The 71,911-nt window shown below is 41.7% G+C and overlaps 4 protein-coding genes and 2 non-coding genes across 10 annotated transcripts in view; 5 read left to right on the forward strand and 1 right to left on the reverse strand.

Moving 5' to 3' along the window:
- The first annotated feature begins 1,697 nt into the window (after nt 1–1,697).
- senp3b (SUMO specific peptidase 3b) lies at nt 1,698–19,271 on the forward strand. 5 transcript variants are annotated; one of them, XR_003690907.1, is made up of 13 exons: nt 1,698–2,066; nt 3,844–3,969; nt 4,955–5,704; nt 7,945–8,058; nt 10,354–10,465; nt 11,049–11,196; nt 13,339–13,386; nt 13,810–13,887; nt 15,152–15,289; nt 16,384–16,467; nt 16,665–16,715; nt 17,635–18,258; nt 18,701–19,271. XR_003690907.1 is itself a non-coding variant. In XM_028563985.1 (12 exons), exons 2-12 carry the CDS (start codon nt 3,882–3,884, stop codon nt 17,743–17,745), a joined length of 1,722 nt encoding a protein of 573 aa, XP_028419786.1. In that variant the 5' UTR covers nt 1,698–2,066; nt 3,844–3,881; the 3' UTR covers nt 17,746–19,271. The 5 variants fall into 5 exon arrangements, 2 of the variants coding, with proteins under 2 accessions (XP_028419786.1, XP_028419788.1); XR_003690908.1 differs by having other exon boundaries at nt 17,635–17,935; nt 18,148–19,271; XR_003690909.1 differs by having other exon boundaries at nt 17,635–17,931; nt 18,148–19,271.
- A 1,930-nt stretch (nt 19,272–21,201) lies between these two features.
- eif4a1a (eukaryotic translation initiation factor 4A1A) lies at nt 21,202–31,057 on the forward strand. Its single transcript, XM_028563954.1, has 11 exons — nt 21,202–21,309; nt 22,792–22,834; nt 23,035–23,167; nt 24,027–24,166; nt 26,322–26,490; nt 26,961–27,070; nt 27,458–27,601; nt 27,998–28,135; nt 28,485–28,574; nt 29,210–29,289; nt 29,411–31,057. Exons 1-11 carry the CDS (start codon nt 21,287–21,289, stop codon nt 29,553–29,555), a joined length of 1,215 nt encoding a protein of 404 aa, XP_028419755.1. The 5' UTR covers nt 21,202–21,286; the 3' UTR covers nt 29,556–31,057.
- LOC114546265 (small nucleolar RNA SNORD10) lies at nt 25,398–25,536 on the forward strand. The gene has a single exon (XR_003691010.1). It is a non-coding gene; the product is annotated as a small nucleolar RNA SNORD10 (small nucleolar RNA).
- On the forward strand, nt 26,704–26,842 carry LOC114546266 (small nucleolar RNA SNORD10). Its single transcript, XR_003691011.1, has one exon. It is a non-coding gene; the product is annotated as a small nucleolar RNA SNORD10 (small nucleolar RNA).
- A 14,294-nt stretch (nt 31,058–45,351) lies between the features above and the next one.
- sox19b (SRY-box transcription factor 19b) lies at nt 45,352–50,565 on the forward strand. Its single transcript, XM_028564283.1, has 2 exons — nt 45,352–46,542; nt 50,296–50,565. Exons 1-2 carry the CDS (start codon nt 45,884–45,886, stop codon nt 50,555–50,557), a joined length of 921 nt encoding a protein of 306 aa, XP_028420084.1. The 5' UTR covers nt 45,352–45,883; the 3' UTR covers nt 50,558–50,565.
- An 18,761-nt stretch (nt 50,566–69,326) lies between these two features.
- The window catches only part of mpdu1b (mannose-P-dolichol utilization defect 1b), an 8,809-nt gene continuing 6,224 nt past the window's right edge, over nt 69,327–71,911 (reverse strand). The window contains exon 7 of the mRNA XM_028564150.1: nt 69,327–69,527. Coding sequence (XP_028419951.1) covers nt 69,396–69,527 — 132 coding nt within the window. The 3' untranslated portion in view covers nt 69,327–69,395. The remainder of the gene's footprint in view (nt 69,528–71,911) is intronic.

Here is a 71,911-nt window from a genome sequence, read left to right on the forward strand (position 1 = left end):
CGGGGTTGTAAAGTTGCTTCAGCAGGAGGTGGAGGCCATCAACGGCTCTGCTGATAAAGCAGCAACTGGACAGCAAGAAGTTCATTTTCATTTCATTTTATGTTTATTTGAATAGGGACAGATGCTACGACATAGACATAGATAGATAGATAGACAAATCTCCAATGTACAGCATCACAGCATTTATAGCTATTGCTAGTTTCCGGTGCCTGTCCCTAGAAGGGCTTTTAAACAGTCATATCTTCACGACCTTCGCTAAGCCGATTCCTCTAATGGAGAGAAGAAGCTCGGATGGGAGGCAGCAGTTCAGATCCCAGCGGAGCAGGAGCAGTGGTGGAATGTAACTAAGTACATTTACTCAAGCACTGTACTTATGTACAAATTTGAGGTACTTGTACTTTACTTGAGTCTTTTCTAGAGATGTTCCGATACCGATACCAATATCGGAAAAGTCTCCGATACTGCCTAAAATGCTGCTATCTGTATCTGCAAGTATATTGAGTTTATGCACGGATCCGATACCGCGTAATAGAGCCACGCAGAATATCTACTTTAAGTGATGTTCTTTTTCCCATTATGACTGACTGTTAAACTGGAAAATAAAAGAAAGTTCTACGGCGTTCATTACTTGTGTTTGTTCATGTTTCACATAAAGTTTAACCTGAGCCAGGCTTCAACAAAGATATAAATCATATCACATGCATACAGTGATAGTATCTGTTAAAACATAATAAAATATATGACACTGGATCAGATCTCGGTATCGGCCGATATAAAAGTTCAGGTATCGGAATCGGGAAGCAAAAAAATGGTTATTGGACCAGTCTTTTCTTTTCATACCACTTTCTACTTCTACTCCGCTACATTTCAGAGAGAAATATTGTACTTTTTACTCTTCTACATTAATCTGATATCTTTAGTTACTAGTTACTTTACAGATTAAGATTTTTGCACACAAAATACCCAACAATATGACTTCAAGTCCAGCTGATATGATTAGACCATTAAACACACAACTGTTTGGATCGTTTCCAGTTTCTAAAATGTGAGGATTTTTTGGCATTGAGTACTTTTACTTTTAATACTTTAAAAGACGTGTGGATGGACCACAAATGATATGAACAAATGATATGAGCACCAGTCACAGCCAGCAGAGAAAAGCAGCTAATCCTAACCCTGGAGAAGATGGGACCAGTCTGATGAATGTCTGATGACTCTAGCCCCCCTGAACTGAGAGCTCGCTTGGAATCTTGACGGAGGTGATACTCAAAAAAAGTACCTGTTAGCTGGTACCAGGTACTTTTTTTCATTATGGAAAAACAAAAAAGGCGTGTCAAGCAGGTACCATGTGATGGAAAAACGCCACTAAGCTCATCTTTGTCCCCTCTCCTCGACCTATCTGCTAGAACTTCCATGAACTCATCACCAAATCCAAATATTACAATATAACAGGGAATGCAAGACAATGGTATGTTTAATTGTAGCCTATCATATACTTTAGGCTACAGAAATCAAGCAACAATTTTGACTCAATCTGAGTAATAAAATAAATTCAAAATAAAACGGATTTTATTTCACTTACTTTATTTAATCCACCAAAAATAAATTCTTATACATTAAATGTGTTTTCCAGAAGACTGATGTTAGGGTTCAAAAAGGAAAGGCTACCCTTACAAACATACTCTTTATGACGCCATTGCTGCGCGACGGACTTGTTGTAGTTGACATGAAAGCGAAAAATCTGCAGTGATCCGCCGGCTCAGCGCATCTCTCGTTTTCTTACAGACCTTTTCAATTGAAATAGATTCTTCTGTGTAGATTTCACGTACATCGTTGGCTGTATTCTACCATTTATGTTAAGCGTGTGTGTTTTTCTCTGAACCGGAAGACCTAAAAGAAATCAAAGTTCGCAAGGAGGTGACATCTGGCTGCTCCACACCTGACTTCATTGAATGAGGTTCAACACCAATTAGCATTTGTTTTGGTTCGATACCCATACAAATTAAACACGCCCAACATTCAGTCGGAAGCAGCTGGACACATTCATATAAATCTGCAGGCTAACGGTAAGCATACAATTGCAATACCTAGCTATTAACGAATACAGCGCACCGGGTGTTTTATTTTGCTGTAGCTAACATGGTATCTGCCTACCTAACGCCTAGCTAGCTAGCTAACGACAACATGGCTAACCAGCTAACGTGTTAGCACGGATACATAGCGGGTTGTTGAAGAACTCTTGTTTATTTCAGATCGTTATTAATGATGGTGCGGGGATTTAGGCTATCCACGGTCACTGAAAAAACGAGGTTTGCAATGAATGCGACTTTTATTGAGGTTTAGGTGGTGAAACTATGACGGTGATGCTGCTAGCGCTCAACGCGCACAAGCTAGCTAGCTGCTCGGTAAGGACTATTTCCTGCAACGGAGAATATGGTTATCATCGTATAGCTAGCAGCTTCTCCTCAAATTATTCACTATTATAAACGCCAATTTGCCCCGTTGCTCAGTAAACGTTAGTTACTGTCCTCATCTGTGTAGCTATCATGCTAAATTACATATCCGCTCTCCGACCAGGTGCACATGGTTACTAGAGTTCCGGTGTTAACAGAGCAGTTCTTCTGCCTGTGAAAGAACAGGGACATGTATTCCGAATGAACACTGGAGAACGGCATCAAGCCTGTGGCTTTTTAAACGTTTGAACTATGTCAGCATTAGCTAGTGAGACCAGAAGGGTTTTATTTTCCCATTAAAGAAAGCCAATGGCTTTGTGAATTAACGAATATCAAAGTTCCGTTGGAAGGTAGGTCATCAACGTTACATTTCATGTAAAAGTGATGCCGTTTTCCGCTAGTTGGTACCAATTGCAGCACTGTCGCCATAAAGGCAGAGTGATGCTGTAATGAGGTGATTTGTATACTGGACTGTGTAAAGATCAGTGGGTAGCAAGATTAGAGCCTACCTGATACTTTTACATTTCAAAAGGGACTTTGACCATCTCACAGTTGTCACTTGAATTAATTATTTTCACACACTGAGCCTAATTTTCTCTTCTGGTGTAAACATATTGTTATTCTGGGCTGACATCAGGCTTCTTCTTTCACATTACAAAATACATACAGTATGTGGATAAAATCCACTGTTGGATAATAGGTGAAATGTCACACACACACCCATAGTGTGTCTGTGTCTTACTGTCAATCACAGGCTGGGCAATATGGGCAAACTCTTCTATCCCAACATTGGCCGTTTCACACCTCGATAATGATATGTATCACAATAAAACACTTTTCTTTTCTTTTTTTTAAGTATCAATACATAATATTAGCAGCAATCCATTAATAAATATGGATATGTATAAATAACCACATATTAAAGCCTATATTTGTGTAGTCTGTGTTAGCAAAACCGTGCCTCTATGGTTTGCTCCAGCTTCACTCCTATGTGCAAGATCAGAACATAAAGTGATGTCCAAATGACGTAAATATTGCCATAACCAAGTCCGGCTGTTGGATTTTCGACATCCCTATAAAAATGGTATGAAAAAGAAAATATACGATAGACCTTTTCATATTGTTTTGACGATACATATTGCCCAGCCTTAGATGGGAAAGAACATTACTAGTGTCTGTTAATGCTCTTGTTAGATTAGGGATGTGATGATATTGAACAACTTGAACTATATCTTTTTTGTGACTAGTGTAGAAAGAGAGTGGAGCACTGTGGAACCGCTGTGTTCAAAGTGATGTTCTCTCTCTCTCTCCAGGATAAGTAGCAAGCTACATTTTCTATAGAAAGTACAGTAGTTATAACACCCCCGCTGCATTCTCTTGTTGTTTGCAGGTGACGAGCTGGCGCAGGTCGTGGGTTGTCCGTGGATAATGCGAGACAGTGGCGGTAGCCTGGCCCAGAACCGCTGGCAGGGAGACCTGGGTCTGACCGCTGTGGGGCAAGACGACACAGGAGGAGGTGGGCCTTTTACTCCCGGTTAATATGCTTACATTCAAGTTAGGCTTGGATTATTACGAATTATACTGTAGGCAAGGGAGCTTTATTTGTATAGCACTAGAGATGTACCGATACCAGTATCGGTATCGGCTCCGATACTGTCTAAAACGCTGGTATCGGTATTGGGAGGTACTGGAGTTAATGCACCAATCCGATACCACGTAATAAAGCCTTAAAGAAAATCTATGTTAAAATAGATTATTTATGTTCTTTTTCTGTTATAACTGACTGTCTAAGTGGACAATAAAAGAAAGTTCTGTGGCGTATATGGTTTGTGTTTGTTCATGTTTCACAAAGATAGAAATATCACATCCATACAGGGATAGTAGTATACAGCTGTTAAAACATAATAAAATATATGATACACTGGTATCGGATCGGTACTCTGTATCGGGCGATACACAAGTTCAGGTATCGGAATCGGTATCGGGAAGCAAAAAATGGTATCGGGCCATCTCTATATAGCACATTGTAGGCAACAGGGCAATTCAAAGTGCTTTTACGTAGAACATCAAAGAAAAACAGTTATAAATATAAAAACAGATAAAATACGAGAATAAAAGTTAGAGTGCAGTATAAGAAATTAACAATTCTTTAAAGAAAGGCAGCATCAAAAATCTCACGTACCCTCTGCAGTACTCCCAAAGTACCCCTAGGCAATTATTTAGATGATTGATTAATCGCTTTACAAGCGGATAATGCCAAGCATTTCCTAGTTCCAGTTCTCCAGTTGTGACGAGTGGCTCTTGGCGTATCATTTATGAACTCTCTGCTCTGTGACGTCAAAACCAAACAGTCTGTTCATTCAGCAGGACGGGTATCAAGTGGAATGAACTCCAGTAGTATTTGGTTAAAATTAAAACCCTGCAGGCTTTTGGGTCACGATGATAGCGTGTGATTGAACCCAGCTGACGTTGGCTAATCCCTGTTCCCGTTTTGTGTTTAGGTGGGATCCCTGGAGACCACCTCATTGTCCCGGTGTCAGGCCACAGTGTACCCAGTCCCATGCACCTCAGACTGGGGCAGAAAGAGAAGGTGTGGACAGGCGAGTATGTGGAGGAGGATGAGGATGAAGATGAAGACGAGGACGGGATGGGTATGGGTATGATCAAGCCAGTAGCTGATGAGGATGAAGAAAACAATCTGGATGGGGAGGACGAGTTAGAGTTTGAGGGCAAGGGTTGGGATAACAATGAGGAGGAGGAACAAGATGATGAAGAGGAGGAGGAGGATGAGGTGGAAGATGAAGGAGACGAGGAAGAATTGGAGTGGGAGGTCCCAGAATTTCCCTCCCAGTTCACACAGCCCCCTCATTCACAGCAGCAACACCACCAGCATCACGGACCCCAGCAGAAGGCAGAAGAGGGCGGTGACGTCCCTGGAGAGCACCCGGTCTCCCAGGCCAAAGCCGGGGACGTGTTCAGGTCCCACCTCAGCAGGTACAGGGCCCAGCGGAGGCTCCGGCGCTGGCAGCGCTTGCGATCCCACGGCGGCCTTGGATTTCGGCTAACCAAGCACTGGAAGAGCTGGCGCCAGCGGGCGCAGTGGGTATGCTCCCAAGGCTACCGGTACAGCCAAAGACGGCGAAGGCACACTCTGTACGGCAAGCAGAGGAGGACAAAAAGGTATCGGCAATCGCCATACTCCAGCGGAGAGGACGACCCCAACGATGAGAGGTTCACCGCGTCGGATAGAGGTACTGACTTCCACTACAGTTCCTTCTAAAGAGGGCTAGTTGAAATGTATTGTAGAGAATATGTTTCAAATGGAACAGTTCTATATTTTTTCTTATTAACAACTAATGTAATGACAAAAAAAATCAACAATAATAGTCTGTCTCTTTAATACCCAAAATAAACACAAAAAACTGAGAATTGCAATAAAAATATGCCAAAATAACTACATTATGATGCCAATTTGTAAAAAGCCTGAATTCATGCTTTGTCAGGTCTGTCCGCAAGACGACTAGCAAACAACTTTTTGAAATGCTTGTTTTCTGAACCGAGTTCAGATCAGTCTGGGCTACGCCATGCAGTAGCGCTGAGCGACACATTTAAGTTGGGTTGGGGTTTGTTCTGCTTTAAAGCGGGAAAACGATAGCGGCCGGGACACAAACTTTTGTCAAATTGACAGGTGTAGTTTGACGGTTTTGATCAGAGTTTTGTGTGCCTTGAGCATTGCGCAGCTACGTATGTATGACGCTCCTGTCAGTCATGGTCTTAAACCCGCCCCATATGAGAGAAACAGTTTTGATTGGTCCGCCCAAGGCATGGCCGGCTGAAAAATTGTCTAAATAAGGGCCAGACGTATATCTGCCAGAGCAAATGAAACATAAGCTTGCAGATTTGTCTGGTTTTCAGGGTAGGAAACCACAACAGCACTGTCAAACTTGGGTCCTCTTTTACAGCTCCCAGTGCTTTTTATTTTTTTATTTATTTATTTATTTTTTATCCCAGCAATTTCTCACAGTTTAAGCTGGGCTGTCAATGATTTGAGTTCCACCTTAGCTCAGTTAAGTCAGGGCTCTAGAGTGCGACCAAAATTTGTAAGGGTGCGACTACGATTTTTCCTAGGTCGCACCGGTGCACCGTCTTCGCATCCGCTGCCTCTCCGCGAACGGAGCGATGTCGTCTATATGGATATGGTTTAATGTTGCGTTACATGACCCGTTGCTTCTGTAAAGCCGTGCCTGTGTTTGGATCTCTCCTTCGCGTGCCCCCCCATTCACTCACACAACATGGAGAGACACAGCGTTGCCGGTCCAAACTGCTGACATTTGTCTACAGTTTTGTTATTAACACAGCTGTATATTGTTAAGTATGAGAGGGAAACCTGTATTGGTACCAGTGTTTCTGCTGGACCCATTCATAATGAGTCAGCCGTGACTCGAGTCACTCTGAGTTGTATAGCTTCAGTCCATCGTACTCCCTCTCTCTTTGAGCTACTGGGCTGTCCGGGTCTGTTATTGTTGTTGAAAACAAGTGAAGGAGCTTTCTCAGAGAGATGTTATTTATAAATATATTAATATATAACTATATCCCCTATTTATATCAGATAATTTACATGTGTTGCAGCTGTATATTTTCAAATTGGGAAGGAAACCCTGTCTTTGCATTTTATTTTAATCACTTCTGTTTTAATAAAAGAGCTTGTGAGAAGTGGCTTAGACTTAAAGCTGGACATTTAGCCCACTTTGTAAAAAATATATATTAGAGATAGAGATATACATTGTGTATTGCGATTCAGCCAAAAAATACAGAGAATTTTTAGTCCTGGACTAGTGGAAGATCTGATAAGAATCAGTGTGGAGAGGCCCAGTTTGGAGAATTTTGATGCTATGGAGTGTGGCAAGCTGGTTTAGCCAAGGCCAAAGGGGAAGAAGGCCAAATGACAAGTGTTGGCCATCTGAGGGGCATTTGACAGCAAGGGGGGACCCGATATAAGACTTTGAGTACAGTATAATTGTACTTCAAATAAAAAAAAAAAGGTACCAACTCCTTATTCTTGTTTAAAATAATTGTGTGTGTGTGTGTGTATATATATATATATATATATATATATATATATATATATATATATATATATATATATATATATATATATATATATATATATATATATATATATATATATATATATATATATATATATATATATATATATATATATATATAGTATTAATGGCGTTAATGGCGACACCAGGAAAGATTTGGGTGCACCTAAATTTTGTGCTGGTGCACCTAAATAAAAAAAAGTTAGGCGCACCAGTGCGACCAAGGCAAAAAGTTAGTCTGGAGCCCTGTAAGTTATACCATTTCAAAACATTTGACTTCACCAAATTTTTGGACTAAAGTGAAAAATAATGACAAAGTCTATGAATCTGCATAGAGCGGAAAAAACCCATGGGTTTGTAATTCTTTCTTTGTTCTCTGTCAGATGAACACATGAATGGCTGCTCTCCAGTCAAACAAGAGGACCGAGGGAGGAGGGAAGTGGAGGTCAAACCAGTGGAGCTGGCCCTTACTGAGGAACACATGAGTTTTGTGACTGGTAAGGATCAGAGACTCGGCCTGTTAGCTCATGTTCGCCATCGGTCAGCTCATTTTTTTTTCGTTCTCTCCTATGCCAAGGTTGCAGTTTTTGGTCCCGTTTGTTTGCTTGTTAGTGTGTTTTTGAAATGAATAAATTGGAACGTTAGACCAACGGCCAAGCAACAAGTGATTAGTTTTTGGTGTGGATCCACATCGGGTGCAGATTTTGATCATTTCCAATGATTTCTTAAAACCGCGGATACACTGGTTTTTCTTTTTGGCTTTTTTGTGTTCGCTATATTGCGTTATGTTGTGTTCGCTAACCCGCGGCCGCTGCCACGAGGAGTAAACCTCTATATATGGGCGTGTGCTATATTGCACAATTTTCTAGGTGCCATATAGCACACGCCCATATATAGAGGTTTACTCCTCGTCGCAGTTGCCGCGGGTTCGACTCCGACCTGCAGCCCTTTGCTGCATGCCATTCCCCCCCCATTTTATTTTATTTTTTTAAATAAAATGAAGTGCAAATGAAAGAGCTGGGGTCTCATTTATAAAATTGTGCGTAGAATCCTTACTATAAGTGTACGTAGGCCCAAAAGCCCAAAATGGTGTAAGCCAAAAAAAGTCAGATTCATAAAACTGTGTGTCCGCACACCTGTAAGCAATGCTGCCTTTATAAATCAGAGATTAGCTACAAGCGTGCGTACGTGGATCAACCTCTTATCCCGCCCTGTACACGCCCATTTTTAACCTTAAATAGTCAATGCAAAGCACCTTGTGAATGCTCATCAGTATGTTAATGACCCTTGCAGTTGTTCTTTCGGTACACCGAATTATGACAACTGGCGGAGAAAAAGCAAAAAATCTCTCAGATGCTCGGGAATTGCTGCCAGTGTAGGGAAACCGGATCTATAGACTACCTTTTATTAAAATTATCTTCCAAAACGGCAGGTATTACGGCAATCGGGGACAGCTTCGATATACCAGACCTACTGTATATGATAAGATTTAACAGAACTATAAATTATATCCAAACAAGCCTTAGTGATAAAGGTGAAGATTTTATATATATATATATATATATATATATATATATATATATATATATATATATATATATATATATATATATATATATATATATATATATATATATATATATATATTAGCTGTCTGACATTTCCCTCTGGAAACAGCCGGTTGCCCCCAGAATGGCGAGTACCTGTATTTGGACCGGGATGGCGCGTTGCCCTCTCTACTGGACCCAATTCAGTACATAGATCCAAGAGCGCAGCTTTAAGGAATTTAAATCGGCATATTAGCCAGCCATCGTCATGGTCCCTGAAGTCTCCTTCCTGATTCTTCCATTGGGGGTTAGTCCTCCTACAGGGCCAGCAGTGCCATCATGCAGCATTACGCACGGGGGTCACCGCAGAATAAATATGTTTACAACAATTAAAGTGATTGTAGACACCTCGCCAAAATCACAGCATCAACTAGTGGTATACCCTACCCCGAGATACAATTTGAAGACGAAAATCTTCATGCAGGTTTTGTCACGAACAGTATTAAAAATCTGACTGATAACGAGGACTTTAAGTGTAACGATGGCGCGAGAGCTTAACGGCTGTATTTCCAGACTTTGACATTTGATGATATACGCACAGTTTTAAAGACAGATATTTAGTTATTTACACTGTGTTCTGCAGTTATCTAATGCTAGGGTATTTGGTGCTATCCTGTATTCCGTGGAGTCGGGCCATCTCCTCCTCCTGCGCTCCGTAGCGGACAATGTGACGGCGAGACGGCGCCGATCAAACATTAAGAACACATTTTTATTAAAGATTTGAGTTGGATTTTACAAGGTGTTTATGGACCAAGTATCACTAAGTACAAGCGCAAATAACACTGCTGGATTTAATCTTCATGGTAACGTGGATGATATGGAGTGAAAAAAATGTGCGTGAGGCATATCAATACTTGAAAATATTAAGAGTAATAATTTTTCCCATTCTTTCTGCAGTCTGACTTCTGTTCACCATCTGCGTCGCCAGTTCCTATTTTGTCTCCAAAATGTGCATACGCGTGGGTCAGAGTTTGCGTGGAGGACCGCACATTCTCCCGTCGAGTTTGTTTTTTATAAATCACAACCTTTTGCGTGGGAAGTGGCGTACGCACATTTTCAGCCCCGTTTTGTATGTACGCCACGTTTATAAATGAGACCCCAGGTCCTCTTGAATGGGCGTGTGTGTGTGTCTTGTTGTGAAGATGATGGTTTGACTATAATATCTTATGTTTTTCCTCTGACCAGGTATTCTTAAAGAGTCTCTGCAGCAGTATGGCAGCTTGATCCCTGTCCATGTGGATGACATTGTGGAGAAGCTTCAGGACATCTTCAGCGAGAGCTTCTCACAGCCACACAGGTCAGTCACAGTGTTTGGTCACTTCTTGTGTGTGCAGTCATATGGTGTTTAACTGCAGAGGAAATGTTGGATAAACTGATGTACCAAGGTTCTGGAACTGTACCGACTAGTGCTGCAAGGAATGTCCTTCTTCATTCATTGACTTTAAACAAAGAAAAGCAGTGTGCTGATAATTAGTTAAAGGGGCAGTAGGTAAGACTTATAAAACTCAATTTCTGTCATATTTGCTGAAACTGATCCTCTGGCAGCACCTACAGCCTGTAGTGTGATTTGTAAAAAATCCACCGCTCCCTGTTCAGATGCACCAATCAGGGTGATCAAATGACCACAGAAATCAGTTCAGTGGCCTTTCTATCCATTTTATTTCTATGGTTAGACCCTTAGGCCTGGTCCTTTGGCTCTGTCAGATTGTAGGGCAGCAGAATTCTAACATTTCACCTAATTTATGACGTTGATTGGGGCATCTGGAGGTTGATTAAACTAGTAGGGGACCTTTTATTACCTCTGAAGTAACACCATGTAGGTGAATTGGTTAAGTTAGTAACTTACTAATGCATCATGTGTGTGAATTGTTCTTCACTAGGAAAGCAGTGGTCCAGCACCTAATACAATCCTTCCAGCGGTCGTCGGGATCGTCCCTGGCTAAAACATTCAGAGTCAATTACAAACGCCACGTTCTGACCATGGATGACCTGGGCACTCTGTACGGACAGAACTGGCTCAACGACCAGGTACTGCACCACACACTCTCAACACAATAGACCCTTTTCCGTGGCATTTTGGCTTGTCCTCGCAGGTGAAAACTAAATCTGTCAATAATGGCTCAGTTCCGTCACGTGTAGGGGTGCACCGATCCGATATTTGGATCGGGTATCTGCCCCGATATTGACAAAATGAGTTTGTTTTTGGTTTTTTTTTCCCTCTCCGTCGCAGCACTGGGACCCTTGTTAACTGCGTACCCTTTTCACTCATGGTAGTAACTTCATAACACAACAATTAATAACCCACAACTAACTTTTTTTTTAAAAGGATAAAACACCAAAGCATATAACAATTTGAGACAAACAGTTTCTAACACTAATAATTTTACATTTACAAATGTAGCTACACCGTCGAATGGCATGCTGGGTAACGTTATAGCTGCTAGCCTAGCTAGCCAGGTAGCATAACAGTCTGTTAAGCTGGGAGAGGCTCCGGTCGCTACTGCACATTCAAGAACCGAGAAGAAAGTTAGCTCGAGGATGAAGAAAGAGCGGAGATACACCAGAACAACGTGTGCTCAATAGAGGAGCCGTCTGTTGTTCCCAAGTTTTTTGTTTCTAACAAATAGGACATAATTTAGCCACTGTTGTTGCCCGTCGCTCTAACGTTACTCGGCCGTGCTAACGTTAAAGACGTGTCACTTCAAGCATGCAGCGGAGCAACATTATGAACGCAATCCACCTCCGGTCCCGCTACAGACCGTTGAGAGAGACGGTTCAGAGCAATGATTAAAACTCTGGATTTAAAATGTCTTGCTTTGCTGAAATATGTCCGCCAACCTGCTAACATTATTCAGACAGCGAAGAAGGCTGACAGCAGAGCTCCATTCACTCGCCCACTACTACTACAACCTAGCTAACTTACCTGTGGCCAAGGTAGTGTTTATACAACTAGCTTACAACTATTTAGTTTTGAAAGGGAAACAATGTTAAAGTTGTTTGTATGTGTATTCATTTGATTTGAGTTTATTTTACTACTTTGCAGTTTGCAAAATACAAATAGTTTAGCTTCTGTAACTGTTTCATGGATTCCCCTTCATATAACATTATTGTATGTCGTGGAGCCACACCCTTCAGTAATAAAAGCTTTTAGTAAACATGATGACATTAACATTTTTTGAGATATTCTATGTACTCCTGACAGTAGAATAAGGCATTATAAACCTATATAAAGGTGGCCCATTATTATTTATTTAAATTTATTTTAAGAAGTTTGATTACATTATATTTTTGATTTGAATGCACAGTTTTTTAAATAAATAAGAATTCAATACATTCAATGTATGTTATTTTGTCTTAGTTAGGAAGGTCTGGTGCCTTTACTCTCTTCCATATGGTGGAAGGAAGGTATAAGGTGGAAAGTATACAGTTTATTATTAATTCAGCAACAGTATCGGATCGGTATCGGGTATCGACAGATACATAAAGCCCTGGTATCGGGACTGAAAAAGTTGGATCGGTGCATCCCTAGTTACGTGTCCAGTCATTTTAATTAGGGATCGACTAAACCAGAATCGGTCAACCCCCTAATTTTCATGTTTACAGTTACATCTGTGCTTTTCCTGCTATGACGAGTGAAAAAAGGTCCGTGCCAAGGCATACGGCTGCAGGATTTTGCATAGTTAAATAACACAGAGGAGGAGCATAGAATAAATGCACTGCCACCTGATCCTCAGGACTGTTAACAATGTGTCTCATGCTTGTCTGGAAAGCAATGACGTGCCAAAAAATATTCTGTCAGCTCTTCAAAACCTTTTTCCTGGAATTGTGAAAGATCAATTGGTGGTTCTTAAAACACTTGCTTGGAATACAATGTCTGTGTGTCTCTCTCCTTTGGCGAGATTAATTCATAAATGCCAAGGGTAGTGAAAGGGGAGTACGCAGGAAAAGATCAATAAAATTGTCAGGCTTCTTGCTGAACTCAGCCAAAACATAAAGTGTACTCCGGTCCCCACAGATACAAGAAAGAGTGTCAGATGGCGGAAATGTATTATGAGCCAATAAAAGGAGCAAATGGGTTGAATACCACCTTTTGTAGTCACTGATCAGAAAGGTTACAGTGCCCTTTTTCAAGATGTTTCTTTATAATATAATGTTTCTGTTTTTATTCAGATTATGAACATGTATGGTGACCTGGTCATGGACTCTGTGCCAGAGAAGGTAAGGAAATAAGTACCAAAGGCCTTTTTAAAGTAGCAGTAGGTAACCTTTTTTTTTTTGTCATATTTGCTGAAACTGTCACTATATCCTGACCAGAAGCACATGAGGCAGATTATCTGTCGTCACACGTCGTAGAGTCAGGCAGGAAAAACTGCGTTACACAGAGACGGGACTCGCATAGTAGGAGCTGAAACAAATAAAAAGATTTGTGCCATAATGGATAATACCTTTTTGGCTAGATACTTGGACATGTGGCCCTGCTTGTGTCAGAAAGTAGGCCATGCACAACTCAAATAGCAGATTTTCACAGTCGCGGAGGCCATGAGAATGGCTTTATTGCCCTATTTTGAAGCACTATATTGAAACCCCAAACAAGTGGCTGCATCTACCCTAACTCTGACTTTACTCTGTTCTCTCCCTCAGGTTCACTTTTTCAACAGCTTCTTTTATGATAAGCTAAGGACAAAAGGCTATGATGGAGTCAAACGGTGGACCAAAAATGTAAGTGGGCGTCAGAACCTTCCGTTTAAGTTGTTAGGTAAGATTTTCTTCAAGTTCAGCTTGTGCTAGACAATTTATTTTTACGTAAATATGTAGCCCTCTAGTCATTTAAAATCACAAAGTGGGACTACAAAAGCAGAAGTGTCCCATCCCTATTAACCGAGCCCCCCTATCAGTTGACACTGATTAGCATTTTGTCATCCAAATACGAGCAATTCCAATTTTGGAATTGCTCGTATTTTGCTCCATGTGCCTCGTTCAACAATCGCACAACCAAGACAGGAGCTTAGTCATGGGGTTGCCCTTTGACAGCTCTGTCATGCTCCCTTATGCCAATACGCCTACACAGTTTTTTTTTTACGTTGGTGTTAAAACAAATTGATAAGTTGAAAAGATAGGATTCCAATGGATCAGACAACCTGGAACTGGCTCTCGGATCCCATCCCTAACAGAAGAGCTGCGATATGAAATATTTACAGGAGGGTACTCATGACAAATGAGAGGACAACAAGTCCCCCGCTTAAATATTTGTCTGTCGTCCATCATGTTAAATTCAGAACTTTTGATAACGAGAAGGGCGAGTGCTTCTCCTCAGCCTAGCCCTGGTGTTACACTGTATTCTGGCACCCAGCAGATCTGTGACCTGTAGCAGTGCAACAAGCATTTTACCTTCATGTAGCATGTCTTTCAAGAGGTAGGAGTTGGCGGCCTGGAATTAATTCATCTGATACCTTCCATCCACTAGAAGACTGAACCGACTTTAAAAAGACTAAAGTCTGACACCATCTCATATCTAAAGACAATCCACTCACATCCAACATCTCACATGAGATAGATGGATAGAAAAGTTAAGTTAAATACTTAGTTACTTTCTTACTTTATTCATTCCGAGGGAAATTTTAGGCATCCAGTAGCTTGGACGACCATAACACAACAAACCTATATCTCACATGCATAAAAATCACTCTCAGAAATTTAAAGAGTTGATAATTTACAAAAGGTCTGGTATGGACTGGCCATGTGATGCAATGACCATGATAAGGTGTGTGTGCAATGGTGGTAGTGCAAAAGTGAACAGTGCAGGGATATTAACTATGACTATGAAAAGACAATAATGTAAACATAATAGAATAGCTTGACAAACATGAAAAGAAATAATATACTTTAAGCAGACAAAGTGACCAATGTCTTATAGTATAGCTTGACAACATTGTATTTGTATTTGCATCCATTACCTCTCCTGTCCTTACACTACTTTTGTCAGGTTGACATCTTTCAGAAGGATCTGTTGTTGATCCCCATCCACCTGGAGGTCCACTGGTCCCTGGTCAGTGTTGACATTCCTCGTCGAGCCATCACATACTTTGACTCTCAGCGGACTCTCAACAGACGCTGCCCGAAGGTAGGACTGGGACAGCAACACCGAGCCCTCACACCTGGAGATTATTTTTGGAAAAAATAAATCAAAGTAAAAGCCACGAGAGGCGCTCAGTGACTGGCTGTAGATGGCCTTCATATAACTGCTCACGATTGCCCCTTTTTGGTTCAACGTTCTGGTGAACTGTTTATTAGCTAACAGACCGAACAGTGCTTTATTAGTGGATAATACACTCGTCGCTGTGTCACTTTTTTACTAAATAGAATAGACGTTTCATGATTGGGAAGATCATCATTTACGCTGTTTCTGTGCATGTTGTACCGGATGTGACAAAGCTGTCACTATCAGGTCCCATCTTTGATTATTAAACCGTGTTTACATTGAAAATGTCAAAACAGGGAGTCGGTCAGAGTTGGAAAATGAAACGCACCTACTCAAGAGTGTTAAGACAGTACAGAGGAAACGGCCTCTGTTGAATGTCTCATGTGAAATGAGAAAATCGGTGAGATACGGAATCCATTTCTAGCCTGACGAGCCAGACCCACATTCAGATGTTGGGTCTGGGAACTTGCCATTGGCAGGGCTCAATCCGGGGGGCGGGATAAACGGTTGTCTTTCAAATTCCCTCTGCACTCATAGCCAACCAGAGCACCGCCAGTTGATGGATTAAACTTTTGCCGTATCCGGTCGGAAAAACTCCGAACACATCTTCCTTTTTTAAGAGTGACTTCAGTGCTTAACTCAAAGTCTTCCAGAGTCGCGGCCAAAGCCGATTCCAAAGACTGCTTTTCGGCAGCGGCCATCTTCTTTGTTTTCAAGTAGCGGGGAATTCACGCGAAACCGCTAAATTACATTTGCTGCCGCTAGGGGGCGTCTAGATTTCTAGGCTAATCATTTTTTGGTTGAAAGAGGATTGTTAGGCATATGGGTGGAGTCATGCAAAAATAAGCATGCTATATAATCTAGTACATTTGAGTGGTCTTAAATGTGAACCTTTTTTAATCCTAGCATTCTGGTATTTTGATTTGAATGAAATGGGAGTGTCGTTATTTGTCACTATGCGTATGCTTTACCTCTGTAGTCTTTTCATAGAACTTTTTTCTTGTTTTTTTTCCCAGCACATTTTTAAGTATCTGCAAGCGGAGGCCATCAAGAAAGACCAACAGGACTTTTTGGCGGGATGGAAAGGCTTTTTCAAAATGGTGAGATGCTTTTGTGCGTTTCTCTGCTTTGACACGCAGATTGAGATTACTCATTCCACAAAGCCCTCCCTAGGGGGTGTGGGGGGGGGGGTGGGTTGTTACTGCTGGAAGCCAGTCACACATTGCTATGGCTTTGTTATGCATTTCAGCAATTGTACTGCGTGTTGCTGATGGGTCGTGGATTTGTTTTGTTGCAGAATGTGGGTCGTCAAAACAACGACAGTGACTGCGGGGCTTTTGTGCTACAGGTGAGTTTGGTCAGGCCATGTGTTCTCATGCAGATCTACCAACGTCAGTCCATCCATCCATCCATCCATCCATTCATTCACTGGCCCATCATCATGTCTCCGCCAACCCTGATATGCCTGTTTTTGAGGAAGTAGGCTGCCACGTTTCCACCGCCCTCCGTGTTTCTGTTGTTTATATATCGGCCAGCCTGTTCCAGTGAGCGGCTGCCTTGACCTGTCAGACAGGAAGCATGTGGAGCGTCCACTGTACAAGGCTGCGTTCAGACGGGGGACACGGCGACGCCTGGTCGTCCAGGGCGCTGTGGGAGTGTCACGAACGGCCCACTTGTGTGACGTCCCGTTGTGTTCTTTAAACCCCCCAATGTAGCACAAGTAGACTTTTTTATATTTCACAATTACTTTTTCACCCCGTCAGCCATCGTCAATGGCGCTCGACGTCACCGATCGCACTTGACGGCAGCGTTATTTCACCAGAGGAGAGAGAGAGGAAAGAGACGAGCGAGACATGGCGAGCGCTTTGTTGTTGCAGGAAACCTTCGGCTCTTACGCAAACTCCGGGGCAGTACGGTGCTTGTTTCTTTCCTTTTTTTTGACCCTCGTAGGGGTTTTAAACTTTCTTGTGGCAGCGATAGAGGCAGTGATGTTTTCTGTTTCCTGTACGGGACTCTCGCACCGCCTCAAGCCACAGCTCTAAACACACCGACGAGCCTGTTCGCCGGTTACATGTCTGGCCACCGCAGTGTGACGTGGGGTTGTGTTTCTCTAAAAGTTGAGTCGGTCTCATCTTTTCGCCGTGTGTTTTCTGTGCGCGTCCTGCGAACACCTGCTGACTTGTGTTGCATGTTGTTGTGACTCTGTTTGTTCGTGCGAGTCAATAACTTGTGTTTTTCTCCTCATTTGCCCCTCCACCGTCCTGCAGTACTGCAAGTGTCTGGCACTAGGGCAGCCGTTCAGCTTTGGCCAGCTGGATATGCCCCGGCTGAGGAGGCAAATGTACAAAGAACTCTGTCACTGCAAGCTCACCCTGTGACCCTCCACCCCCACCCTCGGCCCGCCATCTCCACCTGCTCCCGCCCTTACACTTAACAAGACGGAGGGACAATGCCATGACAAGAAGAGGGCACCGGGGGAGCAAACGATGGACTGGAAAAAAGAGAAACTTTTCAGAAACTTTTATTTTTCTCTCCCAACATCCAGAGAAATCCCTTCTTCTATTGTAGGTGATGTCATTGTTTCACTTTTTGTCTCTCTTTGCTTCCCTCTCTCCACCCTTTTTTGTTTTTGTTTTGTTTTGAAAACTCCTGATTTAATTTCCATGTCATGGTAATTCCTTTGTGGTTGACAGAGGCCAAGACTAGCTTCCGTTTTGGGAAATGTGCTGACCTTCCATCCTATCGTAGTCCACCTTTTTTTTTCTTTTTCTTTTTTTCAGTCTGAATGGGAGCATGAAGAAGATTATATCTAAAGAATACAGTCCAGATGAAGGGTCGGACCACAGTTAGTCCCAACCTCCAGTACTACTTTGACTTCAGATGCCTGAACAGTGAGTGCAGAGGTGGCGTGGGTGGATGGCAAAATCATGTGAACCAGTCTGTGTAAGCTTGTGGTTAAAGTACTAGTGGATGTACCTGCCCTCCATCCATGCAGTCCATACAGTAGGTTGAAAGAAGTGAGAATCTCAAAAAAAAAAAACGTTATGACACCCGACATCAAATACACTTTCCCCCCCGTGCTGCAGCCAATGTTAGGTTGGCCAGTCCATCGATCCAGTCGGCACGTGACGTTTGCCACTGTAGCGCAACGTGACCTTCCCGATGTACATTTGATAAACTATTTCCTACGAGGGGTTTAGAAGAATTTTCAAGTGAAAATGGAGCTTGCTAGTTGACGCTGCCATATCGCCGTCAGAAAACACACTTCCAGCGTGCGAGGAGCCATTCTAGTGCTTTTTTTTTTTTTTTTTTTTTTTTTTTTTTTTTTTTTAGGGAAATCACAATTTACATCTGGAAACTTTCTCTGCCTCCATCACTATTCACCAAATAATCCATCGTCATGCGGGAGACTGGATCTGCATCAGCGGATCAGCGGCCAAACACGCCAAGATGACATATTAGCCCAATGAAGGGGTATCTTTACATTGCATTTTATCTTTTTCTGTGTTTTCTCTTTGTCGGTAAATGTGTTGATATGCTTATTGCTTTAAACAAACGGTGTTAAACGGAGGACTACTAGTGTGTGTGTTTTTTTTTTTTTTTTTTTTTTTTTTTTTTCGGAGTAACTACAAAAGAGATCCTCTGGCGGTAGTATTTCTTCGAAGGTTTTGAGAGCCATTTTTGGTGAGGACCACGACCGCTACACAGCAGATCCAGTATGTTCGTAATGGAGTTACAGCACCCTCCTCCTCTTTTTATAACGAAAGACAAATTTGTTGATAGCCGTGTGTGTTTTTTTTTTTTTTTTTTTTTTTTTTTTTTTTTTTTTCAAACAGTTGATGCAACAGAGTTGAGTTTTATATATCTTCTACAATGCATTATGGTTGCTAAAAATAAAAAAAAATGCGGCAAACAAGCGATGGTGCATTTTATTAATGCTACTGGATGGCAGTTAGTTGGGTATGCTGACGTGATCCTGACATGCTATCCGGCGTCCATGGTAATGATGGTAACCAAGTAGATACACTCAAGCACTGTACTTGGGTACGAAAGTGGAGGTACTTCTCTTACTTGACTTGAGAATTTCCTTTTCATGCCATTCATACGGAAATGGGAACCTTTATCTGACGGCTACAAAGTTACTTTGCAAATTAACATTTTACATAAACAGGGTGGACTTATAAAATATACGTCTTGTCATTGATTAAACTACCCAACGATGTATACATATATTTAAATTGTAAAATGCTACAATACATGATATAAAACTATTAGAGTGGGGGATTTTATTCCACTCCTCACCTGTGCTTCCCCCTACTTTACTTTTTAGATTGGGTTGTTTGAGGTAAGATACACTAGCCCTTTGTGTTCAGGCCCCGAAAGTCCTGAATACCTGGTGGAATAAAGGACGTGGACCTTTTTTAAAATCTCGTAACCGTACGTTTTGACTGTTGATTTCTACATTCAAATAGGAGCAGAAGAAATTTGTTCAATAGGTAACTGGCTGGAAATAATAGTGAGCGAGGTAACTGACATGACATAGAATTACACATAGAAGAAGCAATAGAACGTAAAAGTAAGGCTGTCATAAAGTGTGCATTACTGTGTAGATCTTTAATAACAAAAAATCTTGGGTCAAAGGTCATTGACCAGGATGGCAAGGGGTGTTTATGTTGGAGATGGAGGCTACCTTCACCCCCCCACCGCCCAATTCAACCACCATGCTGAGGAAGAACATGACATGTAGTTAAAAACCCTGGAATGGACCTTAAATTAAGATTTTTTTATTTAATTTTTTTACTTAATACCGTAAGGAACATGTTCTATAGTCTAGAAAAAGGATGTCTGACGCTCCCATTTTGTCTAAGGATGAACAAAATTACAGTCGTAATCCGTTCAAGTAAATGCTGTTTCTGCTGCTAAAGCAGAGCTTAAAGCAGCAGATTGCCCACCTGTGTGTGTGTGGGGGGAAGGCTTAAACAAAAGAAATGAATGCCTGATGTGTACCGTTTCTTCTAATAGAAAGCCACATAGATTGTATTTACACATTTATTTTGCCTCATGTTATCCAAAGCCACGGCAATTAATAAGACTATGAATGTTATAGACCCTAGCAGTCACTGTAAGTTTTTTTTTTTATTATTTTATTTTTTATGAGCATGGTCAGGGCTGTAGCCACTGATAATTTACAACAAAGTTTTAGCTTCAGTATGTCTTCTCGAAATTTGGGGTTGTTTACTCATAGTTTCTGGGTTTAAGTAATTATTTTTGCTATTTTATTATGGCAAGGCCCTTGTTATGGGTGCTTTGACCCCAGTATTTCTGAAAGCCTGGCTCCCGGCTGTGAGCACGATTAATAGGCTATTAATTACAAATCTATCTCGGTTCATGTTCTATAAAATATTAGACTTTAATATTCCAAGCTTTTGTCGTAAACTGTGTTAAAACATGCATCAGATTGCTACACTGTGACTCATCCTAACAGTTTCACGATGTGAAGCTGAGATGTGCTTGTGTCACTAATTGATATGGAACAATATGATTCAGAAGAAATCGCAAATCTATCTCGGGACCCTGGGTAAGGCCTTTTGTTCTCGTTGACGAATGGCTGAACTAAGAATGGGGGACCTTCAAAATTCACCCCAGCGTAGCGCAAGTGAAAGGAGCTTGGATGCATCTCATACGGTTTGCTTATAAAATGTAAACACCGCCCCTCTAGCGTGCTAACAGTGAAACAATCGTGCTCTGGTATGGACGCCACGGTCCGCCTACTTATTTATGACGTACACATTGGCCAATCACAAGTCTCTATGGGCGGGATTACTGCTAAATGACGGCGGTATGTTGCAATGAGAAGACCTTTTTGTGTGTTGTCAACGTATATAACACATCTCTGCCGCAGTTTCTTTCTTTGGAATAATGTCGGCTGAATACGATAATAGGTAGGAAAAGATTTTATGGTTTTGTGGGCATTTTGTGTTTGAGAATTTGATTAAGTTGTCAACATCGGTGTGTTAGTTTTTGGTATCGGTGACTCTTTTTGAAAGTAAACATTAAACCGAGCATCTAGTGGTTTCTATGCTCTACTAACGGTTAGGCCTGCCTCAGGCTAACGTCACAGGTCTTCACATTAACGCTAACGTTAGCTATATAAAACTAGCTATATGATGAACTCAGGTTTAGAAAGTGTATATTTAGCTCCCTAAATTATAGCCCACACGTTTGTTTGGCGGCACGAATGATGCCGGTCCTGAACGTAGGCTAACGGGAGAAAATTAAATGGCACCCGGCGCCTTGTAGCACGTGAATGCGCCTGGTCTAGGCCTTGTCCATTTTTATTTTTTTTCGGATGCTTCTGTCGTTATTAGTGAGTTAGTAATATAATGGTATATTGGGACTGTAAATGATCTGCTTGTGATACAGTATAGGAACGTTCTTGAAGTTGGGGCCGCAAATGTTAAATATATTTGTTCTTTTTGTACGACGGGCGCACATGGCCGTGGCAGTGATAACCCAAGGGCTTGGACAATACCGGTCGCGTAGGCCGCTAAATGCTGTTTGGTGCGTTTAGTATTTTCTAGCGTGATGGTATATGCGACCTTCGTGAAACAAATGCCTGCTTTATGTCGGTAGACTCATCGTTAATGTGTTTCGCTGACTTGTCGAGTTTAATAAAAGGCCACATAGACGAGCAGGGCCGGATGGCAGTAGCTAGCTAACGCGGGCCAGGGGCTAACCTTAATGTTAACTGTTAGCTACAACCAGCCGAGCCTTTTTTAATTCTTACTATCGCACATTTTGCTTCAGGGACGTGGCTTACACCACCATTCATAACTTAATTAGATATTTCATGTTAAGTGAAATAACGTTTGTTTTATCAGGTAAACTGTAACTGTATTCTACGTGGCCAGGCCGCTATTCCTGTCGACTCGCTTCCGACTTTTCATCCCCGACCAGAGAAACGACCATCTTGAATGTATGCAGTAGAAATGGCGGACTCGTGAAGACATTCGCTAACAAGCACAAGAATTGAACGGCGAATTTGTTTCAAGTCTCAATCCAGCAGCACCGAAGATGACATTTGCTGTGTTTTTAGTAGGCGCGTTCGTGATCATGAGTATTTGTATAACTAACGTTATTACGTCTTACAAACTGTAAAGATTAACAATGGAAGTTATTGTGTCAGTGTAAAGCGGAGCCGCATAATTTGACTTTAAAAGGTAATATACCGTCAGTCAGATTGTTATTAATCGATCCCATATAAATAAAATGACCGATCCACATTAATTACAGCTTGATGGGGGTAACGTTTGTCATGTTTTTATTTTTCTCACATTTACTTAATATGACTTGGAATGTTAAATTGTGTTCTGATGTGGGAGATGCTGGATTACAAATAACGTTTTTTATGGTCTTATTCACAGAGACAATGGCCCGGAAGGCATGGAGCCAGATGGGATCATTGAGGTGAGTCTCCTAGAACTGTGGTACTCCGATGATTTAAAACCCCTTGTTGCACAGTGATATTTCCACCCATTGACATGGTGTATGTACTATACTTTATTACAATTTAATATATAATTGTGAGGATGCAGTAAGTAACTCCTTACTGTTATGCTAAGAAAAAGTCCATGACTCACAATGTTTTTTTTTCTTGCCCCCTCCAGAGCAACTGGACTGAGATCACTGACAGTTTTGATGAGATGAACTTGCGCGAGGCTCTGCTAAGGGGAATTTATGCCTATGGTTTTGAGAAGCCCTCTGCTATCCAGCAGAGAGCTATTATGCCTTGTATCAAGGGTAAGTAAAGTTCAGTTGGAAGTCAAAGCCACATTGTGCACTGTCACAAGCACTTTTATTTAAACACACTTTGATCGTTAAGATGCAAAGACAGGGTTTTCTTCCCTGCCGGATAAATGAAAACATTCATTCTGAGGGTCTGCTCCTTAAGTTCTCTAGAACAATGACAGAGTCCAAAACAAGTTATCCTCTCCTGCTTAACAGTTGGACCTTCACTGTACGTTTATAACTGGACAACTTTACTGTTAATTCCCCCTTTTCTCTGATAGCCAACAGCTGTCTGCTCTAAGCGCATCCACAGTCTCACTCATGTTTTTCCACCCAATATGCTATGAATGTTCTTCTGCCTCCTAGTGTGATTTTAAAAAAAAAAAAAAAAAAAAAAAAAACAACATACTGTGACAGGCTTCAAAAAAGGTTCACAATATTAAGGGAATACCCAAATATCTCACTGCTGACTGCTTTGTCAGCAAAGAGTCAGTTACACTGGACGGCAGTATAGGAGGTTGTTCCGCAAACAGAAACCCTCCATTTCCATCACCCTGTCTTTCCATGACTTTTTTAGTTGGATGAATTTGAGAGACCACACTGGCACACACTCATGTTTGCGTCAGTGATTATGTGGCTGACTTTTTTTTAAATTTTATTTTTAGGGCTATCTAAATCAGTTACTATAAACATACATGGAGAAACTTGCATAGCCAGTGTTTCAAACCACCCATAATGCACTCTGTAGGTCTTTTCAATCATTGAGTATCTGGGTTTGAACAAAGTTCTGGAATAGTGTTCACATGTGGTGGCTATTTTTCTTGTGCTCTCTGGGTACACTACAGTGGCTTAACCTATTTTTTGTTTTTAGGCTACGATGTGATTGCTCAGGCCCAGTCTGGCACTGGGAAGACTGCCACCTTTGCCATCTCCATCCTTCAGCAGATTGATGTGGAGATGAAAGCCACTCAGGCTCTGGTCCTGGCTCCCACCAGGGAGCTGGCTCAGCAGGTAGGCTTACTGTCACAATGCATAAACTGTGGAAACCCTGCACTGAAATTGTACATCTGAGGAGTTTCTTGTTTGTGGAGTTCTTGTGTCTCACATAGATTGATGAAACCGATTTTTTTTTTTTTTTTAATGTAAAAAGACTGAAGGTATCTTGTATCCAAAAGTATTTACTGGCAGCTTTAGGGTCCGGGTGATCCTGTCACCCTGTTGTCAGAGTTGTTCTGTAGTTGCTGTTAACACATGGAACACAACGGAAGTTGCATAATTTCAGTAAATCAGGCTTACTTTCGGAAATCTATATTTCGTAAAGGTTTAATTGTGTGTGACCTGAGTTACCATAGAAACATGTACCCTCAGACTAACACGATCCTTGTCAAGTTGGGTTTTAAACTTTTTATTTTACCGCAAGTTGAACCTGTGTTGCAATCAACTGACTGGAACGGTGTTCTGTCTTCAAACTTCCTCCCTAATAGTTTCTCAAACTTGTGATGTCTAGGGCTGTCCTCGACTAAAGAAATTCTTTGTCGACTAATCGATTAGTTGATTTAATTGACAGAGCTGTGCGCTTTGAGAGGTGGTTAAGACTAGAAAAGCACAATATAAATGTAGTTAATTAACCATCTGTAAAACTGAGTTTCTCCACAATTAATCCTGCAAAAGCACCACTTTAAATCTTGTGTTTACCATAAATGTGCTCAGAAGTTTCTTGGAAATAAGTAATTAAGCATGAATAAGCATAAAAAATGACTAATCGACTAAAGAAATCTTAGTCGACTAAGTCCAAAACGACCAATTAGTCGACTAAGAGGTGGCAGCCCTAGTGATGTCATTGCCAAAGACAAAGAATGGGAGACTGGTTTTGTTATCTGAAAACATCCATCTTTCCCAGCTCATTGTCCAATGAGCAGTTCCCCATATTTGATTAAATCACAATGGACTTTTAGCACTGTAGCTTTTGGATTTGGGAGAGTTGTTCATGTTTACTTAAACTTTTTTTTTTAATTAGACCATAGGAATAATGTGAATTTTTGAAAATGGATGTAGTTGTATTTAAGACTTGTTTAAAACTTATATAATGACAATTGGCTCAATGGTAAATAATGCTGAAAGGCGGTCAGAAAAACTCAGTGGGGAGATGGAAGATCAACTTGTAGAATGTGCTCAGTTCATCAAGCAACAGACGGTCTGAATGTTAATACTAGTACATGGAAGCAGCTAGGAGGAGACCTGCTGTATAATGATGAAACCCATGCGTGTCAGCTGACTCTGTACACCGCTGCTGTGCTGTTGCTCTAGTTGGCGTTTTGCTGGCCTGAGTCCTCGGCACAGCAGGGTTCCAGAGACATGATCATACATCACTTCTGAATACAGCACCCATCACGTCTGAAGGGAGTCATCAGCTAGTGTTGACATAGGTGACTGCTTACGTCACTATGCATAAATCGGCTGGAGGATGCTTAAGAGGAGGAAGTAACTAAATTCACATGTGCCTGATCTACAAAGGTCTTGCACTGAATCAATGTGTTGCATTTCTAATGAAATCAACTGCTTGCACGGCACTTGGCACCAGATTGTGACTTGTATCATAATGTTCTTTTGTGCTGTGCATTTTGTAACTTGCTCACAACACTCTACAGCCATAACTACAGAATGCTAACGCTTATGTAACCAAAGCCTGGAATATGATCAAAGCCATTAAGAGATTCATAGTTGAATTATTAGTGTGACCTGGCAATTTAGCCACAATACTAAAACCGAATACTTTATTGATACTGTATTTAGGGAGGCAGTCTTGGGTATTGTCCCCGTCTAGGGTAGAAGGGCCTCCTAAGCCTCTTATTCTCCTAACCTTTTTGTGCAGATGAAATCACTTGACTGTTTTGCAGCCTTTTAAAACCCAGGAAAAGACAACTTACATTATGATATCCAAAATGTAATATATCCAGCCTCGTATATCGATATAGTGACCAGCCCTAAAAGAAAGCATATGGTCTTCTGGGGTTGATAACCTGACTTTGGCTATATTTTAAAAGGGTTCCACTTGGATCCAATACTAATAAAAGAAGTTTGTTTCTAATGGAACTGGTTTAACCTGATTCACGGTTTTGGCCATTAAAACGGTATTGTTTTTTTTTTTTTTTTATTTTAAATTTAGATCCAGAAGGTGGTGCTGGCCCTGGGTGACTACATGGGAGCCAATTGCTACGCCTGCATCGGAGGGACCAGCATTCGCAGTGAAGTCCAGAAACTGCAGGCTGAATCCCCTCACATTGTGGTGGGAACCCCCGGCCGCGTCTTCGACATGTTAAATCGCAAAAACCTCTGTAAGTCCTCATGGGAACCAGTTGTGTAACAGTTCTGCAATGGTAGTTGGTTGACTGTGTTTTATTGAAACTGTTTGTCAAATAAATTTCCTGAACATTGACCAATTTATAAATAGAAACTGCACTATAAATGTGGACAAGATCTTATGGCCATGCCAATTGTAGTTGAATCAAACCATTCATGCAGTTTTGATTAATAATCGGGAGACCTGCTGTATAATGATGAAACCCATGCGTGTCAGCTGACTCTGTACACCGCTGCTGTGCTGTTGCTCTAGTTGGCGTTTTGCTGGCCTGAGTCCTCGGCACAGCAGGGTTCCAGAGACATGATCATACATCACTTCTGAATACAGCACAGTGATGGATTAAACGCCATCTCTTGTATTCTTGAATCGCGCCTTTAAAAACCTCCAAGTGTACGACGACCTTAAGCAAACGTGTTCTTAATTAACTTTAATATTTTCTTTCAGCTTCTAAGCACATCAAAATGTTTGTGCTGGACGAGGCTGACGAGATGCTTAGTCGAGGGTTCAAGGACCAGATCTATGAGATTTTCCAGAAACTGGCTAGCAGCACACAGGTAGGACTTTCTTTTTATTTATTTTTTGAATTTTTTTCATCAGGTTGATCGGTCTGGCTGAGAATAGAGCCAGACTGTCTTAACAATAGTTTGGTTTGCTCTAAGCAGAGTGTACTGTGTAGTCCAGGGTTCCCTCTCCTCCCATCTGCAGTGTTGGTGAAGGACTGAATGTTCCTTGGTAGAGAAGCCTATCTGCCCTCCACTGTAGCTGGGTTCATGTCCTTGACTCACAACTAATTGGCGGATTACACTGTCATGTCCTCCTAATTTTAGATTTTTATATTTAGCATTTTGGTGGCGTCTTAGTTTTGACTGGATATTATACTGGTACACATGTTTAGTGGAGTGTCAGGTTTTTAACCAGCCCTACCTTGTCTGTGGTTTCAGGTTGTCCTTCTGTCAGCCACCATGCCAGCTGACGTGTTGGAGGTAACAAAGAAGTTCATGCGTGAACCCGTCAGAATCCTGGTAAAGAAGGAGGAGCTGACCCTCGAGGGTATTCGTCAGTTCTACATCAATGTTGAGAAAGAGGTGAAGAAACATTTTCCAGTTGATAAGGAGTTTAGGAGGCAAGAATGTAGCGACTGTAATTACACTTTATTCATCGTGTCAAATCCTAACACAAGTTACCTCAGGACACTTTACAGATGGAGCAGGTCTAGACCACACTTATCATTTAAGACCCAATAATTTTCCCCCAAGAGCGAGCATTTGGTGTGACCGTGGCGAAGAAAAACATCCTAAAAAAAACAACCTAAATGCCTCCTGTAAAACCCAGTACGTTTCATCATTGTTTTTTAGCCAAGTGTACCAAATTCTAAAAGGGCAGTTGAGTGTAATGTACCTTGAACTTCGAGGACATGCTGTGTACAGACAAAGTGAGCTTGCTTGAGCCTGCTGTGTGTCTGACCTGGTGATGGTCCTCAGGAGTGGAAGCTGGACACGCTGTGTGACCTGTACGAAACCCTGACCATCACACAAGCGGTCATCTTCATCAACACGAGGAGGAAAGTGGACTGGCTGACTGAGAAGATGCACGCCAGAGACTTCACCGTCTCTGCTCTGGTGAGTCTGTTCCACTTGCACCACGCAATTTACCCGAGGGATCTTCCAATTGTGTCCCAAGAAGTTTTCAGCTTTTTAGTTTAATTTTGACACTACATTCGATTTTTGTTTTTTATTACATTTGCAATAGCCCTGAGCTTTGCCTTTACAGTCTTGGGACATTATGCCTTGACTGTGCACCAACAGGTTTTGTCATATTGATTCATGTTGCCCCTGAAATGTATAGCTTTATGTGTTAAATAATGCAGTGGAATATTTAAACATACCTGTGTGTATGATGAGCCGTATCGTGTGACGGTTCGTGTCTGTTTGGCTTAGTCTCAGTGGTCTCCTCTGACCTGTCTTTCAGCACGGTGACATGGACCAGAAAGAGAGAGACTTGATCATGAGGGAGTTCCGCTCTGGCTCCAGTCGAGTCCTCATCACCACTGACCTGTTGGTATGTACAATACTACAAATTATCTACAATAGTTTGGTTTGCTCTAAGCAGAGTGTACGGTGTAGTCCAGGGTTCCCTCTCCTCCCATCTGCAGTGTTGGTGAAGGACTGAATGTTCCTTGGTAGAGAAGCCTATCTGCCCTCCACTGTAGCTGGGTTCATGTCCTAGACTCACAACTAATTGGCGGATTACACTCAGTCATGTCCTCCTAATGTTTAGGTTTTTATATTTAGCATTTTGGAGTGGACTTACTTTTGACTGGATACACTGAACATGTGTAGATGTGTACCAGTCAGCCTGCAAATTTATATTTTTTTTATATATAGAAAGAATGGATATGAATGTGTGCACCTGCCAGTTCAGATCGACTTTTTGGCCATGTTGGACCAAATAGTGAATCAGATTAAAGTGCTACTTTTTTAAAGCTTCAGTGAAAGTATCAAAAATCTGGTGATGCCAATGCTATGTAGGCTTTAGGTCATTTTTGACCCCTAAAGTTTGTCTTAGGTTAGTTTGTCATGGATGAGTACCTGAAACTGGACCAGACATGGCCTTGGTCATGTCCGCTCATCAGTTCTATATAGCTCCTGACGACTTTGTGCGATGTACTAAATGGTGATTGGGTTCCTCCTCAGGCCAGAGGTATTGATGTCCAGCAGGTGTCTCTAGTCATCAACTACGACCTGCCGACCAATAGGGAAAACTACATCCACAGGTAAGAACTGTCACATGACTGACTGGGTCAGGAGATGTCAACATTAAATCTGTAGATTGAACTCTACCAAATCCACAGTGCCTCCTGCTGCCGCTGAGTCTGCTTTTGTTTTCCTTGTCAGGATTGGTCGGGGTGGTCGTTTCGGCAGAAAGGGAGTAGCCATCAACATGGTTACCGAGGATGACAAGCGAACCCTGAGGGACATTGAGACATTCTACAACACCACCGTCGAGGAGATGCCCATGAATGTGGCCGATCTTATCTAGAAGCTGTTGTCCACCCCTCCCCCACACACACACACACTTATTTTACCAGTCAAATCTTGTTTCTTATACGATCTGAATTCTAAGATCTTTCTTTTGCTAAATTCCGCAATGACTTTACCCTCTACATTCTAAGGGAAGGAAGAATGTGGCCATTATTCCTTCCTAACCTTTGAAATAGTTTTTTGGCCGTTTTTTTTTTTTTTTTTTTTTTTTGGAAGGATGAATTACTGACCTGTTTCATCTGCTTGCCATAGTCCCTTAGCCCATTATTGGCACCTAAATTCATCCTGCAGCTAATCCCTCCTCTAACTCTTCCAGCATTAATTAGAACATTTTGTTTTGCAAACGGAGGACTTAACATCGAACAAGTGAGTTTGTAACTGGATCCCACACTTGCAATTCATAACCATGTTTTGCAAAAGCGCATACATGAAATAAAAACCCCAGTTGATGTTTTTGAAAGGATTCTAGCTCACTGTAAGCAAACGCTTGACATTAAATTAATAGCTTAACATTACATTTAAAAACTGGTCTCAATTGATAAACAAGCATGACGCTGACTCAAAGATCAGCGACGCGTTTGTGGAACGCGTCAGATTTTTGCACCTGCACGCCGTCGGCAGGTGGCGCACACGCTCTGTGACCGACCCGCGAGTGGTTTAGACTGCAGTTCAGTTTGGACTCAAACACCGCAATGATCTATGGGAAGTGCTGCATTTGACCAGATCAGTATTTAAACAACCTTCAGTGTACTGGAAACAGCCTTTAACTCACATCCATGATCATGTTAAAGAGGTTTTGGGGTCTAGAGTACACAGGGCATATTCAATAAAAAGACCTATATAGTAAAATCCATCATGAATGAGTTGTTTACCGTTTTGATCCTTTCCTGCTGTTTTCATATATATATATATTTTTTAATTGCTATTGTACATACTGCTTGGCTGTACAGTCGTTTGTGCAGTAGCTTCAGTTGAAGACTGACTGGTGGCCAACAGACGTTTGGAGGCAATAAACGGTGAGTGCTGTGGAGACGTTGCCTCTGGACACTGACGTCCTGGTGGGAATTTTTTTTTTTTTTTTTTCATCTCTACATTGTTCATTTAGATTTTTATTTTTAAACAAATTGGATTTTTGATAAGGTGGCGGTGTCTTTTTGTAACCTACCTCGCCAAAATGTTTGGAGGGAGGGAGGGGTGGGCCCTTCTGAAATGGAAAGGACCAAATTGCAGATGAAGTATATATAGATTCCAACCCCCACCCCTCCCCTCCTCTCTTCACTCTTCTAAGTGCTCTCATTAAAATGCCTGTCATCATGGGGTTTGGTGTGTAGGAGAAACGTCATGTTTTGCGGTGTATTAGTCAGTGCCATTTTTTTAAAAATGAATTTACGGAATTGTTAACATTTTTTGGAGACAACCCGTATCAAGTTTTTCTACATTGGATTCTGTATAGTATTTATTTTAATGGTCTTTAAAAAAAAATAAAGGTTTCTCCTATAACAGTGTAAACTGGCCTCTGCATTGTTGAATAGCATGAAAGCTGTTAGGCCAAACCCTTTGTGGAAAGGCTAGAATTATTGGATATACACTATCTGATATCCATAAGACGACAGCTGAAGCACTGGTTCTAATGGGCCGACGCACCTGTGCTGCTGATCTGTCGCTGATTGGCTGCTGAGAGCACCGAGGTTTGGTCCGCCCACCGCCGTTGACAGACAACTACCCATTATTTATTCCCAATGAGGGTTTATATTTTTTTCTCTCTGCTTAGTTTGGTTCAAAGGAGTGGATTTGTCGACCGTAGGTCTGAAGGAACCGTGACACCAAAATACATGAATGCCCTTTTATTTATCTCGTGATTCTTTAATCCTCTGCCATTTCAAGCTGCATCTCCTTAGTGGCGGGAGCAGTGTTCAGCCTGGACTTTATTTAGAATATTTTAGCATGTCATTACTGATTGTTGTCATTCCGCAATAAACATTTAATTGTATATCGGTGTCATGTCCATTCAGTCCCCGTGTGCAAACCATAGACTGTATATTAACAGTCTATGGTGCAAACCCAGTACGGAGTCGCTGCGAACAGAAGCCCTTACTGTACTCTGGTTCGATTCCCGCCACTGTCAAGAAACACCGATTTACGTAGAGTACAACAACATAAAAGCTTGACGTAACGTAAAACCAGGAATGACGAAAGAAAATGCAGACCCCCATATGAGACAAATTATAAAACTACTTTATGGTGTTTATGGATTCTACATCTTTTATGTAGAGCAAGACAAGTAGGCCTATAGAAGACGTGACACCGTATACTACTAGTTGATAAACGTGAATACAGGCTACATATATAAGCTACAAATGAAGACTTTGTCAGCTCAGTGAATGTAGGCTCCTTATAGAGCTACATTACGATGAAACGGGAAACCGATGCAATACTGTTTTCCAGTAGGCCTAGGCTATACAGCATTTTAGCATTGATATTTTTAATAATCACTTATTAAAACTGAAAACGATATGAAGTCATTAGGAACATATGGACAAAGTAATGAAAAACCGGGATAAAGCAATAATAGAATAAAGCAACTATGAGATCCGAGATAAAAGTTGGACCAATTTGTGGCCCCTAGGACTGATTTCTTAATCACATGAGAAATGGACCTGTGGTTCCAGTTAACAATAAAAACAAAAAACACAGTCACTCCACCAGAGGGAGACATTGTCCTTTGGTCACTGGGGGGCAGACTGGTTAAATTAACTGGCAGAGTCCCAGTCTGAAAGCATCTCAAACTGGAGGAAGAGTCAAAGAATCCCCCCCCCTCCTCCCATCAAATACCATGCATTCAAATCTTTTAGCTGCTATCCTTTAGCATGGTACTGGTGTCTATGGCTGTGGTCGACGAGGCCTTTTTGTTGATTTTAGCAGACAGGCGGCTCAGACAGTCACACTGAGAGTCAGCTAGAGGAGCAACATCATACTAGCAGGTTTGAACTTGTTCCATAGGGAAAATAAAGGTGTGCATAACAAACACGTTCCACAACTAGACCAGATGGAGTGTTCAAGCAGTGATAGACAGACAGACAGACAGACATACAGGCAGGCAGACTGATAGATAGACTTTATTGATCCCAAACTGGGACATTTCTGTTACAGCAGCAGGTATAAGATACACAACATCCATACAGAATTATAATATATATAAAAATACTAGAGCAACTTCTGCAAAAGATACGAAAAATCATCATGGGATCATATAATCAGGGCTGCAACTAACGCTGATTTTCATCGTCGATTAATATGCAAACTCTCATTTTCTCGATTAACCGATTAGACGTTTGGTCTATAAAATGTTAGAAAACGGTGAAAAATGTGGATCGGGGTTTTCCCAAAAGCCCAAGAAGACGTCCTCAAATGTCTTTTGTCCACCACTCAAAGATATTCAGTTTAACTGTCACAGAGGAGAGAAGAAAATGACTCAAACCAATTAATTGATTATGAAATTAGTTGGCGATAAATGTAGTTGACAACTAATCAATTAATTGATTAATCTTTGCAGCTTTACATATAATATTTACCAGGTATGTGGCTCCAGGTGTCTGTGGGTTAATTACATCATTTGAATTAGACCAAGAGAACAGTGACCGATGATGATAATATGACAGATCCCCCCCCCACTCATAGGATACACACTGACAGCATACACACCTCCCTCATTACCACCACGAGGTGCCCTTGAGCAAAGCCTAATCTGCTGTGGTGGAGCTGCTCAGCATAGCCAAGCCAACACATCTACACAACGTGTAGACGTACCGGGACGCCCCACGCCGTGAATGAGGGCCACCCACTCAGTTACAGACGGGACTGCTTTATGTCGGTCCCCACATGGACTCAGAATTTATTTCATTTCGATTCAATTGTATTCATAGTGTCAAATCACAACGGGAGTTATCTCAGGACACTTTACATATGGAGTAGGTCTAGACCACACTCTGTAATTTACAAAGACCCAACAAATCCCCCAGAGCAAGCATTTGGTGCAACAGTGGCAAGGGAAAACAGATTTGTTGTTGAGACTTACACGATTCCTAGAGATTTGATGCTGAAAATGTTATTGGGGAGGACCCCCAGACCCTGCAGTTATAACGTGTCACCCCCGCCCAACATTGAAACAATACCTACATACTTGAATGGGAGGGATTGAATTGCGTTCTCACAGTGATCAGTGCACGGGTGCTCGGGGAGGCGAGCTAATACCGAGCGTGTGACGAGAAGAAGAACTGGTTCCTGACGGGGCCTACTCAACTGGATTTGGTGCTCTGTAAAAACATTTGGGTCTGTGAGTGACATGTTCATTTGTTTGGAATGGACTGTCATCCATCATTTTTCTTCTATAATGTAGGGCATATTGACAGCAGGCATAGCAAACACAAGGATGGTTTGGATCCATCCCAAAATGCCTGGATTGTCCTCAATCCGGACCCTGCAGATTACCCTCAGACACCCTTTCTAATCACCAATGCCATGTGCAAAGAAGAAAAACTATTATTATACCAAATGCATGGGGCAGCAGGACTCCACACACACACACACACACACCTGTGATAGGAATAGCAGTCTGTGGGAGTCGTTAAGATGCAGTATAACAGAGAACAAACAGAAATACCAGATTGGCTTCTGAACACTTGATGTGTGTATGAGTCGATTGCTCTAATGTGAAAGAGTAACTTCACACCAGGCTCACTTGACAGTTTCAGGAGGGCTTTATCTCTGGCCACAGCCTGCATCACTGATGGCTGTGGTTGGCTGAGGTCAGCGTAGGCGTGCTCTGTTACACCTGTTACCCCCACGGTGATGTCACCGGCTCATGGAGGACACCTGTACGTCCCTGCAGCACGTCAGCAAAAAAAGAGATTTATTTTTCTTTTTAGGGGCTGTCTTTCAAAGAAACTAATCTTCTTTCAACAATTTAGCATATCGTTTTCTTTCCTCTAGGATTCAAACAGAACAGAACATGAAACACACACACATGCTTGTTTTTAATTACTTGTGAGGACTCATTACCATAAAGCATTCCTGAGCCCCTAACCATCACAACCAAATGCCAAAGCCCCAACCCTTACCCTAAACTTAATTCTAACCTTCAAGGGACAGTTCACACCAAAATCAAATATACATATTTTTCCTGTTACCTCGTCCATGAGTACGCATCCCTCTGCGCTGTGATTAGGCGTGAGGTCTTCTGTAGGTTTACTCGTGGGGTTCAGGCAAAGATTAGGTTGATAAACATGTTTTTAGGTTACAGGTTTGGCTAACTTATCCAAAAAGTGACGAGAGGGACCCAATGCAAGCCAACGTCAGCATCAGGCACACAGCACTCTGTGTGATACGCTCCTGGGTGAAATACCAAGTTGTCAGGAAGTCCTGTTGAGTTTTTCAAATGTATATATATATATATATATATATATATATATATATATATATATTTTTTTTTTTTTTTTTTTGAGCTTTGAACACCACAAGCCTAATGCCACGTAAGTTCCATTATATTGGAGAGAAGGTGGACATCTCTACGCTCCACCACTGGGCAACTCACGCCAAAACTATGTAGATTGATAAATACAGGTAAGAGGAAAAATATGTACTTTTGATTTTGGGGTGAACTGTGCCTTTAACCTTAAAGCCAAGGCCTTCAAATAGTCCTGGAGTAGTGGAGGACCCACACATGCACAGACAGACGCGTGCACACACACACACACACACACACACACACACACATCCTCCTCTGTATGTAACTCATGTATGCAGCATCCAAACACATGCATTGTCATGCACAGTGAATGTGACTATGCGCCCCGCACCAGCATGCACGAATAACACAAATAAAAACTGCGCTCCCTCCAGCTGTCACTGACTTGTAACTCCCCCACACCAAAACTTTCAATGGCCCCCTGTCCCATTCGCCAAACATACACACACACACACACATACACACACACTACATCCCAGGCAGGTTAACCCCTCCTAACCTTCCCGGTGTCCCAATATGACGTCCATGCAGCCTCCAAACACGTTACGTCTCTCTGCTTTTTTTTTTTTTTTTTTTTTTTGTGTCCCGCTCTCAGCCTAGGTGGCCCTTCTTCCAAAGGCACTTTGGCGAAAGATACCCCGTGCCCATCCCCCAACTGCCCCAACACACACACACACTCCCGTTACCCACTCCACCCCCTGTTGGGTGCTGGATTGTGGGGCTGAGAGATGGTGGGGGGGATTATGCGAGTGTGAGGCTCGTAAAGGGCCTGCCATGGTCTTTCTGTTGTGTGACGGATGGCTGGGAGGCTGAACAGGCCTGCTTTGCATGAGAAGAGAAGCCAGCAGAGGGGAGAATAGAGGTCTATTCAATGAGGCCTGTCACCCAAAACCACCCTCCTGCACTGAACCCTCACACCCCACCCCTTCATCATCCATCCCTTCATCCTTTCGTCCCTCCTCCTCCTCCCTTGTTCTCCCCTCGCCATCTTGGTCTCCTTTTCTTCCTTCATTTTGTGGCTTTCATTTGCCCCGTCTTCACTGCCTCTTTCTCACCCTATAATCTACACCCCCCCACCCCCCCTCCGCTGCCCTCCTCACTTCTTGATTTCATCCCACTTAATTTCTGTTCATTCAGATTTTCCCTCCTTTCCATCAAGCTGTTTTTACCTCGCTGAGTCCCATAACATTTGAATCCTCTCATTACTTTGTTGGCATTGTGAATGAGAAGCTATAATGGAAATGTCATGGTCAAAGCTCTTTAACACTAAAAGAAGTCATGTGACTCGATGCTCTGACATGCTTAGTGAGTCCACGTTTGAGTCAGCAGGAGATATTATGGCATAATTAGGTCAAAACTGCAACTAATTCAACACTTTTTAGCCACTAGGGAGCAGAAAAACACCAATATATATATATATATATATATATATATATATATATATATATATATATATATCTGTATATACAGCCAGGAGCCTGTCACATTCTGTGACGCTGATATGACTAACATATGTCTACGTTTACATCCAGCACACACAGAGCAATGTAAGCCTTCATTAGGAGTGGCGTCTGTGTCCACCTGATGAATGGAAGTCCAACAGTCCCTCTCCTTTTCGCTCTGGTTTGGTCTCCACTAGCCTTGCCTATTTGAAACCTAGCACTGCAGTGACTCTCTGCACTTTCCCCACAAAAAGCCCTCCGTTTTTGAAAGCCTCTGGCCGACAGAATTGATGATGCTGATGATGCTTATGGGATGAGGATTATCGTTCATTGTCCATCGCGGTCTCAACGAAAAAGTTGCTCCTTGCATTTATCTGCTGCTGCACACCACCCTCATGTGTCCATAGCTCAGCTCTCTTCCCTGGCATCTGCTCTCTGTCAGGCTCATCTTAAGGCGCTGACACACCGAGCCGATAATCGGCCGTCGGACAGTCTGGCGAGGTCGGTGACTCGAGTCTGTTCGGTGTGTTCCGTGCCGTCGTCCGTCCGAGGGGCTGTCAGCCTTCGTTTTGGCCGATTTGACGTGTATAATCGGCGGGGCGGGCACCGCGGACTCAAATGACCCATCTGATTGGTGGAGTGCTAACCCGGAAACGGGGAGCAGGATGAGCGTGACTAGAGCCTCTCAAAATCTGAGTAAAATCTTTTAAACTGACCTTTGTCGATCTGAAATGAAGACAGATTCAGCAACTGCACGGCCTATTTCTCGCTTAAACTTTTTTCAGAAACATGTTTGGGTGAACTATTTTAGTACAATATGAGATCGTATTCTGAACGAGCCGCCATGACAGTCTGGCTTTGAATTTCAGGAGAAACCAGACCCACCTGACGCGTTTGTCCAATCAGCTGCCGGTTTTCATTTTTGGGCAACATTACAGATTAGCGCCACCTGCTGTTATGGAGACGTATCGCGTCTCGGGGAGACTGATCAGTCCGACTGCCTTTTCTGCTGAGGTCTGCAGCTTTAAACTCACTGCAAGGAACTTTCATTTGTGTTGATTTTGGTGGCCCCTGTGGACAAAAGTAGAAGTGTTTCCATGAGCACCACCGCCTCGTAAAGATAATAATAATGTAGATATAATGTATAAGTGGGTTCAGAAATTACATCACTGTAATGCAGCCTTTAAAACCAGGAAAAGACAATATTTCTGTCATATCACCATATTACGACATCAAAAATGTAAGACGATATCTAGTCTCACATATCGATGTTGATATAATAGCGTTTGCTACGGGAAAACCTCCGAGCTAGCAAGCTACACTCTGAAAAGTTTTGAAAAAAATTTGGTTTGTGCAATAAGGCAGACCTGCTTGGTTCTTTAGTGGAATGATTGTAATGGGGGCGAACAACATGGCCATTTCTGTGATGGTGTTGGTGGGTGGGACAGAATGGGACAGGGGGAAAAGTAAGTAAGTAAGTAAGGGATTTATTAGCTTGGACCAGCGAAGAGGTGGAACCGTTACCAAAAAGGTACGTAAGCCTACCTAACCGATAAGACAGACTGACAGTGTTTCCAAAATGCTTTTGGGATCAATTCTGATTCTTCTGTTTGTGCCCGTTCAGACTACAAAGCAACCTCGGAGTTTTCAAAACCAAAATGGGGGCAGCAGTGTTGCCAAACGCCAGAGTACAGCAGACCGAGGCCTATACGTAGCAAAAGATATTGGTTTTTAAATCAAAATGTAGTAGTGTAGATGTAGCCTGAAAACTGCTGCTGTCTTCACTTCACCTCTATCAACTCTGACAAGCAAGCAGAAAAAGAACATTTTAAAGAGCTCTGTGACGATGGACAGAAAGCAGGAAAGCGACTGCCGTGTTGTGTCTGATGTGGCACACAGAAAGTGTAAAAGTAAGAGTGTGCGAGGGGACAGAGGGAGCTGAAAAACTCCAGTGCCATTCCATTCCATGTGAAGCCGCAGAAGTTGACAGATAGATGAAGAAAAGCTGAGAGAGTGAGTGTTGGTGAGTTGTTTTTTTTTTTTTTTTTTTTTTTTTTTTTTTGAAAGAGCAAAGCCAGGGGAGCGGGGAGGAGGCGGAGGCCAAGGTTTGGAAGGGATTCCACACAAGGTCGTCATGGAGATGGAAACGGGAGACTGGAGCCTCACAATTCCCAATTAGTCACAAACACACGGTCACAAACACACACCTGCAGCACACGCGCACACACCTCGGGCATAATACACTCTCCAATGAACTTGGGAAAACTCACTCTTACACACACACACACACACACACACACATACACTTCTGGTAAGATGTCACACACACACACACACACTCATGCATTTGTCAGCCAAGTGTTGGGAAATATCACCTGTCCCATCTATGCAGGCTGTTCTCATGAACTATTTGTACATATAGCTGTGAAAAGTAAAGCACTAATTCATATGTATTCCACGTATGTATTTCTGTATTCCCCACATTGACTGCTGCTGTATGAGAGCATGAGGATCTGCGTACAGAAGTTGTTAGGGTGGATGGATGATTACTAAAAACACAGGGCTTTCAAGCAGAGGGAGCGGAGGTCGTGTCTCGGGAAAGAAGTTAACGGGAAGACACAAGACTTTGACCCAGGATAACGGGTGCTTGTGTCCCCGGGAGTAATACTTAAGAGGACCAATGTTTAAACCCAAACCACAATCTTTTTTTCCCCCAATCTTAACTCCATGTTTTGGTGCCTAAACTTAACTGTGGTCGTTTGTCGGCTAAACTTCACAGCAATGGCCGCTGAAACAGCCGCGCCATCACGGTGACCTGTACCCGGTGACCTGTACCCGGTAACCTGTACCCGGTGACCTGTACCCGGTGACCTGTACCCGGTGACCCGTCGTCACGTGACCAGCAGTCGCCGTAATTTCGTAGGATAAGTTTTTGTAACGATGCCATACTTTCATGAGAATACGTTGACCTGTGTGTGTGTGTGTGTGTGTGTGTGTGTGTGACAGTGATGGTCACCTGTGCTCTGTCTGGCAGGGCTGTAGTCACGGCTGCGGCACTATTCACCAGTCTTACTATATATATATATATATATATATGTAAAGGCCAAAAGTTTGGACACACTTTCTCATTTAATGCGTTTCCTTTTTATTTTCATGACTATTTACATTGTAGATTCTCACTGAAGGCATCAAAACTATGAATGAACACATATGGAATTATGTACTTTTTTCCACTAATTCCACTAATTAACCCTGATAAGGCACACATGTGAAGTGAAAACAATTTCAGGTGACTACCTCATGAAGCTCATTGAGAGAACACCAAGGGTTTGCAGAGTTATCAAAAAAGCAAAGGGTGGCTACTTTGAAGAATCTAAAATATAAGACATGTTTTCAGTTATTTCACACTTTTTTGTTACTGTATATATACTTTATTATGAAACATTTTCAGTAAAGAAGTGTAAAAGCTTGATTTGCAGTTGTACATTAAGGGGTTTTGCTGTAGCCATAGAGCTGACACATCGAACCGCCCTAGGACTTGTTGGATACCACGTGGGGACCACGACAACTGTGACTGGCGGCTTGTTTTTTTCTCTGACATGTTTCTGATGCAGGTGGAGACGGCTGACAGTGCACACAACAGTAAAATACTATTCCTCGACTGAAACACAGTCCGACTCGTGATGGACAAAGAAGGATCAAAATCAACGTGGCAGAACCAGCGACTGCTGGCGAATAATCAAAAAAAAATAACATCCCATGTCTTCTCCTAACCCCTTTTCCTTGACCTCAATGGAAAATGTCATGAGTTCAAGGAAAGATGTGTAGGAGAATTCATAAGGACAAGACAACCGAGGTGCTCAGAGGATCTTAATGTACTGACAGTAGGCTCTGTAATGTTTTGCTTAGGTAATTGCTTGCAGTGTTGGGAAGGATACTTTCAAAACGTATTCCGTTACAGAATACATGCCCAAAAATGTAATTTGTGATGTATTCCGTTACAACGTATTCTGAATACTTGGATTACCTCCACATTGAATTGCATTTTCTAAGTGTAGGAATGCAGCCATCAAATCCTGATTACTAAACAGGCCTATTCTGGTGTGTTCTTCTGTTCCAAAATCTAACCAGTCTAAAAGCTACCACAAGCTAATTTTAGCTAACGTTAGCTAGCATGTCAAAAACGGCTCTGGGGCTAGAGAATGTAAAGTCGTAGCTACCTGATACAACTATAGAATAGCAAGGTGACCAGTAACACTACAGCAGACGACTACCCCTGGCTAACTAACTTACTTTAAGATGCTTCTTCAGGTTGGAGGTGGAGTAATTGTACGCTGAAAGGAGGTTGGTTGCTGGCAAGCAGAGGTTGCACTGCACTTACGTTATATTTCGTTCTTTAATGTCAAATGCTGTTTGAATTTCCAAGATAGAAACATTTTTTTCGTTTTCATATCGGGGCTTCTGGGAAATGCGTGGAGTTGCCTTCATTTATTTAGAGAGCGAAAAAACTTGTGAAACAAAGAAGTATCGTCATTTAATCCATTGATTTCAACAATGTAACTGTATTCTAAATACCAACTATTTAAATTGTAACTGTAACGGAATACAGTTACTCATAATTTGTATTCTGAATGTATTCCGTTACACTGATTGCTTGTTCATATATTTATTGACTGGGATGATTATGCACGAGTGTATGTTAGAGTATTTATTTGTGTATTTATGATTTTAGTACTTTTATATTCAGGAACGGCACAGCAACTTTCATTGTACACAAGCTAGTGCAATGACAATAAGTCATCTTTTCTATTATGCGACGGCGGATGTAATTGTCGTGAGTCTGCAGTCGTGAAACTACAACGTTCCTCTGGTGGACTTTTAAAAGTGAATCTGGATACTACCTTGTGCATTCTTACTGCATTGTGTTAATGCAGGCTATGTATGGTAACCTACATGATGATCTGCGTCCCTCGGCTCTCATGGTTTTCTCGAACTGCCGAATGTTGCGTCGCTTTCCATGTTGCCGCAAGGAATTGTGGGACGACATGATCTCTTTTCCCCTTGTAAAGGATGGTGCAGTGTAACCTATGCTTTCCTTAGCAGCTCTTATCATGGCTGCCACTTACATACTTCTGGGTCATTTTACCCGCTTAGGAACCTTCCGAGGCAAAAAAATATATATATTCTACCGCAGCCATCGTCTTTCTAATTCCACACATTTTTCTTCCTTTTCAAGACCTTCCACCTACATTACCCACAATGCAACTTGAGTGCTAACAGAGATTCAGGTGCGTTATGCTAGTAGCGGCTAACGTAGCCTGGAGCCTCAAGCAGCGATGAGGAGCTACAGAGGTCTGGGAAACGCACTTCTCGAATATAGAATAGATAGAATCACATCAAGGGCCAGACATGTTTAGTTTATTGCCATGCTTTTACTTAACCGAAAAAGTCTCATATAGTCTTCTCACTTACAGTTTGGTCAACATAAAATCCTAAAAAAGTCAGCAAAAAAGTTCCTCAGCCGTCATAGAAGCATCATTAGCAAATCACGAAAAAACAAAGATTACATTTTTAAAATCATGCTACTCACAGCAACCTGTTTCACAGCCCAAAGTCGGTAAATCTGCCAAATTCTGCTTTGAGCGTCGAGTATTGACAGTGTGAAAAACAGTTTCCTGTCTTTTTGGTTTGGTGCACAACTAATCGATATGTGGGCAGGATCAAAATTTGCGAGGGGCCGGATTTGGCCCGCAGGCCTTAAATTTGACACATGTGCACTTAAGGCTTTATACAACTTTTTTGACATATGCAGTACTCCCTGAGACAATCCGTGGAGTTCACCTTTAAGGTCGCTGAAGGAGTCATTCTTCTGCTTTTCATATAGCAAAGACATTTCTACTGCAAACCTTCTACTTGCCACAGTCTCCTCTCTCGGTCACAGTGAATGAATGAACGCGACCATGGCCCGGCAGGAGTTTCCTATATTCAGTAATGACTCTGAGAGAGGGAAAACTGATGTTATCTGGATGTAATTGCACTTATTTAAGTATGCGCATAGTCCACCATCCCTCTATAGACGAGGGTTCAACATTAAGCATGGCCCGTGGCCACAGTAAGTGACTCTGTGGCCACCAAATATCCCCAGGAGGTGGCCCCCTGTGGCCACCAAGTTTGATCAGGTCTCTCTGAAGAATGAGACCGGAGGACATAGCGTCCCTTTTTAGCTCATCTGCGCTATTGGGAACATCGCTGTGTAGTGATAGCTGATACAGAGTTAGCTTTAGCCTAACGTCAGTCCTCCTCTCTTCCCCTGCCTTTGTTTATGATCTTAACTCCCGTCTGCGAGCACTGGTTGGTAGATCCCGTCAGTAGTACTCCGTATTGTCACGAGAATCAACCACATTTTTATTCGGTGTGGTATCTGCCTCAGGCAAAGAGTGTAAACAGCCTTAGATAAGTCAATGCCCGGTAGGGATGGAGTTCTACAGCATTATACTGAATCTGAATCCACTTCCCCGATCGACAGCGGTGGAAGAAGAATTCAGATCCTTTACTTAAGTAAAAGTACTAATACCACACTGTAAAAAACACTCTCTTACAGGTAGAAGTCCTGCATTGAAAACGTAATATAAAAGTATGGATGTACGATCAAGAAAATTTACTTTAAGTATAAAAAGTGCTCAATGCAGGAAAAGTCCCCCATTAAACAGTTATGTGTTTAATGGTCTAATCATTTCAGCTGGACAGGCCGTTATACTGTTTGCTAGTTTAATTTAGAATCAAACATTGTATTTTCTAAACTACATGGTGTTTGTGTGCAAAACAATCTTAATTTGTAAAGTAACTAAAGCTGCCAGATTAATGTAGTGGAGTAAAAAGTCCAATATTTCTCTCTGAGATGTAGTGATAGCGGAGTAGAAGTGAAAGTAGCATGAAAAGAAAAGACTTAACTAAAGTACAAGTACCTCAACATTTGTACTTAAGCACAGCACTTGAGTATATGTACTTTGTTACATCCTACCAACGCCTATCAAATCTCCCTGTGGCGATGATGCGCTTGGATCTCACCACACTTCCGTAAAACCTGAACAGAAGCATCGCGGTGTATACATTTCCACCAAGACAACAGATGTATCTGCGGATACGCGATGGAAAGCTCCAAACAATCGCCTGTAAGTGGATCTCTGAGCTGAGATTATTGGGGTGAATAGTTATGCTGATGTGTTAGGATCACATAAGCCCAGCTGCAGCTGAGCTGGTGATGTCAGCAACAATGCTTTTGTCCCAAAAACTAATTGAGTGTGTTGAGAGTTAAGACTCTCCGAGTTCCATCCACCCCACCTATGCTGAAAGTGCTTTCGCTCACCAGAGGGCTGGATATAAAGAATTCACATGGGAATCTGGTTTACTAATTTAATTAAAAACTAATTTGGGAATATGCAGCACAACGCACAATGATGAACTGCTACTCCTTTACTTCCCTAATCAGTTTTGCACTCATGTCACATATTCCTAAATTAACACATTTAACCAAATGGCTGCTATTTCTAAATGCTACTGCTTGCAATGCTGTTTGAGTCAGCGCGCCGGGCTAAATGGATGGATGTCTACTACATCCCTGAAGCCATCTTTGGAGGAAGTTGAGCAGACTCGCGAGACAGCATGGCCCACGTAGTTTCGAGACAACACTGCTGTTAACAAAGACTCTGGAGGACAGCAAAAGAAGAGGTCTATTTTTTCGCCCCAACCAACAAAGATCTTCCTCATTCTCCTGCCGCTCTAAAGTAATTCTGTGTGCCATTGTAGCTGAATCAATACCCGTGTATAGGGACATGTCTTCAGCACAATCCTCTGAAAAGAGGGTCAGGCTTCTCAAAAGAAGCTTCTTTTAAAGAAGACACAAGCATTTAATTTGCGGGTTAGCTTGACAAATAATAATGTTGTGGTTTTTTTGATTGAGTCGGACGTGTTTACTCGGTAAATGGCCGAGGGATGTGTTGAGAAGCAATTGCACTATAAGGGAGTAAATCAAGTTAAGACAAGAGTTTAGAGAAACTCATGTCAGTGAACAAAAAGGTACATCATCGCCATTATGAACTACAGATTTAAGGCCTATAACCTAGATTCTAGACCTAGTCATTATGTCATTATCGGTCATCTATTTTATTCGCCCCAGTGACCTTTTGCATTACAACCCAGGCAAAGAGGGCAAGTTCCCCCCGAGGACCCAGATCCCAAAATGGGGTGCAAAAGCAACAAATATATTTGGTGTAGAGGGGCACTGTGTCAAAGTCTGTTTTTAAAACCTTTTATACCGTTTGGTGTTCTGGGCCCAAAAATATAATGAAGCTTCCATTTGTAGTGTGCAATCCCCCACTTTACCTGATGGGTACTTAAACACAACGGGATCCATACACACTGCAGAATGGGAGGAAGTGGGTCAACAGGGGCCCTAAAAGGGGGTTAATCTAGCCTCAATATAAAGTTTTTGTGGTGGTCTACATTACATTACATACAGGATTATTGTTCTCCATGAATAAGTTTTTTTTAGGGTAAAAACCCGATTAACTAATTTGTTTGTGTGGTTTATCCAGCTCGCTTTCTATGGAAAAAAAAAACATTAATTCACGGACTTCCTGGATAATTAGCCCAAAAGTGTGTGTGTGCGCGCGCGTAGGTGCGTGTGCTTGGACCCAAAGCAGTGATTTTTCCACACTCTGCGTAAAGAGCTTTGATTAAATATTGTGTTTAAAATGTTAACAATCTAATCAGATGGGCCTAGTCGATAATAAGTGAATATTAAGACAGCCTACTTGTCTCCCTGGAATGCCTCCCCTCTCTCCCCACCACCGTCATCAACAAGTGTCTCGCGCACCCTCGGAGCCTTTTCACTTGCAAATGCTCGCGCGCGCACACTGGCGCTCTTCGCTCTCCCATTGGTCCACGCCCCGGCTGACTGCACGAGAACAGGGGAACTTTTGGCGTGAACAGGCAGATGAGTTCAGTGTGTGAGTTTGGCCGTCTGACAACAAGTGGTTTTTCCGCGGAGAACTGTTTCACAGCACCGAGGAGAGAGAGGCAGCTGCTCACTTTACAATATAGCCTAAGTATCAAAGTAATGACCGACACAACCTGACTTATCATTTAAGAGAACACCTGGTCGTCCGTTGCGGTGTTTTGTGTCCCGGGTGCGTCGTTGAGTAGCCTAATTAGTTGATTCGCATCACCCGGCAATCCCCGCTTCAATCTGCAGGGAAACCTGGCCAGAAGTCGCCAGGTGGACGGCGACAAAGGCTCCTTGTGTGTTCGGCGTTTCGACTCTTCCGTAACTCCGCTTAACTTGACTACACCTGCCCCGACATGTACAGCATGATGGAACACGAGCTGAAGCCGAGCGGCCAGCCGCCTTCTCACCAGACCTCCCAGGGAATGTCGCCCATCACCGGCAACATGACCGGGGGCATGGGCGGCAATGGCAACTCTCACCCGGGCTCCAAAACGGCATGCGCACCCGGAGTCGACCCCATGGATAAAGTCAAGCGGCCCATGAACGCCTTTATGGTCTGGTCCAGGGGACAGAGGCGCAAGATGGCCCAAGAAAACCCCAAAATGCACAACTCCGAGATCAGCAAGCGGCTGGGAGCGGAGTGGAAACTCCTGACCGACGCTGAGAAGCGGCCTTTCATCGACGAGGCCAAGCGGCTCCGGGCGGTCCACATGAAGGAGTACCCCGACTACAAGTACAAGCCCCGCCGCAAGACCAAGCCCCTGCTGAAAAAGGACACTCAGATGGGCAAGTACCCGCTGTCAGCGGGCAACTTGCTGGCGGCGGCGCAGGGCCAAGGTGGTAGTCCGAGGATGGACAGCTACGGCTGGGGCCCCGCCGGGGGGTACGCCGGCATGCAGGGCGAGGCGCTCGGCTACACACAGCAGCTCCACCGGTATGACCTGTCAGCGCTCCAGTACCCACCTTCAATGACGGCAGCACAGACGTACATGAACGGAGGCAACTCGTACAGGTGAGTTGTCTGTTTGAAGGTTTTGCATGATAACTTCGTTCAGTTTGAAAACATTAGGCCTTCGAAAACAAGTAAATGCGGCCAAGACTAACTTTGAGTCAAGTGTGATTTTGATCTTTAGATTTCATTGCCCCTTTTTTCTTTCTTTTAAATCGATATACGTGCTTAATAAAATGAGAAGGTCCCCCGGCTCCACAGAAAGAAATCAAAAGGTCTCGACATGCGCTGTAGGCCGGATCCACCTGCGTCAGAGACAATCTGGCCCTATTTATTTATTTATTTATTTTTTAAATCAAAGTTTATTCCAAATACCAAGTACCAGTTCTCGATGTAGTCTACTGCAGTAGTTTAGCCAACTTTTTCACGTCAAGGACTCCTAAACGGACAGAAATTAGACCACGGACCCCCATCTGATGGGAGCCTTGCTCTTTAGGTGTTTATAGAAAGTGTGTGAAATCAGTGACCAAAGTAGTCCTATATTCCTGTCGTTGTGTTACTTAGGGATGTGGGGCATAATTATAGTCCAAATAAATGATTCCCCTTTTTTTTGCTTGGACCCCACTTTGAAAACCACTGGCCTACTAAACACAAGGCCATGGGGACCTATTGATGGCTTCCTAACAAAGATGGATAAAATGGTTTGAGCGCTTTAAAAGTGACAATCGGTGGAGAAGAGTGGTGCCTCTGAACAGAAGAGCATCTTTAAATCCGTGGGAGAGCATGCGCAAGGAATCATGGCGTTTAAATTATGCATTTTTTTTTTTTTTTTTTTTATTTCGATTGAGCTCCTATTCTCATTAGTGGGCCAATGTGAGTACAGTTCTCCACTCACTACTTCCCATACTTTACACTATAGGCCCTATAGGCCTCCTCCATACACATTCACAGATTATTTTTTTTTCTTTTTCAGTTTTTATCACAGGTTTGTGACTTGTTGGTTATTAGACAGAAACTACAAACATTTCAGACCACTCCATTGAGTAATATTCAGTTATAACTTCAGAAAGTAACTTCTGCATCATACATCTTTTGCTCTGTCCTGGGTTTTGTTTTAACTTGGACCACATGCAGTTCTTTTACTTAATTCACTTTTTTTAAAGTTTTATTTTTTTTAATAACACTCTGAAGAGAGTTTGAATACAGTACAAAATAAAAAAATATGAAGTAACATGACAAATGGTCTAAAATAAAATGCCCCTCCAATCTACATAGTGCACCTGATGTAAGAAGGCACTTAAAGGTGCAACTTTTAATCGGGTGTAAATGTTGAGACAAAGTCCATTGAGTCACTGAGGAGCCCTGGCTGCGGCGGAACAACAGGCTTCAGTCTGTTGCCTACTTGTTATGCGCGTGACGCCCGGCTCTGGGCTGGGTCCTGCCTGGAATGTTGATCAGAATGACTTGATGGTAGGAAGGGCTGCTCTGTGTGTGGTCCTCTACCCACAATCCCCTACTCCTGCTCAACCATTGTCCCAGTTCCACTTCTGGGTCTTTGCCTCCTGCCTTATTAGCCCCCCTCCCAAAAAAGAAATAGTAAAAAGACTGAACACTTTGACAAATGTCCTGGTGTGTGGACGGATGAGATTTTCCTCCAGTATCTGATAATATTGGTCTTCTTCTTTTTTTTTTTTTTTTTTTTTTGAGGAAATGACTCGACATCGGCGTTATCTTATCAGACATGCTGGTTCTCAAACAGGTGGATCCTTGAAAGATGTTTTGATGCGTGTTATCGGTCTCGTCAGAAGCTTTGAGTCATGTTGGGAGCCAGACTTCCTGTCCTGGATCACAGCAGCAGACCAAGAGCTGCAGAGATGACTCGATTTTAAGTTTGTCAACTACAACATGAACCGCCGACTAGATTGATAATCGATTCGTTGAGTCGAGTCAAAATTGTTATCCTCTAGTTTCTTCGCTCCTCTATGGCAGTCATCTTAATATATTTGAGTTGTGGACAAAACAAGACATTTAAGCATGTCATATTGGGCTTTGGAAAACATTTTTCTTACGGATTTTCACAGACCAAACAATCGGTTAATCGAGAAAATTAGTTAGTTGCCAATATTTTCAGAAGTCTTTGAAAAGTGGGAACAAGCTTTGTCAGGAGTGGACCACTTGGTGTCCGATGAATTTGAAGTGATATGGCCAACGATACAACTGATCTTGAGAAAATTGCAAATATTACATTTAAATAGTATTTTTAAATACCTTTTTCACTATTAAAATGTTCTGTTGTAATAAAACATCAAAGTAGAGCCACTTCATTTGATGGCCCAGAGGCTATTTAGGAATTGAGTGGGAAGTTTGTCTGTTGGCAGGTGTCTCCACAGTGACACTTGAGTCTTTAGCATGTGCTGCACCCCCACCCCTCCCCCCACACACAGTCATTTGGGAATAATTTAATCCTATTCTCCCATTGTGTCTCCTCTTATCCTAGTGCCAGGGAGTGTGTTTTTTTTTTTTTTTTTTTTTTTTTTGCAGTCTGATTTTCTAAATCTGTTCTTTTGTGTTTTTAGTCCCAAATATGAGGATGCACCATGCATATCCCCAAGGCTCTTTTACTTGAAGCACGTTTCTAGTAGAATTAACCCATCCATCCATCCATGTACAAGTCTTATCCTGGTCTGAACTGTAGTGGTAGTAGAGCAGCTCACATATCCTGTTCCACCCTGTTGGTTTTATTTGTGTTCTCATATGATAATGAGATGTTGCCTGACAGCTTACTTTAATATATGTAGTTGTTGAACTTAAAGACTTATTAAAATATTTCCAGTCATTAAATGAAACCTGTTGGTGAGGTGTAGTGTCAATGGACCGATGATGTGACTGTGATCCGGAGGCATCACTGTACCTTTTTGACTGACAGGGAATACACAGTTTGCATTGTTAATGAAGGCATAAAGTAGCACAATAATGGAAATTGAGTTATGCACAAATGAGTCAAAGAGTACTGAAGAAGATTGCCACTTTCCTCAACTCCTGTAACGAACGAGAAGTTCCTGCTTCAGTTATGTTGATGGTGTGAGATGGATGGGGCTTTACTTGTGACATTCAGATTCCGTTACACTACAGAAGATACAGGTCGATGTGTTTCAGTCTATTGTTTTGGCAAAAGTTCATTTTTGGTACTGATTTTGGACAGTGGATCCACACATTTGGTCTACATTTTCAAGTTGGTTTGTTTTAAATTGGATTAAAAAACATATCAGGTGTTAAGTTTGAAATGGTAAATTGTTACACAGTAAACCGGTCTGATTTTCAGCATCTGCAGCACTGCACAGCTGGAGACATCCCAGTGTCTAAATTCTCTTCTGTTCAAGTGCAGGACAGGGGCTTGACATTGCATGACTGAAGAGCAACAGGATGACAGGAAACATCACTGCAGCAGTGCTTCCTTGTATTAAATAGAAAGTATTTTTTTTTTTTAGGGCTGCAACTAACAATTATAATTGTTGATTAATGTTGATTTTTATTTTCTCCATTAATCGATTAGTTGTGTAGACTATAAAACGGTGACAAATGTAGATCAGTGTTTCCCAAAGCCCAAGATGACCTCAAATGTCTTTGGCGATTAATTTAATAGTTGGCAACTAGTCGATTGATCGATTTTAATCTTTGCCGCTCTACATTTTCAAAACTGTGAGCAAAGTCGATCACTACGTGGTCAGATTCCTCCCGTTAACCAGGTGTCTTATTTCTATTTGAAGCTGTCTGATGCCGTGTTAATCTGTCTGGTCCTCCCTCCCCCCCCTGCAGCCCCATGTCCTACAGCAGCAGTCCCCAGCAGCACAGCCCTGTCACCATGTCCATGGTGAAAGCGGAGCCGGTGTCCCACTCGCCCCCGACGGGGACGCCCAGCCACCACCGGGGCCCTCTGCAGGGCGACCTCAGGGACATGATCAGCATGTACATCCCCGGCCCCGGGGGGGACGCCGGGGACCCCACGGCAGCACAGAGGGGCTACACCAGTGTCCAGCAGCACTACCTCACCGGGACCGTCCCACTCACACACATCTAGGACTGGAAGTGGGAGCTGGTGGGGGGGGTGAACTGAGTGGGCGGAGCAGAAATGCTCACGATGCACAGCTGGCTGGACAGGAGATGGAGTCTGTGGGGGGGACTTTAGACCGGCAAAGCAAAGAGACGCAAGACGTGAAGGAAAAAAATTCCTGCATTCAGTCTGAGATGTTCCTGCAGTTACAGACAGACACAAGAACCGACAACATTTTTATTCACTATTCATAGTTTTTCTACCTCTTTGGTGCCCCATCGGTTAAGATAAATGCCACCCGCTCCCACCAACCACCACCTGTATGGAGCGGAGGCTTCCCCCCCCCCCCCCCCACCGCCGCTGACTGCTCTCCAGGAAGGACTGCAGCGAAGACAAGGGGCCATGTCTGTTTATTGTGTACATATAAGGAAATGTTTGTCTTTTTTTTCTGTCCTCTTGTCTTTTAGACTCCTTTTTTTTTTTTTTTGTTTGTTTTTTAATACCACTTTAAACACTTGAGTCCCTGGCAGTCATGAGCCTTCCACCACACCCAGTCAGTGGCTGGGGGGCGAGCAGCTGTTTGACCACGGAGCCAGTCCCCCGCCGCCTGCAACCACAGCACAGAGACACCTGTCCTGGCAACCATGTTTGACAGATCCCAATCTCTCAGCCAGTGACGGACCAATCACCTGAGCTGAAGTGCTCGGGTTGTCCTGATGTGTGGGCGGAGCCAGGGGGCCGGCGGGGGACAACGGGAAGGAAATGCACAACTTGAATGATGAGCTTTTTTTTTTTTTTTTTTTTAACAAACTCTTTGTGCCTTGGCTTTGGTTTAGTACACTTGCATTTTTCTGTTTTTTTTTTTTTTTTTTTTTGTTTTTTACCTGCTGAAATCTAGTTGGATGACATGGGGAACCCCCTGTTGGACAATCGACACTGCATCCACAGGAACTGAACAGAACACACTGGCTTCTAAGAACGTAGGCCCGTGCCGGTTCTGATTCCCATTTCAGTAGGTCTCTAGTGTCCTCAGTCACACCGCACCACTGCTGTTTTTGCTGCCTGTATGAGTTTGATTTGCTGTATTAGTTTTAGATTTGATCTGTTGATGTAAATGTTAAGATGGGTTGTTCTGGAGTTGCTCTGTGTATTCATTGTCACTTTGCTCTAGGCAAGAGTTGTATTTTTTTTTTAAGCTTTTTCAGTAAGTGAATGAAATTTAATTTGAAATGCTGCATTTCAGTTGTTTTATTCCAAACAGCAGATTAAGACTTGCAAATTATGTCTTCCACAAAGTAAACTGGATTGGCAATATTCTTTTTTTTTTTATTGACCTGTCAATATTGTGTTTTTACTACCAGTAAAGAGAATGTATAAAAGTAAGTTTCACATTAAATCTCTTGACCTGTGAGTAATTCTGTCCTCCTATAAAATAACAAGTGCTTTTAATCCTGGTTCTCTCAGACAGACAGTGCTGTTTGTAGTCTGTTTCTGTCTAGCCTGCTGTCTGCTTACTAGTGCTGCTATGGACCTAAAGGGAACTTTTATTTTCAACCTACACAGACTGTGAATATTGAATGTGGTAGATTTATTCAGACAGTTAACTTTGAAGCATTCCATTACTAACTTGACATGCACTGGAAACAGATGCCTTACTTGTTTTTGTTTTTTGAAAAAGGGAGAGCAGTTCTATTACAGTAATGCGTGAATGTTTACATTGTTACCCAAGTGTTTTAACTTTTCTACTGACTTGTATCTCTATTTTTTAGAATGAATTCTCTTGTATGTAAATGCTGCCATATACTAGTTACTGTGTAGCATTTGTGTAAATAATGTATACATTTTTAGGCTCTTATACTAAGAGTCTCGATTCATTTTTTTTTTTTGGTTTATAAAAAGAAAATCTTTGTTATGGCGTTCATGACAATATTAATAAAAAGTACAAATCCTTTTCATTAATGTCATGTTAACTGTTTGAGTACTTTGAGTTTAACAGCATTCTATGACTGATGAGTGAAAAGCCCACACAATGACTAACACTTAGATTAAGTTCCATAGTGCTGTATTAGGTACACTGGTACAAATGAATGCAGTCCAATACAACAGCACTGCCATAAATGTCACCTTCCAAAAGCTAATGTTCATCTGACTAAACATCCTAACTTACGGTAAAAAAAAAAAGTGGACCTTATTACACAAGTTTTCATCAGCGGATGGGAGTGTCATATAAAGTTCAGCTGATGTGGTGTACTGGTAATAATACTGGTATTATACATTTTATTGAGGGGTGTTATCCATTCATTTACATACATGTGAACAGAATCTTAGAAACCACTCAATATAATGCAGTCCAGTCCCCCCAACTCAATCCTCCATGATGAATCCATCAATAGTCCTCAATAACAAACAGTTGATCTAACCTCTCGCAGTGGGAACCAGAAGTGAACATTATCACTTATAACTGTATCCTTTATGGCTGAGCTGGATTGCGTTACATTTTACAGGCAGACCTAATAAAGTGGCTGCTGAGTGTAAGTCGTGTTAATATAGCCTACTTTACATCCACTTTTATCCAAAGCAACTTACAATTGCTACATATGTCTGAGGTCACACACACACCTCTGGAGCAACTATAGGGGTTAAGTGTCTTGCTCAGGGGCACATTGGTTATCACAGGGGGAATTGAACCTGGGTCTCCCACACCAAAGGCATGTGGCATATCCACAGCACCGCCACCCACATTACTGCTTTAAAGTCACTTACCAGCATTTGTAAGTTTGGTCCTCTTAAAAACCACCACAAAGTTTCAGATCTTCACATTTATTCGAAGCATTGTCTTCATTTTCATGACAGGAAAACCAAATTAGACAACCTTTAACACTCGCGACACATGATCGCCATACGTTTCTGTTCAAATGGGATTATTTGATTTGAGGGGAATAATGCAGACCTGGTGTTCAGTGTGTTTAAACACAACACACTTTTTCACATCCCACAGAAATGAATAGGAATCAGTGACAACCTGGAAGGAACAACAGTAGGATAACTAGGCTATATTTCAAATCTTAAGGAAACCGTTTGAAATTCTATTTCTATAACACAGGCTGATTATGAAACTGGTTAGGTTTAAATGTAAGCCTAAAGTACACAGGATTTCTATGTCCTCATGCTTCCAGGTTTCTCAGTATACAGTATAGGCAGTTTTTTTTAATTATAATACACAATGTGTATTTCTCTGATATTATTGCTCAGTTATATTATAGTAACTTTTATTATGATGAAGTCCCTGTGAATGGCTTCCCTAATAATCCCAGGTGAATTGGTAAAGCTGGTTAAGTGCGTGTCACCAGATGAGTGCCGGTGTTTCTCAGCTGTTGCTTCCAACATTACCTCATCCATCCGATTCTTTAGGGGAAATACGAATGGCATACCAGCAATCAAAACCCACCTTTGTTTTTTTTTTTTTTTCGTTTCTTTTCTTTTTCTTCTTCTTCATCTTCACTTTCACAGCGGAGCCGTCAGATCTGCCCGGGGCCGCTCAGAAGAAAAACTTCGCCGGACAAAAGTGAACATTAGCGGGGAGAACATGGGTGTCTTGCCGGGCTGGGGAAATGTGATGGCTGGGGGGGGGATGAGAGAGTGTGTGTGTGTGTGTGTGTGGGGGGGGCAGTCTATAGTGCCTGCAATGATTTAAAGCTCGATTATTTACTTTCTTATCTTTACCCTCTTTGAAAAAAATCACTTTCCCCGTTCCCCTCCTCCTCCCTTTCACTGCCCCACCCCCTCCCCCCCCCCCCACGTCTCTCCACAGAGAAAGCGGGTGGATGGCCCGTTCGTAATTGGCCGTGTCGGAGGCGCATTGTCCGAGGCTTTTCAGGCCGCAGGTGCATATAGTAAAGCCGGAGTCTCCGCTCCTCCCCCGGGCGTCTTTGTTCCCTCTCCCCCCCCCCCCCCCCCCTACTCCCCCGCCGGGCAGAAAATTAGGGCTGCTTTCTGGGGGCTTCGTCCTCTGGCTTAACCCTTTCACCGACCGCCGCCTTTCTCATGGAAATGGGAGAGAGCCCCGCACCGGCTAATCGGTCACTGAGGGGAGGGGAGAGGAGGGGGGGAGAAAAGATGAGGCGGGCACCATGGATCAACCAGAGTAGGAGGGGGACGGAGAACAGATGCGGGGGGGGGAGTCGGCCAAAAACCAGGAGCTTCTCAAACTATATCCGAATGTGATTAAAGTTCACAGGTGATGCTGGTACTCAGTTCATTAGGAAACGTGTCGATATGGTCAGCTGTGTAATGTGTGATGAGAATGATAGTACAATCACAGGCTAACTTTTATTTCATCACAACAAGAGTTGTTTTAGGACACGTTCCAGACAGAGTAGGTCTAGACAACGCTCTATAATTCACAAAGACCCAACAATTCCAACATGAGCCTATGCTAGTCCTTTTCCTGCACTCCCAGAAGCCCCTCGGGAACTTCCCTGAGTCTCTCAAGGATCCCTTGAACCTCATTAAGAACCTTTGAAACTATCTCAAACACTCATGGAGCCATATAGACAGAAAGTAGCCTAGGGTTCTTCAGAAAGTTCTTTTCAAAAAAAAAAAAAAACTGGGGCAGATATAAATAAACCAAATCTAACTCTTTGATAAAAACTGTAAAAGTCTGAGTAAAGACCCTGAAGTGGGCACCGTTCATTTGCATCCCATTGCACATTTAAATAGAAAGCATGGGTAGCCTAATAGCCTAAATGTGGAATATGTTTAACTTTGTCCATAATTAGAAGTCCGAGCGAGCACCTCTTGACCTCTTTCGCTGAACGGCATATTGAAATACAGGTTGGGATTTTGGCAAAGTACCAAAGGAACATTTCTTGCCCCGTAACTAGCGGAAGTTCGGAGCAGATATGTGGGTTGTTTTGGCTGCGGTCCGCGGGCGGGGAGGGATGGGGCAGTGAGAGGAGTGGGTGGAGAAGGGGGTGGAGGGAGCGTCAATGGAAGGATTTTCTGGTCCAATACATCCCATCACTTAGCAACGAGCAGTGAGGCTTCAACAAGTGGTTGCCATGGATTTGCCGAGAGTTGACTTAAAAGTCTCCACAAAGAGCTGTGGTCAGCCTCTGTGTGTGTGTGTGTGTGTGTGTGAGAGAGAGTGTGTGTGTGTGTGTGCCTGAGAATCAGGTGGTGGTGGTTACCAACGGGGGGCTTTAAGTGCCAATCTGCATTTACTGCGGTGACACACAATCTAGTCATAACCTCCATGTTTCTGCAGCTCCTCTCCCCCTGTCCCAAAGTTTAATTTATGCCCACTCACTGGCAGGTCAGGCTCTCATTCACTGGCCGCTGTTGTCTCTTTCTTCAATGAACATTCCGACAAGTAAGAGGAGGAATTAGGAATGATATAAACACAAAAAGACAGGAATGAGTGTAGCAACACTGCTCCAGGAAACCACCACTTCAAAAGCAGTCATGGAAGAGCTGTGTGGATTTGAATGTCTAGTACCTGATGCATTCCTGCTGGAGGCCAGATGCTACTCTTTCCTGCATGCATAGCACCGTCCTAGGTACACACACACACACACACACACACACACATGCACATAGACATGTAAACACACGGACAGGAGAGACAGAAGAGGTTTGGAAATCGTAAAAACACGCTTCTACATTCTACCAAAAAAACGTTACGTCCACTCTCAATTAGATGCCAATGCCCAGCTGTACGTACACACTCGTTTGTGTTTCACCCACTTGATTCTGACTTGCGTGGTCCTTACATTAACTCGTTCCCTCACCACTATAGGGACTCACTGATGTCAGGGGCCCTCTATTGTAAAAGCATGAAGACCCCCGCACCCTTCCAATCCATCCCTAACCCTCTGGAGTCCGTCTATTGATCAGTGAATACACAACTGTTTTTTTTTTTTTTTTTTTTTAACATAACTTTATTTTTATGTCATGTAGAAACAAGCTGAGAAAACCAGTTGAAAGTGCTACTGTGTGTGAACTCTTCGTATTTTCAGGGATTTACAGACTTTCAAAGGCACAAAAACAAGTTGGAATAAAATCCCTGTACATGTAAATAGTTTCCTTCCTTACATGTTTCTGCTGTATTTGTTCATATACGTACGTTTTTTTTTTTTTTACATTCTAGAACTGTTCTATTTTGTGTGATTTTAACTAAAGATTTAGATTTTTTTCTTTTTATCATGTTTGTGGTCTTTTGGGTTCCTGGCAGCTTCACACGTTGTTAAAATGAGAAAATGAAAAGTCAGACTTATAGCTGAGTTTGTGCTGACAAAAAAGATATCATGCATGTGAGCAGTTAAAACACTGCTGTAGAAAGACGAAAATGAATACATAAAGTCTGTCAAATAAACCAAAATCAACCAGGATGTTAGAAAGGTTAATATAACATCCATACTGTACAGTTATTTGGTGCTGAACAAAGTGTGCAAGAGCTAAACAAATCTGCAAACATAAACCACACACTTATGGGTGTCCACAGGACATATACAGTACATAATAAACAGCCTATAGTGATATATAGTTATAAAGCATTTAATAATCATTGTTATAAATGGGTAACTCAAATCAAGCAATCTGATTGGATAATATCACAACATGACATAGCCTATCGTGAGCTATCAATTAAACATACTGCTTATACATGCTAAATGGGGGCCTAAAGTAAGTGTTACCCAGCGCTGCCCTAGAGACACACCTAGAAAAGATGGGCTTGTATGATAGTTAAAGGATAGTTTCAAACTTCTTTCAAAAATAACGTGATTAATCTAATCTTAAAGGAGAACCACGCCCATTTTCAAAATTCATACACGTTATTATTATGGTCTAAGACAGTCCAAAAATATGAGAACACATGAAACAACTCTCTCCCAAATCCCCAAACTAGAGTGCTCAAATCTGTGACGGCATCAACTAGAATGTGTGGAACTGCAACATAGATAATGAATTGCAAAAGATGTGACAGGTGACACTAAGACACTCCATTAGAATAAAGCTAATTTGGGTATAAAAATCATTGTCTATGGAGCAGATCCAGACTTTTCATGGACACGTGGCCCTCATAGATTACACTCAAACAACACGCACACCGGTGGTTGGGCCAGCTCCTGTGTCGCTTGTTCGCACGCAGGTGAATAGGTGGGCGGCTGCCGTTCTGACATCGCCCCACTTCAGTTGTAATAGTCACCCTGAACACGAGATCTACTGCATTTTTTAGCATGCAGCTGGTGGCATGCAATACCTGGGAGTGCACACACACACGCACACACACTGAAGGCCCGATAAGGATCATTGTTTTGTCTGAAAACTGCAGTCACATCCTCCATTAGAGGAGGCAGGATACAAACAACAATCCTCCGCTAAAAAAAATATCAATTTAGTTTGAGTCGGCCTTCATCCACAACATCTTTTGCTAAAAACTTATTTGGTTGATCAACGGGTCAGAGAAGATAACACACTTTGGGGTTGCAGGAGTCCAAGTGGAACCACTTTTCAGAAATGGGAGTTACCCCCCCCTCCCTCCCCATCAGCCTCTGAATCAGACAGACCACCATGATGGCGAGCAGGGCTGTCAGCAGATACAGGCCTACTGCCACTAATAGAGGGAAGTGTTTGCTAAGCCATGAAAGACTGACTGACAGGTAACTCTAATGAGGTGTGCGTGTGTGTGTGTGTGTGTGTGTGTGTGTGTGTGCAGAAGGTGGGGAGAGGCACACCCTGAGGTGAAGGTAATGTGTGGGCGGAGTGACGGGGGTAAAAAAAAAAAAGGAGTGGTAAAGCTTCTGTGTTTGTTTACCTGAAGATTAGAGCAAATATACTGGGGCCACAGGTGTTTGCTACGTTCGTGAGAATCCACAGCGATCGAAACCAATAGCATTAGTTGAATCGGTACTAATGTGTTGCCTGTAGTCTAATAAATGCGCAGCATTTTCATGCTAGCAGGGTGTTTGGGCTACCAATGAAAAACTAGGACAGTGTCACAGATTCCCCCAAGCGTGTGGAACTCTAGTTCGTTGTGGAAAGTAACTTACTCAAGTACTAATGTACTTGCAAATTGCACTTAAATACAATTTCAGGTACTTTATTTGATTTGTATTTGTTGTTTATATCAGTGGTTTCCAAAGTGGGGTCGGAGGACCCCCAGGGGTCCTTAAGGGGATTCTAGGCTGTCCCCAGCAAAAAGGGGAATTCTTTTTTTGTCACTGTAATTGTATCCATAAGTATCACAATGACTGACTGTGTGCCTGTTTTGGTACTGGGTTACACACACTCTCTATAATAAAACATATAAAAGCAAAACTCCAATCAGATTCTCCTATCAGTGGGGGTCCGTGGTCTTATTCGTGTCATTGCGGGTTCTTGATGTGATCAAGTTTGGGAACCACTGGTTTCTGTTACTTTATACCACTACATTGCAGAGGAAAATATGGTACTTCACTACATTTATCTGACAGCTGGTCACTAGTTATTTGCCAGTTTAAAGCTGTTTTCGCACATTACATTACATTACATTACATTACATTACATTACATGCAAAGCCAACGCAAAGACGCGAGTAGATTTTGAATTTGCACCAGGCAACTGACGCAACATTTGCATCATTCAAGTATTCGCGTGAGTCGAAATTTTCCGACTTGCAACAACGGTACGTGACACTGTGTTGCGTTAGCCTATCAGCGTTGAGATTCTCCTGAGGTCGTTGGGAGGGAAATAAGGCTCCGCCTACAGAACTGTACACGCCTCCAGATGACCAGTTCTACATTTTTCATTGCCAATGACTACTTCTGTTATTGTTTGTGCACCATGCAATTTGCTTAACCTGAAAATATGATACATTTAGGAAAAAAAAAAGATAGATTAAAGATGAACTAGTTCCCAAACTTTTAGATCTGTAACAAAAACGCCAGTGTTCTAGCTAACATTTCAGATGTCTGTGAGTTAGATAATGTTCAAGACTACCCTTGGTAAAATAAACCAATATGGAAGGAAAGATTACAGATAAATCCCAAAAATGAATTCAGATAATATTAAAATAATAAGAGTAATATAACAATATATTGGGCCGGATTACTGTACTGACAAATTTCACGTTGAGGCTTGTTATTTTTACGAACACAATTAGAAATTGGTGAAATGACGATGAAATGAGATACTGATATACTAATGCAGAAAACAAACATAGACTTGTGCAATAGCAGCAAAAGTAAAAGTTTAACCATCAGAACCTTTGGCGTGCTGCATGGCTGTTATTGGGAGGAGTTCTCAATGCTCTGATAAACAGCTGATTACGACACTGCTCAGCGATGAAGCCTTATGGGCAGATGAAAGACTTCATCGTCATCGACGTTAAGTTTCCGTTCTCCTCTGTTGACTCCATTTAGCTGCGTGGGGTTTTCTCAGATAGTCGGAGCAGATGAGAACTGCAGCTTGCTGATGACTGTGATATGAACAGCCCACACATGAACCAGATTACAGCTTGGATAGCGATTTAAAGGCCCTGCGATGGCAGGTCATCCTCTAGCAATCCGGTTTACAACAGTCGGCTTTTAGGTTCCGGCTCTTTTTGCTCTGTTCCCTTTCTGGGTTCAGGACAGAGCAGATCTGCTTATTCACAAATATTTACATTTCATTTCATTTATTATGTGACTTATTCTATTTTTTTAAAGATGATTTTTTTGGGGCATTTTAGTCCTTTATTTACACTATGACTTTTTATCACTTTTTTGACATGCTTTTTATCACTTTTTATTGACATACTATACTATGACTTTATTATGACTTTTTTCAACATACTATACTATGACTTTGACTATGACTATTTTGACATGCTGAGTGACAGAGACAAATATGCTGAAAACAAAGTTTTTTGTCAGGTCCGATAGCTGAGAGTGATAAGAGAATGACTGGAAGACAGATGGTTGTGTGTTCAAATCCTATAGGGTGCAATTAGTTTCAAAATCTACTTTACAGGAATGAGTAATTCAAATAGATGAAGAGAAAGTACTGTAGTGTGACTTTCTTAGACATACTATGACTTTTTGGACATACTATACTTTGACATACTGAGTGAAAGAGACAAATATGGTGAAAACATTAAACTATTTGTCAGGTCAGATAGCTGAGAGTGATGTACTATACTATGACTTTTTTCGACATACTATACTATGACTTTTTTCGACATACTATACTATGACTTTTTCCGACATACTATACTATGACTTTTTTCGACATACTATACTATGACTTTTTCCGACATACTATACTATGACTTTTTAAATCACATTTTTTAACATACTACACTATGGCGTTTTTTAAAACTTTTTCAACATACTATACTATGACTTTTTTATCACATTTTCGACACACTATAGTCTGACATTTTTGACATGCTATACTATGACTTCATTTTCGCTTTTTTCAACATACTATACCCTGACTCTTTTTTCAATATACTATACTTTTACTTTTTCTATTAATTTTTATCGATATACTATACTATGACATTTTTCAACATACTATACTATGACTTTTTTGACATGCTATCCTATGACATTTTTATCTCTTTTTTCGACATACTATACTTTTACTTTTTCTATTATTTTTTATCGACATACTATATACTATGACATTTTTCAACATACTATACTATGACTTTTTCGACATACTATACTATGACATTTTTGACATACTATACTATGACTTTTTTCGACATACTATACTATGACTTTTTCCAACATACTATACTATGACGTTTTCATTATTTTTATAAACATACTATACTATGACTTTTTTTTCACATACTATACTATGACTTTTTCGACATACTATACTATAACTTTTTTGACATGCTATACTATGACTTCATTTTCGCTTTTTTCAACATACTATACCCTGACTCTTTTTTCGATATACTATACTTTTACTTTTTCTATTAATTTTTACCGATATACTATACTATGACATTTTTCAACATACTATACTATGACTTTTTTGACATGCTATCCTATGACATTTTTATCTCTTTTTTCGACATACTATACTTTTACTTTTTTTATTATTTTTTATCGACATACTATATACTATGACATTTTTCAACATACTATACTATGACTTTTTTTATCACTTTTTCGACATATTATACCATGACTTTTTTGACATACTATACTGTGACATACTGAGTGAAAGAGACAAATATGGTGAAAACATTAAACTATTTGTCAGGTCAGAAAGCTGAGAGTGATAAGTGAAAGACAGATGGTTGTGTGTTTAAATCCTATAGGGTGCAATTAGTTTCCAAATCTACTTTACAGGAATGAGTAATTCAAATAGATGAAGAGAAAGTACAGTACTGTAGTGTGACTTTCTTAGACATACTATACTATGACTTCTTATCAACATACTATACTATGACTTTTTTATCACATTTTCGACATACTATACTCTGACATTTTTGACATGCTATACTATGACTTCATTTTCCCTTTTTTTCTACATACTATACTATGACTTTTTTTCAACATACTATACTATGACTTTTTTTTCGACATAGTCTGTTAATGTAGTGATAGTGTTTAGGCAGGATTAATCTTGTCCTTATGCAATAGAAACCTTTTTTCAACATACTATACTATGACTTTTTTATCACATTTTCGACATACTATACTCTGACATTTTTGACATGCTATACTATGACTTCATTTTCGCTTTTTTCGACATACTATACTTTTACTTTTTCTATTAATTTTTATCGATATACTATACTATGACATTTTTCAACATAATATACTATGACTTTTTTGACATGCTATCCAATGACATTTTTATCACTTTTTTCAACATACTATACTATGACTTTTTATCCCTTCTTAGACATACTATACTATGACTTTTTATCCCTTCTTAGACATACTTTAATATGATTTTTAATCACTGTTCTGATCTGGCTCAGGACATCCTTAGTTTTGTTTCAGAAAGTCCATGTTATGTACTTCTTTATGAATGAAATAAATGTCAGATTGACTGACATGTGACATGCATTCATCTTAGAAAACAACTAGTTTTTAGAAATGATACTGTCCCTAGAAGTGTATTATTCAACTTTTGTTTTTGTCTAAGAAGGAAAAGAAAAATGTAAGACTCAATACTAAAGAATAGCAATACTTCTAGAATCGCAATGACTGAAAAATCGCAATACAAATCCAATCGGCACCCATGTATCGTGAAAGAATAAAATAGGGATAAAAGCATATCATCCCAGCCATAGTATACAGTGTGTGATATGATATGATCTAAACTCTGGTATGGCGCGTTAAGACAGAACAGCAGTGGAGTGTTGAGCCGTGCGGAGGAGGAAGGAAGGACCTCCCAAGATGAGAAGCGGCAGGTGATCGGGCCTCGCAAGCACACCAATCTGTACCATCTCTGCTCCACAATCAGATACCAGCCCGCCTGCGGCTGCTCTGCCCTCCACTCCCACCCCATCGCTCTCATTAAAAGCAGTTTTTCTTTCTTTTCTTTTTTTCTTCCAGAAATGCTGTTGTTGATCCCAGGCAGCCAACCTGCTCCGTCCCGTGCCTGAACTCTGGCACGCACCCGAAAAAGATGGCGAAGAAAAGGTTGCCTGACCGAAAGTTAGCAGAAAGTAGCTGGGGTCTGGTGTTGGCTGTGCACGAACTGTACATTTTATTGTTGTTGAGCGTTGTACATCTTACTTATCTGTATTAAAGGCACTTTATTAGACCATATGAATGGTTTAAGTGGATGGCTGCTTGTATGTGAGTGTAAATGCAATGGGGGCATATGTGTAATTATGTCTATTTATTTGATTCTGTTTTTCTAGGGCTAGACCTTCTGTCTTTCTAAGCTGAAGTCAATTCTGCTTTTTATTCATTTGTTTAACTGTGAGCTTGAATTGCATGAACTCAAACTACATGGTGATGCAAACACACCCGCTGGCCTCCATACTGAAGGCCCACATCTCTAGATGGTTTTGAACAGCTGTGGTACAAAATGTGCACTTTTAGTGTTTTTACTGTGTTTTAATTGGAATTGGTTATTTCACCTGTGACACATGAAGCATTATGTAATGTCAGCTTGTTCCATAGAAAACTGTAGCATCAGATGAGCCAACACGGCTTGTCACACCGGCTTTGCATGTTAGCCAAAAAACCACCTATGGCAATGGATGATCATTCCATGCTAGGACTATAAGACCTGTTATATCCCTGTGTACTGTTGCAGTTTCTACACTTATTGCCTATTCTCTGACCTACAGCCAGGGGAGAGAAATGTGATAGTGGACAGCATGCATTAACCGACTAGTTGTCAACTATTAAATTAATCGCCAATTATTTTGGTAATGGATTTGAGTAAATGGAAAGATTCTCTGATTCCAGCTTGTTAAATGTGAATATTTTTCTAGTTTCTCCACTCCTCTGTGACGGTAAACTGAATCTGACCAAACAACTAATGGATACAATAGAGAAAATACTCAACAGATTAATCGACTATGAAAATAACCGTTAGTTGCAGCCCGAACAGTATGGCTTAAGTTATCCATATGAAAGAACAAAAAGTGTTTAGTAAGTTGGGCGTTCTGCGTCATGCTTCATGTCACTTTGGACTTTTTATACCGTCCAAATCAAACCAAGACCTCCATCTTTTCCTTTTCTTCTCCAAACGCTGGGAGTAACCAAACAGAACCATAATAAAGCTGAATCATGCTTTAGTTGCTGTGAGTGGATGTTGCATTGCAATACACATTACTGAATATCTGCACATCAGTGGGGGAATGCAACTAAGTACATTTACTCCAGTACTTAAGTACAAATGTTGAGGTACTTGTGCTTCACTTGAGTCTTTTCTTTTCATGCCACTTTCTCCTTCTACTCCGCTACATTCCAGAGAGAAATATTGTTCTTTTTACAATAAGATCAGACTGGCTGGACAATCCTACAGGTCACAGATCAGTGCCTGGCTGGAATATACATATAGAATCAAACCCATAGAATCAAAGACATAGAATCAACCCATAGGATCAAAGACATAGAGATGGATATCTCATTTCATATCTACATTCATCTGTTACAGCTTTAGTTACTTTACAAATGGAGAGTTTTGCACACAAAACACATGTAGTTTATGAATAGAATTTTTTTATTATAAATGAAAATAGCCAACAATATAACTGCCTACAGTCCAGCTGAAATGATTAGACCATGCCACTTTCTACTTCTACTCCGCTACATTTCAGAGAGAAATATTGTACTTTTTACTCCACTACATTCATCTGTTACAGCTTTAGTTACTAGTTACTTTACACATGAAGATTTTTGCACACAAAACACATGGAGTTTATAAAATCTGATGTTCTATTATATCCAGCTTAAAAATGATCAGCTGACTAAACACTTAGTTGATTGACAGAACTGTATGGATCATTTCCAGTTCTTAAATGTGAGGATTTTTTTTCTTTTTTTATACTTTCAGAACATTTTCCCGATGATATACTTACATACTGTTACTTAAGTAACTTTTTTTTCAAAGCAGGGCTGTAACAGAGTATATTTTTACAGTGTGGTATTAGTACTTTTACTAAGTAAAGCATCTGAATACTTCTTCCGCATAGTGTTTAAATACAGGGAGAAACAAGTGAGTGGTGAGTGAAGAAGCCCTCTTTCAGCCTTGGCTTTCCGTGGCGGTGCCGTTCCCAGTCTACAGCAACAGCAGCCTCTGCTGTCAGCAGCAGCACACTGAAGAGAGGGGTACAGCAGCAGCACCCAGCTTCTGACTGGAATGACAAAACTATCTGAAGGGGAACCGGCCGGGACGTAGAGGAAAGCAGACATGTCTTCAAGTGTAGCTGAAAAAACTTCCCTCTATCCCCCAACCTCCCTGTGACATGCCTTCGTCGTGCACATGGCTGATGGGATCACCGCGACCGAAGACATCTGAACCTTCAGCACGCTCCCCCAAAAACCACCAGTGGAAGAAGTATTTGGATCCTTTACGTAAAATACTCTGTTGCGAGAAAATATGTATTTAATGGTCTAATCATTTCAGCTGGACTGTAGGCAGTTATATTGTTGGCTATTTTCATTTATAATAAAAAAATTCTATTCATAAACTACATGTGTTTTGTGTGCAAAACTCTCCATTTGTAAAGTAACTAAAGCTGTAACAGATGAATGTAGATATGAAATGAGATATCCATCTCTATGTCTTTGATCCTATGGGTTGATTCTATGGGTTTGATTCTATGTGTATATTCCAGCCAGGCACTGATCTGTGACCTGTAGGATTGTCCAGCCAGTCTGATCTTATTGTAAAAAGAACAATATTTCTCTCTGGAATCTAGCGGAGTAGAAGGAGAAAGTGGCATGAAAAGAAAAGACTCAAGTGAAGCACAAGTACCTCAACATTTGTACTTAAGTACTGGAGTAAATGTACTTAGTTGCATTCCCCCACTGATGTGCAGATATTCAGTAATGTGTATTGCAATGCAACATCCACTCACAGCAACTAAAGCATGATTCAGCTTTATTATGGTTCTGTTTGGTTACTCCCAGCGTTTGGAGAAGAAAAGGAAAAGATGGAGGTCTTGGTTTGATTTGGACGGTATAAAAAGTCCAAAGTGACAGCACAAGTACCTCAACATTTGTACTTAAGTACAGTACTTGAGTAAATGTACTTTGTTACATTCCACCGCTGCCAAAAGCCCAGTGACTGAGTGACTAGCAGCAGGTAAGGGGCCCTGGCAGCCATGGCAGCAGGCAGTTCAGTGAGTGGCGTGTGAATACGTCGGCCGACCCACCGTGGAGAATACGGTCCGATGGCCAGTGTTGACCACGTTGGATCTTTTCTTCGGTGGCTTTGACGCTGGGGGCCCCTGTTCAACCCCTCCCTCAACCCCCCCCCGTCCTACTGTCCCTCCACCTATTCTCTCAACACCACACCTACAGCCACAGTACTACCTTTTCCATTTCTACTACCTTTCCGAGTTTTGAATCAAAAATGATCTCTGTCCACAGTAGCAGAACTAATCTCTGTCCATATTAACATGTCTGACAACCCATATCACATGACCATTCTCATACGCTGGGCACGTGCGGCGTAAACAGGAAGCAGATTGTGTGGCGTTACTCTGCGGTTGAAAATCAAGGACGTAGAAGTTTCAAATACAGAAAATACTTTGGAGGAAGAACAACAGCGGTGAAAAGTAAGAGCAGTTAAGTGGTGGTTAAGGGATCCTCACTCAAGAAAATGTTATGTTTATCAACAAAAAAAACTTTCACATCATTTTGGACCATTATTATTACCATATCTTGGGTTAAAACATTGGCAAAGATGATAAATGGTGGCCTAAAGGTTAAAGAAGTGAGCTTGGGAGCAGGAGGTTGCTGGTTCAATCCCCAGACCGGCACCTGGGTGGGGAAAGTGAAAGAGCAGTGCTTGGCCCCTCCATCCCTCATTACCACCACTGAGATACCCTTGAGCAAGGCCCTTAACACCAACTGCTCCAGTGGAGTGTGGTTGTACTGGGCAGCTTCCATGTATGAATGTGCAACTATATGAATGTGACATGTCATCATTGCAAATGAGAAATTGTTTTTAATTGACTTACCTGGATAAATAATGTCAAAAAGTGCACTGGGGACTGACTACAATCACCAGATCTGAGAAAAGTCATTTAGGCGGTGCCCAAAAAAAGGCTTGGGTGCTGTGCCTTATAATGGTATGGAATGGAAAAACCCTGCTTGGCTGATTGACATAAAGGGCGTGCTGCACCACACAAAAGCAGTTTCGGCACAAACCGGTTGGGCGGCAGCAGAGGAGGGAGTGAACGCTCTAACATGTTACAACTCTCAGGACACAATGTTGTCGGGTTAGAACCTAACATTTTCTTGAGTGAGGATCCCTTAACCCCCCACAAATCCTTCACGGGCTCACTCGCCAGGATTGACTTCATAGGGAATTCCGTGTGAAAGGTGATTTCTAAACTCTCTCTGGGTAATCCCATAGGTGTCCCAAATAAGTGGACATTTTGCATCATTAGTGTACAAATGATGTACAAAAAGTGTAGAGAGGCAAAGTCCCTCCCCTACCACCATAGGACCTTATTTTGGAAAAACAGAGCGAACGCAGAAAATCCACGTTATGTTCTTCTTTACACATGAAATAAATGTCAGACTGACTGACTGACTGACTGACATGTGATGTGCATTCTTCTTAGAAAACAATCAGTTTTTAGAAATGTCTCATGGCATATTGTCTCTAGAAGTGTATTATTCAACTGTAGTTTTTTGTTAACGGAAAAGAAAATCGCAACACTCTATACTATCGAATCAGAATGAATGAAAATCGCGATACAAATGGAATCGGGACTAAAGCATACCGTCCCAGCCCGAGTAGTGACAAATAATGTTTTGACCCCGTTTGAATTGAGCCATGGGTTACACTTACGTTTCCAACTCAAGGCAGTCACAGTTTGTAATAAAACTGTAGAAGTATAAAAAGTTAGAAAGACTACACACTCAGTGAAGTGGCCTAAGGGACGTCTCGCTGAAGCATCGATTGTCCGTTTGGATCATTTCCTGTTCCTAAAATGGATTTTTCTGCATTTAGTACTTTAACTTTTATTCCTTTAAGTGACATTTTCAATGCAGGACTTTTAATTCTAACAGAGTATTTTTACAATGTGGTATCAGTACTTTAAATTAAGCAAAGAATTGTTCCACCGCTGAGTAGTACTATGTCAGACCTACAACAAACGGAGACTTTCTTGACTCGCAAAATTATCTTTCATATTCATGGCTCATTTCAAAGTGGGGCAAAAAATGATACTGTTCACTACCGTACATGCAGAGGGACCTTTCCTCTCTCTAATGCCACCTCTGATACAGACCATAGAAGAGACCTTCCAATGACAGGGGCCAGTGTGGGATTCTGTTTATGTGGGAATGACAAAACAACATATCATTCTTTACATTCTTTACATTTCAAATCATTTCCACAAAAATAATCTACATGATTAGAATGCTAAATCAGAGGCCCTGGATGGGACCAATCAACAGACAAGTACACAAACTGTTCCCAGTCATTTAAACACAGCAGTGTGAACTAGGGCCGCACAATATAGACCGTGTTTGCGCTGCGCCGGCTGCGATATACCCTCAGAGACATTTTGTGTTAGTTAGCAGAAAACTGCACTTTTAAAATGTAACCTTTTACAGTATATTCTTTTCAATGTTCAGTTTGCTCAATAAAAGAATGTTGGAAATTATTTCCTTTCATTTGTTTTAAATTCAACAAGCACTTTGTTGTATTGTAGCGGAATACCGAAAGCAGCAGAAACGCGGAACCGAGCACACTTTAATATCGGTTTATTTATCGCAAGTGATATGGTTACCGTGATGCTCAACAACGTTATCGCGCATGGCATATTTTCCTGATATGGTGCAGCCCTAGTGTGAACCCAGCCTGACAGTAATGAGGATGGGGAGGAATGTAATTACAGCGTTCTTCACAGCGGGGGGTCTGGACCCAGCAGCCCTGCTCACAGCTGAACGCCACCAATAAGAGCAGCTGGCTGTCAATCATAAAGCTGGCGGGCCCGCATGGAAGGTCCGCTCGTCACGTTACAGTACGTTCACATCGTCACATCGCAGTCGAGCAGGTTCAGTGTCCCGCACTTCCCAGCCCGGGCTCTGTATTACTGTACATGCGTTTCATGTCGTCAATTAGTTCAAGTTTTAAAGACACTTCTTTGAGAATGTGGGGGAAAAAAGTGGGACACGGAAATAAAAAAAAGTGCTATTGATTGAAAGTTTAGCAACTGTCCTTTAGCCTACTCGCTCTTCTTTTTCTTCTTCTTGTGCTCCGGGGAGCTGTTCCAGTAGTAGAGGACCTGCAGGGCGATGATGCCGTTGCAGGCGGAGGAGATGACGTAGGTGACGGCCATCAGCGTGTCTCCGGTTTCCTGGGAGGAGACAACGGGGCTCAAAACAACGCACTCGCCGTGACACGTGGACTAGGGCTGGGTAGCGCCAATGGTTCCCCCCACCCCCCGAATCAATTCCAATTCCCATTTAATATATCAATTTGGTTAGGGAAATCAGAGTTACAATACCAATTTTGCTTGCATATAAAAAAAATAAATAAAAAAAAAGATTCTCAGAGAACTTGTGCTGTAAATTGTACAAGCGAGAAGCAACCCTCAAATATTTTTTATGAAGACCAATGTTTACATTGAGAACTGACCCCTGAAAGTTGGTTTTAGGGATGTCCCGAACAGCTTTATTGGCCTTCGATCCGATTTTTCAAATATGAAATATCTGCTGATACCAAGTCCTGATCCGATACTTGTATTTGCTTATATCATAGAGCCGCACAACTTTTTCTTGTTTACATAAACAAAATAACTAAAAGATGTCTTCAGCTTAATAACTTAGTGAAGCTAGATTTTTTGTAAAACTAGCATATAAAGTCAACTTCTACTGCAGGTTGTGCAGAATTTACTGATGTAAATGATAAGGGTAAGGTGATGGAGGGGACTGCTGATCCCTGATCAGTTATCGGCCCTGATCTGATACTTCCCGATCCGTTCAGGACATCCCTAGTTTATTACAGTACTTTTAAACTTAACAGGACTGACATTATATTAACATAATAAACATATTAGAAAACATATTTGGATCAGATCCAAACAAACATTTTAATTGGAGGATTGATTATTTTAACCCAGCCCTAACAAAATAACGGTGAACATGTTCATATGTTCATATTACAGACGGACACACAGTCACAAACAGACACACACACAGTTTCACACAGAAAAAAGTTACATAGTAACAGACACACATGCACACACAGCAAACAGTCACACAGTCACACACAGTAAACAGTCACACACAGCAAACAGTCACACAGTCACACACAGTAAACAGTCACACACAGTAAACAGTCACACACAGTAAACAGTCACACACAGTAAACAGTCATACAGGCACTAAGGCTGAGCAATTTTATCGATTCTGCGATATAAATCGATATTTTTTCCCCCAAGAAAGTATTGATTTTTATGCCGCGAGTATCGATACATAAGTCCCATTCAAATCCCCCGTGTTTACCCCCGTTCACGTTGCAGGAAGAGCGATTTGGTCAGCCAGCCGCTAGTGTCGCTGTAGAGCAGCCAACGTCAACTGGTGGCCCGCCGCCAAAGCTTTTAGTCTGGCCCCCAGAATAATCATGAATTCACAAAATGTAAAGAGGAAAAAATGCATTTGGTTATTTATCATTTCAAGCATTTAGAGCAAAAACCCAGCCCCCTGTATTTACATCTCTATTCACATGCTGGGATTCTGTAGCCTACAGCAATGCCCGAGCTCCACACACACGGCTGAGCCGAGATGTGTGTGTGTTAAAACACACACACACAGCATGAGCCGAGATGTGTGTGTGTTAAAACACACACACACAGCATGAGCCGAGATGTGTGTGTGTGTTAAAGGTTAAAACACGCAGCACCTGACTGGGAACGATACAGAGTTACCAACGGCCACTGGGGCAGATGAACTCACGCTGGTCTCTTTTCTGTAAATAGGCTACAATTAAACCTTTGTGAGTAGAAAGTCAATATTTATCAATGCACTCACCTGTGTAGACCGGCATAAACATGTAGAAAGCGATATTTCAATCCAGCTCTACTCTGCAAATAGCGAATTTTTACAAACAAGCTAAAACAAAAGCTGTCGGTTTGTAGTCTAACTGTTTATCTTAGGTTGCCGGGAATCTGGAAATTTTGACAAATTCTTGTAAACCTCACTGCTGGCTGAACAAACCAAACTCTCCGCTAGAGCGGACAATCTGGAGCTACTTAATATGCACGTGAATGACGCGATCATTATGTTCGAGTGATGATGATGATGGTTGTATTATTTTGCAACAACATCGTTTCATTGCAAATGAGGCATACATGACGAGTGCATAGCCTGCTTATCAGTCCATTCATCATTAAAGCTGGGCTTTTGGCTTTTCCACTTCAACTTTTCCCTTCAGCGTTTTTGACAGTGACATGTTTACCTGACAACAGCCTCTTGCAAGCATTTTCCACCAATCAGGATGCTGCATACTACAATAATGTTTCCATAATCAGAACAGACTTTAACCATCACTCCTCAGTGAACTGCCTCCTAGTCTGAGATCATTTTCTAGTTAAAGAGCCAGTTATCATTATGGAGTTTCCATGTTTTTAGGAGTTTGCTCACACTAATACATGTTAAAAAATAGTAGCATTAATTCAGTAAGAAAGTGAAAATTTTGAACAAGAATAGGCGTATTAGGTATAAATTCATTTTATTTTCT

Source organism: Perca flavescens, chromosome 19 (genome assembly GCF_004354835.1).
Source record: "Perca flavescens isolate YP-PL-M2 chromosome 19, PFLA_1.0, whole genome shotgun sequence".
NCBI classification, from domain to species: Eukaryota; Metazoa; Chordata; class Actinopteri; order Perciformes; family Percidae; genus Perca; species Perca flavescens.

Bases quoted from the DNA above. Each gene is read 5' to 3' on its own strand.
- sox19b (XM_028564283.1), top strand. From the start codon at position 45,884: ATGTACAGCATGATGGAACACGAGCTGAAGCCGAGCGGCCAGCCGCCT. The intron at 46,543-50,295 runs GTGAGTTGTCTG...CCCCCCCTGCAG, and splicing joins AACGGAGGCAACTCGTACAG to CCCCATGTCCTACAGCAGCA.
- senp3b (XM_028563985.1), top strand. From the start codon at position 3,882: ATGCGAGACAGTGGCGGTAGCCTGGCCCAGAACCGCTGGCAGGGAGAC. The intron at 3,970-4,954 runs GTGGGCCTTTTA...TTTTGTGTTTAG, and splicing joins GCAAGACGACACAGGAGGAG to GTGGGATCCCTGGAGACCAC. The intron at 8,059-10,353 runs GTAAGGATCAGA...TCCTCTGACCAG, and splicing joins ACACATGAGTTTTGTGACTG to GTATTCTTAAAGAGTCTCTG.
- eif4a1a (XM_028563954.1), top strand. From the start codon at position 21,287: ATGTCGGCTGAATACGATAATAG. The intron at 28,136-28,484 runs GTGAGTCTGTTC...CCTGTCTTTCAG, and splicing joins ACTTCACCGTCTCTGCTCTG to CACGGTGACATGGACCAGAA. The intron at 29,290-29,410 runs GTAAGAACTGTC...TTTCCTTGTCAG, and splicing joins AGGGAAAACTACATCCACAG to GATTGGTCGGGGTGGTCGTT.